At 32.3% G+C, this 72,089-nt stretch overlaps 5 protein-coding genes and 1 long non-coding RNA gene across 14 annotated transcripts; 4 read left to right on the forward strand and 2 right to left on the reverse strand.

Moving 5' to 3' along the window:
• Positions 1-1,576: 1,576 nt before the first annotated feature.
• LOC109800269 (GPI-anchored adhesin-like protein) lies at positions 1,577-10,626 on the forward strand. Of its 7 annotated transcripts, none has more exons than XM_083075561.1 (12): positions 1,578-1,902; positions 2,871-2,957; positions 3,105-3,278; positions 3,591-3,673; positions 3,863-4,168; positions 4,930-5,018; positions 5,135-5,238; positions 5,322-5,421; positions 5,670-5,745; positions 5,843-5,957; positions 6,143-6,674; positions 9,732-10,626. In XM_083075561.1, the coding sequence occupies exons 1-12, from the start codon at positions 1,662-1,664 to the stop codon at positions 10,234-10,236; spliced, it is 2,412 nt and encodes an 803-aa protein (XP_082931687.1). In that variant the 5' UTR covers positions 1,578-1,661; the 3' UTR covers positions 10,237-10,626. The 7 variants fall into 7 exon arrangements, with proteins under 7 accessions (XP_029127817.1, XP_020216632.1, XP_082931687.1 ...); XM_083075564.1 differs by having other exon boundaries at positions 3,105-3,236; XM_029271984.2 differs by having other exon boundaries at positions 1,577-1,902; positions 3,105-3,673.
• A 15,774-nt stretch (positions 10,627-26,400) lies between these two features.
• LOC109799972 (Oxoglutarate/iron-dependent oxygenase) lies at positions 26,401-30,607 on the reverse strand. 2 transcript variants are annotated; one of them, XM_020360640.3, is made up of 7 exons: positions 30,309-30,607; positions 29,230-29,346; positions 29,001-29,058; positions 28,838-28,912; positions 27,270-27,327; positions 26,994-27,166; positions 26,401-26,895 (listed from the first exon to the last, which is right to left on the reverse strand). In XM_020360640.3, exons 1-7 carry the CDS (start codon positions 30,374-30,376, stop codon positions 26,542-26,544), a joined length of 903 nt encoding a protein of 300 aa, XP_020216229.1. In that variant the 5' UTR covers positions 30,377-30,607; the 3' UTR covers positions 26,401-26,541. The 2 variants fall into 2 exon arrangements, with proteins under 2 accessions (XP_020216229.1, XP_020216230.1); XM_020360641.3 differs by having other exon boundaries at positions 29,230-29,343; positions 30,309-30,606.
• A 5,798-nt stretch (positions 30,608-36,405) lies between these two features.
• LOC109799973 (zinc finger CCCH domain-containing protein 40) lies at positions 36,406-41,643 on the forward strand. The gene is made up of 4 exons (XM_020360642.3): positions 36,406-36,677; positions 37,051-37,320; positions 39,301-39,524; positions 40,471-41,643. Exons 1-4 carry the CDS (start codon positions 36,573-36,575, stop codon positions 41,330-41,332), a joined length of 1,461 nt encoding a protein of 486 aa, XP_020216231.1. The 5' UTR covers positions 36,406-36,572; the 3' UTR covers positions 41,333-41,643.
• Positions 41,644-42,339: 696 nt separating this feature from the next.
• On the reverse strand, positions 42,340-47,683 carry LOC109799974 (uncharacterized). The gene is made up of 5 exons (XM_020360643.3): positions 46,084-47,683; positions 44,805-44,863; positions 44,262-44,390; positions 43,919-44,054; positions 42,340-42,842 (listed from the first exon to the last, which is right to left on the reverse strand). The coding sequence occupies exons 1-5, from the start codon at positions 46,786-46,788 to the stop codon at positions 42,528-42,530; spliced, it is 1,344 nt and encodes a 447-aa protein (XP_020216232.1). The 5' UTR covers positions 46,789-47,683; the 3' UTR covers positions 42,340-42,527.
• Positions 47,684-51,244: 3,561 nt separating this feature from the next.
• Positions 51,245-52,740, forward strand: LOC145953892 (uncharacterized). Its single transcript, XR_014431118.1, has 2 exons — positions 51,245-51,684; positions 52,076-52,740. It is a non-coding gene; the product is annotated as an uncharacterized LOC145953892 (long non-coding RNA).
• Positions 52,741-58,256: 5,516 nt separating this feature from the next.
• LOC109800830 (ATP binding microtubule motor family protein) lies at positions 58,257-65,322 on the forward strand. 2 transcript variants are annotated; one of them, XM_020361725.3, is made up of 18 exons: positions 58,257-58,612; positions 59,079-59,235; positions 61,343-61,543; positions 61,662-61,863; positions 61,976-62,184; positions 62,285-62,526; positions 62,613-62,661; positions 63,102-63,146; positions 63,234-63,290; positions 63,414-63,470; positions 63,571-63,636; positions 63,812-63,872; positions 63,963-64,267; positions 64,360-64,406; positions 64,607-64,628; positions 64,713-64,781; positions 64,909-64,947; positions 65,069-65,322. In XM_020361725.3, exons 1-18 carry the CDS (start codon positions 58,434-58,436, stop codon positions 65,117-65,119), a joined length of 2,058 nt encoding a protein of 685 aa, XP_020217314.1. In that variant the 5' UTR covers positions 58,257-58,433; the 3' UTR covers positions 65,120-65,322. The 2 variants fall into 2 exon arrangements, with proteins under 2 accessions (XP_020217314.1, XP_020217315.1); XM_020361726.3 differs by having other exon boundaries at positions 63,580-63,636.
• Positions 65,323-72,089: the final 6,767 nt, after the last annotated feature.

Consider the following 72,089-nt stretch of genomic DNA (forward strand, 5'->3'; position numbering starts at 1 on the left):
ATTATAGGTGCATAATTTTTTAATTATATAATTTAATCACATATAATATTAAAGTTAACATATCATATCAATTAGATCCTATTTATTACTGTAACGCCTAATTATATAATATTAAATATATATTTCTTATATGTTATTATCACAATTATATCATTAATAATATTTTATATAAAGATAAAAAAGATTTTGTGAACTTATTTACATATAGTTAGCTTATATTTACATTACATACTATTTTAAAAATATTTATAACATCATATTATTTTACACATGATTTATTTCTTTTATTTCTATTATAATAATTACATTGGTGATGGAAATAAATTTATAATTTGATTAATATGGTTGCTAGGTGGTCAAAGAAAGTTACTATAATAGGTCATTCAATAATAGTGGGGTTTTCTTGGTCGAAAAAAAATAAAAATAATCATATGCCTTGAAACGTGATAGAGTTGGAAATAACATCCATATTCCAATTCCCTCTAGGGAAGACAGTAGTAATAAAAACTGTAAAATGACTTGGAATCGCGGGTATATCCATCTATTTGTAATATATTTAATTTTAAAAACAAAGAAAAATGAGGAGTGAGAAAAAATATCCAATAAATACAATTAATTCAATGGAGTGTACAAAATTATTTATAACCAATATTAAATATGTATATATATATATATATTCATAAATATATTTTAGACTATCTTGTTATAATAAAATTTGAATTATTTTAGTAGTGACTAGTTAGGATAAATAAACATTATCATAATATCAACCAACAAAAAAGATATTTTACCTAAGTCCTTACTCATTTAAATCTAGGTTAAAATTTCAACTACAAATTAATTCAAATTTTATTCCTTATGATCATAAAATAACATTTATCTTTATAATATATGAAGAAATAATAAAAAGATGAGCTTAGAATATTTTAACAAAATCATATTATAGTTAATATTAATATAAAAATAATTAAGCTAAATAAGTGTGAGTATTTTTAATTATTTAATATTCAATATAATATAATTTATGGGATATATTAAAGAATATTAATCAAGTAATTGACAATAATAAATATCATAAAATAATTATCCTTATTAATTATTAAGGATAAAAAAATATTTTAAATTAAGCAAGTAAATGAGATAAAAATTAAAAATATTAAATAATAAAAATAATTAAGTAAGAAAAATAATAAAATAATTTATTATTAAAAAAATGATAATTATTAAAATCGTTATTAATTTTTAAAATTTAAAATAATATTAAAATATAATAATTTATCAAATATTGAAGAAAAAGAAGATAATTAAAAGGAGTTAATCACCTATATGCTGATAGTTTAAAGTTTTTTACACTGACAACTAATCAGATATGTTATTAGTGCCTTTTTTATTATTATTTTATTAAATAAGCAAATGACATGACACTATTAATAAATCTGATTGGTTGTCAGTGTAAAATTTTTTTATAGATGATTAAAAGATATATCTTCTTTATATATTTGTATATTATTATTATTATTATTATTATTATTATTATTATTCACCCTTTACACTACACAACAATCACCACACCCTCGTTATACCCTCTCGATTATCCCCATTCTCTCCCTCAACAACTCTCTCTCTCTTCAACAACTTTCTCTCTCCTCGCCGCACCCAAAATGGCTTCCCTCGCCCCCACCTGCTCCCCCACCTCCCTCCAGCTCCGATTGGCCTTCGCCGCCCCCAAATTCCCGCGCCCTCCGCACGTCCGCATCCGCACCCACAGCCGCCTTCGCTCCCTACGCGCCTCCGGCTCCGAGTGGGCCGGCCCCGGGCCCAGACTCGACGGCCTTTCGGGCTGGTCCGACACCGACGCCGACCAACGCCCCGACACCACTCCGAAGAAGGACTCGTTTGGAGGTGAGTCAGTGCGGTTCTCGAAATTGTTCAGTGTTTAATTTTCTGTTATTATTATCTTTTAACAAGAAAAAAAAAATTATGAAGTGAGTTAGGTATTCCGATTGAGAAGTGTAAGTCAAATGTATTGTTTGAACTTTGATGCTTTTCATGCATGGATGTTTCAAATACCGATGTGCATGTAGTTCAAACCTCTTAACCTATGTTTTCTTTGAAAAATGAAGGGATGGTTTACATGACTTGTATATAATATTCTTTTTTCTAATAAAATTTTCAAGATATTATAGACGATGATGATGGCAAATGAATGTAAATACTTGCTATATTAAGAAAAATAAAGGAACCAAGTAAAATTAATAAGTAAATTATGAATAACTTATAAATATGATTATGTAATTTAATTAGAGTACATTCCAAACATGAATTGTAATTTATGGTGAGATTATTGGATTTTGTGATAATTATTTGAAATGTCATTTTTAATTAGTTAGTAGTATATAAAACTTTTTACACTAGTAGTTTATCAAAATGTAACGAATTCAACCACTGTACCCATACCCATGCAACATAGTTTACAGCTATTGTTAGAGTAAAGAATGTATGCACTCACAGTGTAAAGTATTTTTACAATAATTATCTTAAAAGTCTGATTGGTTTACTGGATGGTTATTTTTTACATTGACAATGAATAGAAATTAAATTCTTATCGTTATGGTAGCTGTTTGTTGGTGGGGGAAGTTCGAAACTAGGTGTGGTTGTTTCTGTTTGGAACTTGTTCGACTTTTTTTCATCATGATTGAACTTGATTTTGATTGGGTTATTGGATTTGGATTGCATGTTACTTGTTAGTATTAATAAATATGGTTAGGAAATTGAGATAACAGGATGTAAATTATTGAAATTGTTGTGTTTATTGAAGTGTTAGCAATTCTGCTTTACTTATTAACACTTTTGAAGTAGCTTGCTTTCAGGGGTTGTGGGAGTAGGAGTGGCTGGAGTGCTTCTTCTTTCAGGGCTTACCTTTGCTGCCTTATCTCTTGGCAAACGAACTGGTTCCAGTAAGTAATCTTTACCTGCTTCTCTTGTTTGATAATCATTGAGTTGGGTGTAACGGATTTACTGGGTTTGAGTGAATTACTTTGTCTTCTGCATGTTTAACTGCAAATTTCTCTGTTGGAAATTGGAATGTGTGTGACTGGATGCAGGGCCAGGGCAACAGATGAAGCCCTTGACTACACAGCAGGAGGAACACTTGTCTTCTGATGACCATAATGATGAAATAACAGGACAAGTGAATGTTGACAGCAAGGCGGAGCATGGAAATGGTAAAATTGAAGGTCAGATAGATATATCCGAAGATTATTCATCTGCTGAGTCTGGTAAAATTTACAGTACCAATAGCATTGTTGATGATTCCGATATAGGATCCCAATTGATATATAATAGTAAAATCCCCTCTGATGGTGTTGATGATGCCACTAAACATATATCTGTTCAAGAAGACTTACAGCATGAGTCAGCTTTTGATAACAAGTTAGTTTTTGCCAGTGAAAGCCCAGTACCACTTGAATCTGAAAATACTGTTGATTCTTTTAATGCTTATGGATTTAGAGATTTTGATGGCAACCCTACTGTAGATACAGCAGAATCTACTTCCAATCTTAAAGAAAACCTATTCAATGTTGAACCAGGAGACTTGTCCAACTATGATGATGCTAAGCCACTGCACCTTAATACTGAGCAGCATGATGAAATAACCAGTTCAAGTGGCAGTGTAAGTTTTGGGGTTTCCAAAGCCTATTCTAGTTCGGGTGCGGATAATGAGACTGAAATTGTTAGTGTTGCGGTTAATCCTGAGTCAAATAACACAATTTCAGATCCCGAGTTTTTCAATGAAGCTGGTCAAGAGAATATTCTGTCAGCTTCAAAGAAAGAAAACCTTGACCTGAACAAAATTCCACAGGTCTCTGCTGAGGGAAACGAGCCATCCTTCAAAGAGCCGAGTGTTACTGGAAATGACCTGTTTGAAAAGTCATCTGTTTCATCATCAGCCAATACATTAGTAGATGAGCAGGTTAGAAATGATAATGACGAGGTTGATGACGTTAAATCTGAATCTCCAAAGTCTGGATCCTTTTTTTCTGTTCCTGGCATTCCTGCTCCATCAGTATTTTCAGCAGCTGTACAAGTGCTTCCTGGAAAGGTTTTGGTTCCTGCTGCTGTTGATCAGGTTCAGGGGCAAGCACTTGCTGCATTGCAAGTTTTAAAGGTAGTTATTTGTTCTTATTCACATGTTTCAAGGTGTTAATTCTAGTTCTTTTTTTAATAAATTTTTTACACTGGTTGTTTCTTAAATCTATTCAGAAAAATTTAATTACACATAAAAAAAAAGTGAGCCAATACCCAAGACTCCCACCTAATGGGGTCTGAGAAGGGTATATGTACGTAGTCTTACCCATTTAAAGGGAGAGGCTGTTTCTAGGATGGGAAACCAATGATCTCATCAAGGTCACTAGATGGGAACCTTACTGTTGCACCTAGGCTCAACCCCCCCACCCCTTATTACTTACACATAATGTGCAGTCAAAAAAGAAACTATAAATTCATTTTCATCCAATTTTTTTCAATAAAACTTGGGAACAAAATATACCCAAATTCAAAATCCTTAAATTTACCATGGGTGTACTAGGTTAAATTTCAGCTATGTTGATTCATTGTGATGTATTACTAAGCGATACTCTAACTTTGGCTGGAAGGAACAATCTATCTTAATGTCGAAGAAACTAGAAAGCAACTGAAGTCTGAAATTGATAATTTCTGTAAGCTTTATGCTTGTTCCCATTGAAGAGATACCTGGTGAAGTACTAGTTGCAAAACAAAATTTATAAAGTTAAAGAACTACTGAAAAATAGACATGAAAACATATTCTTCATAAACATCTCTGATTTAGTGTGTATATTTGTTAATTAAAGTTATTTCGATCATAAGGAAAGGTTGTTATTGCTCACTTGGAAATTGTTTCATCCTCAGGTTATTGAGCCAGATGTTCAACCTACTGATTTATGTACCCGTCGTGAATATGCACGTTGGTTGGTGACTGCTAGCAGTGCTCTTTCAAGGTAGTAGTTTATTCTTCTTTCCACATGTGATGCAAATAACAAATATATAAAAAAGGTTATCTATTTGTTACATATGTAATATATGGTATTACATGTGCCTCTCTGGATACTGTTAGGAGCACAGTTTCAAAAGTGTATCCTGCCATGTACATAGACAATGTTACTGAGCTTGCATTTGATGATGTAACCCCTGAGGACACTGATTTTTCTTCCATTCAAGGTCAGAACAGGGCGTGATAACAATGTTTTAATAATACAACTTGTTTCTATATCCATATCATGTCTAATAATATTCATTTTCAGGATTGGCGGAAGCTGGACTTATTGAAAGCAGGCTTTCAAGACGTGATATACAATTGTCTGCTGAAGAAGATGATAGCCCGTTTTACTTCTCCCCTGAAAGGTATTTTTTTTCTCTTCTTCTGGATTTGATATCTAATTTTTGGTTACATTTTTTTCTCACCCTCTGCTGCTGTACAGTCGTTGTTCAAAAATATTGTAATTCTCCTTGTTTTTAATACACAACATTTATTCTCATTTTTTCTTAGATAGTGCAAGTTACATTGCCTTCTGTTTTAGATGTGCTTGTAACTTCGTATGGCATAGGCTACAGTAGTGATCTCCCTTGTCTCCTATATTACTTTTTTTCAGCCCCTTATCACGTCAAGATCTTGTCAGTTGGAAAATGGCCCTGGAGAAAAGACAGCTTCCAGAAGCTGACCACAAGGTTGCTCAACTTGTTTCTTTCTGATATGTTTAAGTTACTTATTCCACCTGCATTGAACTGATTATTGTGTTTATCAATTCCAATGACTGATGGGCAGATGCTGTACCAAGTTTCTGGGTTTATAGACACTGATAAGATACATCCTAATGCATGCCCTGCTCTAGTAGCTGACCTATCTGCTGGGGAGAATGGAATAATAGCTCTTGCATTTGGTAAGTCATATTCTCTTTGTAATTCTAAAATGATATTTAATCCTGTGATGATGGTAAATTTTTATTTGTTTTCATGATAATTTCTTTATTGTATGTTTTCTTCCAGTTTTTTCGAAGCTGCTTTTGTTTTCAGTTTTCACTGGTTCTTCTATTTTTGGGGTGGGTATGGGGGTGGGATATTCAAGGTTATACCAGATTGTTCCAGCCAGATAAACCAGTAACAAAGGCCCAAGCAGCTATGGCTATAGCTACTGGAGATGCTTCTGATATAGTTAGTGAAGAGCTTGCACGCATCGAAGCAGAATCTATTGCTGAAAATGCTGTTGCTGCACATAGTGCTTTAGTAGCTCAAGTAGAGAAGGATATCAATGCAAGTTTTGAGCAGGAGCTATTCATAGAGAGGGAAAAAATCAGTGCTGTTGAAAGAATGGCTGAGGAGGCAAGATTTGAGTTAGAAAGGTTAAGAGCTGAGAGAGAAGAAGAAAACCTTGCACTGATGAAGGAACGTGCTAGTATTGAATCAGAAATGGAGGTTTTTTCAAAGTTGAGGCACGAGGTTGAGGATCAATTACAAAGCCTTATGAATGACAAGGTAGAAATATCACATGAAAAGGAGAGGATTAGCAAGCTTCGGGAACAAGCAGAAGTTGAAAACAAGGAGATTGCTCGTTTACAATATGAGCTAGAGGTTGAACGGAAAGCCCTGTCCATGGCCAGGTAAAATCATGAATCTTTTTATAGGCAATTAAATTATGTTTTATCAGCTTTCAATTTTGGTTTCATAGAATTGGTAGAAGCACATATGATGTGGGGTGGAATTTGAGAGAAGCATTGGCAAATATGTTTCCTTTGCCCTCTGTTTTTGCCTTGGGAAGGGATTGAATAAAAATTATTCTCCCTTCTAATGGATTAAGTAATATTCAAGGGACTTAAATCCCAATAATAGAGGTGATTTGATTTAAAATGAATTATGAAAAATTCATTTATATATATATATATATATATATATATATATATAGGAGGGATCTGTTTACTCCAAGAGTAAGTCTACCTAGACTTATACCGTTTAATAACTTATGTTCTACATCAAATTTTAACAATCTAACCGTTGAATTTAAAGTTCTTAATATATAGATCTAATATGCAAATTTTTAGAAAATTTAAAAATTATTTAATACTTTATTTCATTAATTCAAATTGACAGATGATCATAAGACATAAAATCTTTTTATATATTAATTCAAATTAATGAACAAAATATCAAATGATTTTTAAATTTTCTAAAAATTTGCATATTTGATCTATATATTAAGAACTTTAAATTCAACGGTTAGATCGTTAAAATTTGATGTAGAACATGAGTTATTGAACGAAATAAGTCTAGGTGGACTTACTCTTGAAGTAAACGAATTCCTCCTTATATATAGAGAGAGAGAGAGGTATCGACTTATTTTAAGAGTAAGTTTTAGTAGATTTACTCCACTCAATAACTCATGTTTTATATCAAATTTTAACGATCCAATTATTAAATTAAAAGTTTTTAATGTATAAATCAATTCTACAAATTTAAAAAAAAATTGAAAACTATATGATACTTTGTTATATAGATTCAAATCAACGTGTAAAATGTTTTTGAGTATTTGTTAATTTGAATTAATGAAACGAAGTATCAAATAATTTTTAAATTTTTAAATAATTGTATAGGCTTAATCTCTGGATTAAAATTTTTTAATTTAACGGTTGGATCATTGAAATTTGATTTAAAACATGAATTATTGAGTAGAGTAAGAATAGGCAATGACAATGGAGCGAGGCGGGGGTGGATTTTGCTCTCCCTGTCCTAACCCCCCTCCCTTGTAAAAGGTGGGATGGGTTTGGGTTTAAAAGAGACAGTTTTATATTTTTAAAACCCAACCCGTCGGGTTTTATCGGGTTCAGTAAACCTACGGGGGACCCATCAATTTTTTTATAATAGTTTTAATTCACTTATGCATTTTAAATAAATTAAAATTTTGTTATTAATTATATTATAATGTAAATAATATATAAAATAATAAATAAGAAAGAACTTACAAATAATAATTAAATTATATTTTTAGTTAAACATATAATTTTAAATTTGTTACTTAATTATTGTTATAATTTAAATTATTTAACTATTAATAATTAAATTACTTAATTGTTATTATAAAATTAAATCTTAAATATATATATATATATATATATATATATATATATATATATATATATATATATATATATATGTATGTTTAAATTTCTTTATTATAAAAAATGTAAAAAAAAGTGTAGACGCCGGGTTGTGCCGCGCCAGGGACTTATATGCTTGAATCCGATTTCAGTTTTCACAAGTCTGGAATAACCTGTACTCGGTCAAATTAGATTTTTCCCATCAAAACTAAGTCGGTGTTGGACAGGTACCCACGGATGTGGATTTTGTTGCCATGCCTAATTAAGAAAATCAAGCCAATGAACTAATATCTTACAGCCTCACATGGCAGCAACCATGGTTGTTACTGTTGTATGATTATCCCATTACTGCTCGTAATTAATTAATGAATTATAAAACATTATAGATTTAAATATATTTACATATATGTAACACTCAATATTACTTTGGTTGCTGTACGAAAAAGTTTTCTATTTAGAATATGTTTAGATATAAGCTAGAAGTGCATTTGATAGTTTTTCTATTGAAAATAGTTATTTTCAGTAGAGAAGCTACCGAAAATACTTCTAAGCTTGTATTCAATAATTCAAATAGGTTCTAAATCTTTATATGTATAATTTTTTTCAATTTTTTCCTTATCGTTTGTAAACCTACACTTTAAAAGTTTTGTATGGAGTTACTGTGTGAAGTATAGGGGCCAAATTGAAAATGGCTATCTTGTAAAGGGACAAAAAGTAGTCACATTTTTATTTTAGTTCTTGTACTTATATATGGTGTTATAACAGAGCATACGTAAGCATAGTTATCAATCTCGGATAACGGAGTGGAATGACCGATCCCAAAAGTATGATAGTAGGAATGCGGATAGTGGGATGACCACTATACTAATATTATATATATATATATATATATATATTAAATAATTAATAATTTATATATGGAATCTATAAAACAGAAAAATAACTCTAAATTCATGCATTAATCATTTTAAAGAAGAAACAACTATTACATTTGCCGGAGAGTCATCCAAGAAGATGAAAATCACCAAAGAAAAAATAGATCGTCCAAGAAAGAGAGGGAGAAGGGAAGTTAAAGACTTACGGCAAATGATAAAGTGCGACACTCAATGGGTCAAGATACAATACCTATACACACTGTTTCACACTTAAATAGAAAAAAGAAAATTTGAATGAAAGGAAAAAAATACCCTCGTGTATTTGGAAAAATTATGCTTACAATATCTAAATTGAAAAGCATCTTTGGTACAAGACCAAATTGAAAATGAGTATTACGTAGAGATCAAAATATATTGACTGAAATAGGACTTGTTACACAATTTTCTATTGTTGTTGATGTGTTAATTACACAACTAATAACCATACATGTGTTCCTTTCTGCCATTGCATCCCTTTTTTGTGCAAGAGTTATATTAACTGCTTCCAATGGTTTTTGTAATTGTAATACACATTTTATGTAGATCTGCTTGAATGTGAAACCAGTGTCATTGGCACTATGGATATACATAAAATGATAGTTCTTACCCTTTTACAATCTGAATAAATGGTTATGCTGATTCTTGGATTCAGGGCTTGGGCAGAGGACGAGGCCAAACGAGTGAGAGAACAAGCAATAGCCTTAGAGGGGGCCAGAGATCGTTGGGAGAGGCATGGAATCAAAGTGGTAGTTGATGATGACCTTCGCAGAGAGTCCTCGGCAGGAGTTACATGGCTCAACGCCTCCGAGCAGATCTCTGTTCAAGGAACAGTCGACAGGGCTGAAAACTTACTGGGCAAGCTCAAACAGATGGCAGCAGATCTCAGAGGAAAATCTAGAGATACCCTTGACAAAATCATCCACATGGTTTCCCTGTTTATATCAAAATTGAGGGAATGGGCATGCAGAACAAGAAAACAGGCTGAAGAATTTGGGGAAGCTGCCATCTCAAACACAGGTAAGTCAGCCAGTGAGTTGCAGAAGAGTGCCCTTGAATTTGGATTTGGTGTCAAAGAAGGTGCAAAGCGAGTTGCTGGTGATTGTAGAGAAGGGGTTGAGAAAATCACCCAAAAATTCACACAGAAGTTCAAGACCTGATCTTTTCTACCCTCAACATTTTTTCAGGCATATTGGCCAGAGGTGTAGTTTGCTTTCATTTTCTTTGTTCAGTGCTTCAACAGAGACGTGACATTGGCAGTTTCCAACATATAATAACTGCCTTCAGAAGATCACAACATATTCATGTGAAACCATGCTTGTATAATTGATACAAGGAGGAATTGTAGCAGAGGAATTACTAGTTGTAGTTCAACATGTTGCCATGTCTGCAGCACATCTAGAGTAAAAGATAAGCAGCATGGATATTTTTCTTTTGAAGCATGATGATTACATGTTGTCATTCTCATTCTCACTCAAACACCCTGTTTAATAAGGAACATTTCAATAAGGGTGTTAGCATAATAAGTGATTTCTTTTAAACTGGATAAAGATGTTGGCTTGTGCTTCATTATTTCAACCATTGTTGAACTTTGGTTGAATCGAACATGATTAAATTATATATATATATATATATATATATATATATATATATATATATATTATACAGTGTATTGGTAATATTTAAGATAGCTGAAACTTTAAAAAACAATATCAAAAAATAGGAGTGAAATTAACAAAAAAAAATGTTATATTGGATTGTCAGTTGGAAATAAACATGAAATTTGATTTAGCCTGGTTAATTTCAATTTTTTATATTTAAAAAGTCTTTTAAATATAGTATAATAATTCAATGTCAAATTTGTTGAATTAAAAAAAATAATCGTGAGTAATTTTTAATTATTAATTAATACCTTCAAAATTGTCAGTTCTTTACACCTTATATTAGGTGTCTTTGTAAAAAAATAAAAAAAGGAAGTTCTAAAAGATTAATTTTTAAAAAGTATTTTTTTAAAAAAAGTATATAGAATTTGTTTATTAAAATAGCAACAAAAATATATATATATTTTTTTAAAAACAGTTCAGCTATAAAAAGTAGAGGAATGTTTATTTTATTTTATAAAAAACTAAAACAAAGGTCTTTTACAATAGGGATTCCTTTTTTAGGTGTTAAAGTGGGTTTTACTTGTACATATTGTAACGACCCGCCGTGGTTCTTATACTTAGTGAAATCCCACTAAAAATAGTAAATTAAGATAAATAATAAAATTGGATAACTTATAAATACAAAAAACATGAAAAATATATAAGAATCATTAAGTTTTTAAGTATGAGGTATTTATACAGTTATCCAAAACTACTAATTCCTAGTGCCGGTCAAGCACAAAACTATTACTCAAGGTGGTAACTCTGACACTAGGAACCAAAAATTCCACTTCTAGCAGCAGACTCAGCCAACAGCTCCAACCTAACCCTGATCTGCTCCCATATACCATATGATCATAGTAGTCCATCCACATAGAAAGAAAAGGGTAAGCTAGAGTTTAATAAACAACCATACAAATATAGGAAAACACTATAATACTCATTCATTCAATCGTCATCACAAACGACCACACAGTTTAACATAAAAATACAACTCATTCATACAACTTAGAAGCAACTTTAATACAACAACAACAACAATATACAACTTAATGCGTCGTTACACATATACAACTAGGAGATCTCCAACAACTGAGGTTGAGCAGTCTAGGTGGCATAAACCCTATCGAATCCAGCATTTAACCTATCTCAACCAGGTCAGGTATAGAATAGTGTTAGGAACTCTGAAGAGAACCAGGTATAGACAATAATAGGTGATTGCTTAGGTGTGCCACTTAGACTCGGAGGTCCAGTACTACTGTCAGGACAGAAGGGTTTGGGTATGAGTCTACCACAACCTTGGCTAGCATCACCAATCCACATATGGAGTTAGTCCACCTACTGTCCTTCAAGTACCACGCACCTTCCAGTACCTAGTCAAAGACTACATCTCTAACTAGATACCTTACTCAAATTGGTCATTCAACCATGACATGGATCAACTACTTCCATGTCGCCCACACAGTATACTAAGGGATTCAACTTTAAAACAACTTTCAACTTATCACCTTAGTACTATGTATCCCAACATAGGACATATATCTTCACCATATGTCCCCAACTTTTCAACTTTACAACAATAGGCAGCTTTACAACTTTACGACAATAAGCATCTTAACAACTTTAAGCAACTTACAACAATACAGCTACAGACATCTTACAACAATAGGTCTTAAAGCAATACAACAATAAGCATCTTACAACAATAGGCAACTTGTACAACTTTAAACGACTTTTACATCAATAAACTACTTCAACTTATATATCTCAACTTATTAATAATTCAACAATAAACAACATAAAAACAACTTAGTTTCACAATATATAACAACTTTAATAATTTTTTTAACAACATGCAAACAACTTAATTAAACAACTATATTCATTACAAAATCAACTTAATGCAACTTAACAACTTTATAAACAACTTCAGTAATATACGACATATTTAAAATTCATCTATCATGTCAACTTACACATTATAAACAACATAAATCAACTTAAGCACCCAACAACTCAACTATTTCAACAAAAGAACACCATGCATAAAGCTTCCCTAATTCTCCTAAAATTAAACAACCTACATTCTAGCTTCCCTCACCTGAAGATTGGCTCTAAGAAGCCAAGAATCTGAGAAGAAGAAAAAGAAGAAGAAATATCCTTCAAGCTTGACTCTTGAACTTCAATCCTCCAAAAACAAGCTTTTTAGTCTGAAATTCAAGAGAAAACAAAAGACATTAGTGGTCTAGAGGAGAAGAAGAATCATACGGAGAAATTAGAGAGAGAAAGGAGCCCACAGACCCAGAGTCCTTCTCTCTAGAACTTCTCTCTAAAACCTCTCATTCTCCTCACTGCCCACAACCCTTATTTATAGAATTTCCAGAGTGGCTAGAACGACCTGTTCCGAATCTGGAACGGCCCGTTCTGCATCCCTTCATCACGTACAAAAATCACATGCAAAACGGCTCGTTCTGAAACCAGAACGACCCGTTCTCCATCCAGAACGGCCTGTACTCCATCTAGAACGGCCCGTACTCCAACTAGAACGACCCGTTCTAGGGTTTGGAACGCCCCGTTCTCAACTACATTTTATAGGTCAATTCAGTAGTTTGGAACGACCCGTTCTAGTTTGGGAACAACTCGTTCCAGTTTGGGAACGACCCGTTCTGGGCTACTGAATCACCCATACTGAGTTTTTGGACCTTTTGAAACGACTTGCTATGTTACATATATCACCTATTTTTGCTTTTTTCAATTTAAGTACCTTAGTAAATATCATTCTCTTCAATTCAATATCTCTCTCTTAAATGGATTCTACAAAAAAATATTATATCGCATATTATCAATAATTTATTTATTAACTTAATTTTTTATTGTTATAAATTAAGAGATTTTTTATACTATATTTTGTGAAATATTTTCTAATGAGACAATATAAAATTATTTAACTAAATTAAATTTTATTTAAAATGATGAAGTCAACTAAAATTACATAATTACGATAATATAAAAATTACAAAATTTAAAAAGTATATAATTACAATAATAACTAATTTTGTGAACTATCGCTCCCAAAAGGTTTCTAGATATGCTCCACAAGCTTGGCTTGAAGTTGATGATGATATTATCTACCATAAATAAGTGTTCTCCTTTGTAGATATAATACAAGGGTTAGATGATTATCATTATGTAAGTCAGTTGTTGAGATATTATTGTTGAAATGTTCATAAGAATAATAAAAAATTATCACATGTGTGTCATTCATCTTCCACAATCATGTTGTGTAATATAATGCATACATATAATATATGTTTGATTGTATCCATGTGCCAAACACACGTATAGGGCCACATATAATTACAAACTGAGATTGAAGCACTCCAAATGCACACTCAACATCCTTTCTTGTTGCTTCTTGATGTTGGATAAACAATTTTGTTTTACCTCCTTGTAACATTGGAATAATTTTAACCAGTGTAGCCCATTCTAGATAAATATCATTTGCTAAATAGTATCACATGTCATACTAAGTTTTATTCACTATATATTGCACCCTTGAGGCTTGTCCTCCAAAACCTCATTATACATAGGAGATTTGTTGAGCACATTAGTGTCGTTTAAACCCGCAACCTCAAAAAATGCATGTCATATCCATAAGTCCTATGATGCCCACTATTTCAAGCATGATTGTGAGTTTAAGTAATTTTACTTAGTCGATATTTACGGGTTTGAATACTATCATACCCACTCTTGTCTTATCTATAAACGAGTAGAAAAATATTTATATTTGTTACTTGCTGATATTCATTTATTATCCATAATAGATTTTATTCGTGAATACTCGTGAGTATGAGTTTTTTTTCATCCATAGTCAGGAAAGAAAGTAGAGTTTCTTGTAAATATCATTGCCTTTTGTAATGAATATAGATATGCATTTCATTATGAATAATTGCATATATATATATATATATATATATATATATATATATATATCATATGACGTTGGATTTTCTTAGTATTTTTCTTATAGAATGTTATGTCACAATCAGATCTTTTCAATTTTACATTTTTGAATAAAGTATTATTGTATTTGCAAAATCTCCAATATTTTGTGACCTATTTTAAGTCTACAATATGCTTTCATGAGTACCAAAACCCCGTTAATTAATAATTACAATCTAACCTAAATCCCAACTATCTTTCTCTCTTCTACCATGCATACCCATCATGGTTAGAGAGAGAGCTTGGCGTGGTTGAGTGAGTGGTTTCATGGTTAGGCTAGTGTAAAGTTCAAGTCTTCAATTTTGACTTTGCTAATATTTTTGAAGGCTACTTTTTGGAATCAAATGATAGTGAGTGTTGTTTTCACTTCCAAGTTTTTCTTTTTTGTTTTGTGTGTTTAAAAATCTTTAGAATGAAATTTCTTAGTTCCTCCCTAACTTCATGGCACTACAACAAAATATATTTTTAGTGGTATTTAATATGATTTTTAGTGATAATAAAAATTGCTACAAAATTTTTTAGCGGCATTTCCACAATAGCTATTGTATGTAGTGTCACTAAAACATTTAGCATCAATTATTCTAAATGCCGGTAAAAATTCTTATAATGGTCGGAAAAAATGTATAACTTTTTGTGACATTTTTTATTATATATATATTTTTAATTGTTTTATCTCCTAATTATTTTAATTATTTTTTATTATATATATATTTTTCCCAATACACCCCCTCAAGTTTTGGGACTATTAAGTTTAATAATAGCGAGTAATCTGATACCAATTTAGAATAATAAGTTATAAGTTTAACTTAACCCTACAAAACAAACTTGTAAGGTGAGAGTTATTATTCATTTATATATTCTTTAATTATCTTATTTTTTGTCGATGTGGGACTTAAGTTTTTCTAAATAAATAATTGTCGCTAATAATAAATTTTTGTGTGATATAAATACATTTTTAGTGACCATTATATATTAGTCATTAATATTTTTTATTAAATAATAGAATAAAAATAATTATTTTATTCTCACTAAATAATTGTCGGTAATAATCAATTTTGTTGTAGTGTGAGGAGGGAGAAGGATAACTTAGCATAACAATGTTGAAAGTTGGAAAGGAACATAGCGTTTCTTTATTTTTGTTATTAGCAAACTATATGAGCATTGCATTGCTATGCCACAACCAGTTTTATTTTTTATTTTTTTAAATGTTGTCTTAAGGCCTTCTCCTAACCAAAACAAAAAGTTAAAACTTCTTTGTGGTTCTTAACAAAGAGGCGTGTGTGTGTGTTTTTTTTTCCACTTATTTAAGGTGAAGAGCTTTGAAAAAGCATAAAGGTGCGTGTATGTGTTTAGGGAAAAAGATAACTTAGCATAACAATGTTGAGAGTTGGAATAGAACATAACAATGTTTTCTTATTTTTGTTATTAGCAGATTATATGAGCATTGCATTACTATGCTGTGAGCATGCCTTTATATTGAGTTTAACACAACCATGCTTAAGGATGACACACTTGGAATTAAAAAATGAACGAGTGAAATGGGAACTAGAATTGCTAAGGGGTATCATGCTTGTGCTAAAAAATGAGGTAGAGATGTAAGAAGTTGAGCATGACTATGTGACAACATGATGGTGCTATGTCCTCAGTTGGCATTACTTGCCTTTGGGACTTTGTCATGGGCCCAGAGGAGAATATTCCTCTTCAGGCAGAAAATGATAAGTTAGTTATTGAGGAAGGACACGTGGCAGCCTTTCCAGAGAATGCTTTGCTCAGGAGGAGCACACGCACTAAGATGACCAACACTAGGCTGAGAGATTTCGTGCAAGGAAAGTAGGCTGGCAGTATAATAACAACTTTTGCCCTTTAGTGAGAGGGTGTAGAATGATGAATTGTCTCTTTCTCTTCTCATCTGTATTTTTCTGATTTCTCTCTCTCACCTCATATTCTCTAATTCTGTACTCATCCTTTACTATTGGTACCTATTTGCTGATAGAAGAATACAATCACTGCCATTCCTTGCCTTTTCCTTTATTCTGATTTCTTTTCCATTTTAGTACTGTTACATTGGTGCTTTCATTCTGCTACATCAACTTTTCTGCAAATGGCTGAGAATACTCGCATGAAAGAGGTGACCTCAAATATTCGTGATTTGAAGAAAGTTGTAGAGCTGTTAGAGCAACGCGACAATGACTTTGCTGCCTTATTAGACACTCGAGATCAACAAACTGCTACCCGTTTGGATGGAATTGAAGCTGCTTTGGAGAAACTAAGACTTACTCTGGTTCATCAAGGACCTCATACTCCACCTCCTTTTAGCACGGTAAGCACAAACATCTCAGATCCACCTCCTGGGCCCAAACCTCCATACCATGTGAGAAATGTTAAGGTTGATTTTCCACGCTTTGATGGTGAAAATGTTTTGCAATGGCTGTTTAAAGCAGAACAATTCTTTGAATTTTATGGGACACCTGATGAACATAGATTATCTATTGCTTCCCTACATTTTGAAAAGGATGTGATCCCTTGGTTCCAGATGATTACTAGAACTCAACCTTTTCAAAATTGGAAACAATTTGCAAAAGCCTTGGAATTAGAGTTTGGTCCTTCACCTTATGATTGTCCTAGATCTACACTCTTTAAGCTTTCTCAATCAAATTCTGTTAGTAATTACTATACTGAATTTATGTCTTTAGCTAATAGAGTTTATGGCCTTAGTCCTGATGCCCTCCTAGATTGCTTCATTAGTGGCCTTAAACCAGACTTAAAATGAGAAGTTATAGCACAAAACCCACTTTCGATTCTTAAGGCTGTGTCCTTAGCCAAACTCTTTGAAGAAAAATACATTCCCAAACCAAAATCTCAACCACCATATAAACCTTACACACAGACCACCCCATACATATATCCTAAACTACAAAATTCCCAACCCCCTCTCTTGCCTACCCCCACAGTTAAACCATTCGCCCAACCGGCCAATCCTATTAAAAAAATGACACCCACTGAAATGCAGATTCGGCGCGAAAAAGGCCTTTGCTATACTTGTGATGAACGTTTTTCACCAAACCATAGGTGTCCTAACAAGCATTACATGATCCTGCAAGTTGATGAGGAGCAGTGCACCCATGAGGACAATGTGATTCAGACTGATTCTGTAGACAGCTTACCACAGGATGCAACTGATCATCATTTGTCTTTCAATGCTCTAAAAGGCAGTAGTGGAGTTGGTACCATTAAGTTCCAGGGTCGAATTAATGGTTGTCCAGTAAACATTTTATTGGACAGTGGCAGTTCTGATAATTTCTTGCAGCCACGGATTGCTCACTTTCTGAAATTACCAATCGAACCAGCCCCAAATTTCCAAGTGATGGTGGGAAATGGAAATTCAATGTCTGCTGAAGGCTTTATTTCTGACCTGCAAGTTAAGGTGCAAGGCTACACTCTCCAATTTCCTGTCTATTTGTTACCAGTAGCAGGAGCAGACTTGGTGCTAGGTGCAGCATGGTTGGCAACCTTAGGCCCTCATGTGGCTGATTACAGTGCTCTAGCCTTCAAATTTCTGCTAGATGGTAAGTTTATCACCTTATATGGTGAAAAACAGAACTTGCCTCAGCTAGCCCAGTTTCACCATATCAAAAGGCTCCATCAAACTCATGCCATTGCTGAAGTGTTTTCTATACAGCTACAAGAATCTGACAACAAGTCTGAATTCTGTGAGGAAATACCTCAAAATTTGGAACCTGCACTTGTTTTGTTGTTGCATACTTATAAGGAGGTTTTCACCAAACCCTCAAGTCTACCACCTCAACGGTTTCAGGATCATTCCATACCTTTAATAGAAGGCAGTAATCCTGTTAAGGTCAGACCGTATAGGTATGCTCACAGTCAAAAAGCTCAAATTGAAAAGATGGTTGCAGATATGCTCGCTGAAGGCATAATTACACCCAGCACTAGTCCTTTCTCCTCTCCAATCTTATTAGTCAAGAAGAAAGATGGATCATGGAGATTTTGCACTGATTATAGGGCCCTTAATACCATCACAGTTAAGGATAATTTTCCTATGCCAACTGTGGATGAATTACTTGATGAGCTTTTTGGTGCACAATTCTTTTCAAAGTTGGATTTGAGGTCCGGATATCATCAAATTCTTGTGAAGCCAGAGGACAGACACAAGACTGCTTTCAGAACGCATCAAGGCCATTATGAATGGTTGGTGATGCCTTTTGGGCTTACCAATGCCCCTGCCACATTTCAACAACTAATGAATCGAGTGTTTCAGAAATTACTGAGAAAGTGTGTTCTTGTATTCTTTGATGATATCCTCGTGTATAGCCCCAACTGGTCCTCTCATCTCCAACATTTAGAAGCGGTTTTACAGCTTCTACAATCTCATGTTTTGTATGCAAAGTTGTCTAAGTGCACTTTTGCTACACAACAAGTAGATTATTTGGGCCATACCGTTTCTGCGAAAGGGGTTTCTATGGACAAAGCAAAGGTGCAGGCTATTTTAAACTGGCCAGAGCCAACAAATCTCAAACAGCTCAGAGGGTTCTTAGGCATCACAGGTTACTATAGACGGTTTATAAAGAATTATGCTGCTCTTGCTGAACCGTTAACAAACCTGCTCAAAAAAGATGCTTTTCATTGGTCTGACATTGCATCAAAGACCTTTCAGAGCTTGAGAGAAGCCATTACCACAGCTCCAGTGCTTGCCTTACCTAACTTTAATCAGCCTTTTATATTAGAAACTGATGCATCAGGGACTGGTATAGGCGCTGTACTCAGCCAAGGCAAACACCCTATTGCTTTTTTCTCCAAAAAGCTATTCCCTCGGATGCAAAAGCAATCTGCTTATTCTAGGGAGTTATATGCCATCACAGAGGCATTGGCTAAATTCAGGCATTACCTATTGGGCCACCAATTCACAATTAGAACTGATCAACGTAGCTTGCGACATCTAACAGATCAGACAATTCAAACCCCTGAGCAACAACAATGGCTTCACAAATTTCTTGGCTATGATTTCAAAATTGAGTATAAACCTGGGAAAGATAACATTCCTGCGGATGCTTTGTCCAGATCTTTTTACATGGCTTGGTCTGAAACTCAGCCAACGTTTTTGCAAGAGCTCAAACACGACATTGCCACGGATGAGTATTGGAAACAGCAGTTACAGGATTGTGAGCTGGGTAACAATCAGAATCCTCATCTTTCTAGTAAGGATCAACTTCTATTTTGGAAAGGCAGATTGGTAATTCCATAGCAGTCTCCCTTGATATCCAAAATCCTAGAAGAATATCATTGCTCTCCCATTGGCGGTCATTCTGGAATTGCAAGGACGATTTCCAGAGTGAAAGCAGAGTTCTATTGGCCCAAAATGAAGGAACAAATACACAGGTTTGTACAACATTGTTCCATCTGTCAACAAGCCAAATATGCTGCTGTGCAACCTGCTGGGCTGTTGCAACCTTTGCCCATCCCTTCTCAGATATGGGAAGATATCAGTATGGATTTTATCACTGGCCTGCCAGTTTCAAAAGGCTTTACTGTGATTCTGGTCATAGTGGACAGGTTATCCAAATATGCCCATTTTCAACCTTTGAAAGCAGATTATACAAGCACTCAAGTCGCTGACCTGTTCTGCAATACAGTGGTTCGACTTCATGGCATGCCTAAGTCCATTGTCTCTGATAGAGATAAGACTTTCACAAGTAAATTTTGGCAGCAATTGTTTAAACTACAAGGCACCACATTGGCCATGAGTACAGCTTATCACCCCCAATCAGATGGGCAAACTGAAGCTGTTAACAAAGCCTTGGAGTTGTATCTAAGGTGTTTCACTTCACAATCACCTAAGACTTGGGTCAATTTTTTACCATGGGCTGAGTATTGGTACAATACTTCCTTCCATCATAGCATTGGCATGACTCCTTTCAAAGTGGTCTATGGCAGAGACCCTCCTGGCTTATTGAGGTATCAACCGTCACCATCTGATAACCAATCAGTTAAGGATTCCTTACTAGCCAGAGATGCTTTGTTGAACAAGCTTAAGGAGAATTTATTCAGGGCCCAACAGTACATGAAACATCAAGCAGATAAGAAGAGGATTGAGAAACACTTTCAGATTGGTGATAAAGTGTGGGTGAAACTGAAACCGTATCGGCAGCATTCAGTTCAGTTGCGACAGAATCAAAAACTTAGCATGAGATACTTTGGCCCTTTTACTATCCTTGCTAAGATTGGTTCGGTGGCTTACAAGTTACTGCTGCCAGTCAATGCTAAAATACATCCTATCTTTCATGTTTCACAGCTAAAGGAATTCAAGGGAGATGACACTGCAACAACTATTCCTTTTCCATTACTTATTGATGAAGAAGGTATCATGCTGCAACCTCTACAAGTCCTCAACAGACGTACGATTCTTAAAGGAGAGCAACTCATTCCTCAGGTCCTGGTTCAGTGGAGTGGACAAGAGGTTTCTGAAGCTACTTGGGAAAATGCAGAGGACATGAGCCACCTATATCCCAATTTCAACCTTGAGGACAAGGTTATTTTCAATGGGGGAAGCATTGTCATGGGCCCAGAGGAGAATATTCCTCTTCAGGCAGAAAATGATAAGTTAGTTATTGAGGAAGGACACGTGGCAGCCTTTCCAGAGAATGCTTTGCTCAGGAGGAGCACACGCACTAAGATGACCAACACTAGGCTGAGAGATTTCGTGCAAGGAAAGTAGGCTGGCAGTATAATAACAACTTTTGCCCTTTAGTGAGAGGGTGTAGAATGATGAATTGTCTCTTTCTCTTCTCATCTGTATTTTTCTGATTTCTCTCTCTCACCTCATATTCTCTAATTCTGTACTCATCCTTTACTATTGGTACCTATTTGCTGATAGAAGAATACAATCACTGCCATTCCTTGCCTTTTCCTTTATTCTGATTTCTTTTCCATTTTAGTACTGTTACAAACTTGTTGAGTTAAGGAGAGCTAAAAGGATTTAAACGAATAGTGGGATAATGGAGATAATGGAAATAAAATAATACTTGATTAGCATAATACGTAGGTAGTGTGAGCTTAAAAATAGTTGAGATTGAGACATCGGAAAAAAAAAATATAGTTAAACATGTGAACAATTGGAACAATTAATTAGTTGAATTGATTGAATTTATGTCTATGTGACATGCGTCTTTTGTATAAATTGTGTTTTTGATGAGGTATTAGTGTTAAATTTGATGTATGAGAGGCTTTTTAGTGAGCATTATATTTAGACTTAGTGCGACCTCGATGCACCCTTGTGTGTCTTCCTCCTAATGAGAGTGTTTGGTGGTAAATGCCTTTGGTCGAGTAGCTCTGTTTACTAGCCTGTATTCCTAAGCTATCTTATGAGCTTTCAAGCTAAGTGTATTTTCAAATGGTGGCACATGCATATTTCACTTGTGCATGAGACATTACATAATTATAACGGTTATAAATCATATGTATGCTTTTGTACATAAATTGTTATGTTATTGGTATATGTTATGTTTGAGGTTGTCCAACCTTATTTCATATCGAGAGCATGAATGAAATATACCTCACGTTCTTTTGTTTATTTGTTATGTTTGTATTTGGATTAAACATTATTTGTAGGTGAAGATCAGCCAGAGTTTGATGCTAGTGATGAGGTTTAGACCTCTTTAATATGTCTTGGATACAAAGATCAAATAGAATGTGACATTGGGACTCATGAAACTATTTATTTTAATTTGTGTTTTATTTACATTTTAGTTTGTTGTTTTTATTAAATCTTTGTATGACTTTTTAGAGTGCTAATTTGTTATTTTAAACATTTAGTTTTTGATATAGACTATTGACGTTGGTTTTATTATTAAGGAACTTTTTTTCAATTAATTTTATTTAACTATGATGGAATGTGAACTTTTCACCATGTGAAGATTTAGAAAATTATGTTGTTTTTATTTAAATTAAATTGTGAAGCGTTTATTTTTTATTAGTTTTAATAATTAATTAGGGAGAGAAAGTATCACAGTTGGTACATGCATTAAAGATTTTGTGATAGTCTCTCATGAAACATTGTTGTGTGATAACTCTCTATTGTCTTATATTATTAATATTAATTATTAATAAATAATAATTCTTGTTAAGAATATATATTGGAATCCTAAGTTTGAAGAGACTATTTTTTTCCTTCTATCTTATACCATAATTTTGTATCTTTAATGATAGTGTTTCAAGCTAGTTTTAATTTGTGGAAGCAATGTGCTTCATAATTTGGGATATATTGGTAAACCTTTGTGCATCATAATTTGTAGCGTGAGTTATAAATTATTTGTTGTTTTATCCTTAAAATTGTGTGTAATCAAATCTTATACTTAAGTGTGTGAATATTATTATAATTATAATTATAATTATAATTGTTTTGAGTGAGTAGTTGAAAATCTGTAAATGATCTCATCTTCTATTTTAAACTATTATGAATTTTATCTCACTCATTTATAAAGTAAAGTTGTGTTTGGATAAAGAATTTTAAAAGTTTAGAGACTTTGAATTACTTTGTTCAATTTCTATTATTCATTAAATATTTTATTTTATTTTATAAATAAATACTTTATTTGCATAAATCAATTTAAATACTCAAATTTTCTAAATTTTAAATTCTTAATTTGGATGGAAAATTTTAATTTCTGTCATAGAAAATTCTAATTTACGCTTAAATATGATTTTTGTCCATACAAAATGAGCAAGTTTTGATTTTGGTCCATATAAAATTTTTCCTTTATTTTTCATCCTCTAAAATTCATAAATATTGTTTAGTCCTTAGTATTATGTAATTAACTAATTATTATTTAACTAATTTTTTATTAAAAGGTTAAATGACCATATTAGATGTTATTATAACTGTTAATGATACCATATTAGTGTGTGACTCCTTCAAAAAGATTTTATAGGTCCTTAAAATAAATGTTATTTATCTACCTTAAAATCGTTGTTAGGGATTAAAATAATTATTTTAGATATTAGAGGAGTGAAAATTAAATAAAAATATTTTATAGTGATCAAAACTAAAATTTATTCATTTTACAAGGACCAAAAATATTTTATAAGGACTAAAAATAATGTTTATAAATTTTTTTAAGATGAAAAATAAAGAAAAAAATTTACAAGGATCAGAATTAAAACTCACTCATTTTACATGAACTAAAAACATGTTTAAGTTTATTTAATAATATAAAATAACTTTGAATATTCAATAATTAAAAAAACTATTGATACTTTCTATGTCAATGTTGAAAGAGAGGTGGAGGAAGGGAAATAAGGGAAAGAGAATAGAGAAAAGAAGAGGAGAAAAAACATTGGAAGAGAGGTGGAGAAAGGAAAATAAGGGAAAGAGAATAGAGAAAAGAGGAGGAGAGAAGAGAGAAATAAAGAAGGGAGGGAAGGGAAGAGAGTGAAGTAGAAATAAAAGAGAGGAGGATGAAGGAAAAAGAAAGACAAAGAGAGGGGGAAGATAAGAGAAGAGATAATAAGAAATGAAAGATTAAAAAAAACATATAGGTGAGATAAGAAGAAAATATGAAAAAATTTTAATTATTACTTTTGTGAGAAAAATAAAAATTTTAAAATTTTAAAGAATTTTAAAAATATTTGAATTTGATTTTTTTTAAATTTCTCTATACAAACAAAACTTTTTACTCTAACGTATTTTAAAAATCACAAAAAAAATGAATTAATATCTTAAAATATCTCCCCAAACACATACTGTAAAGGTTATCATACTAAGAAATTCTCTATATTATAAACTTGGTGAATCACAAATAATTTTAAATTAAAAATATATTATATAAAATTAATTATATAATAACAAAAAGATGTTAATTTAATGATTATTAAAGTATTAAATAATTACATTTACTTGAACTTAAAATTACTTTTATTTTATTTTGTACAAAGAAATACATTAAAAACAAATAACATATCAACAAGAATTGTTATATAATTAAATATATTTTTATATTTAGACATATTATAAAATGTTTTTAAATCGTATAGTATCAAGTAATGAGCAATGATTAAGTGGTGTAAGAACTTTTATCTAATCTCACGTGCATGTGTTTAAGTCTTGGCTAGTCCAAAATTGATAAAATTTTTGAAGTTGGAGAGGACATCGAAATTCGGTTTAGCCAGAAATCGGTAGTGACATTCTTGATCAACTATTTACAAAAATGTGCACATATATAAAATGACGTTCTTAATAGTCTAGGAAGTGCAACTTAAAAAAATGTAGTGACTATTTATCTATTTACATAATATTATAAAATATTATATCCAAGTTTTTATTCGATCAGTTGGTCTTAACTGATTTTTATAACTATTTTCACTTATAACCATTCCTCTGAATAATCTTGCTCTAGTCTAATTTTCTCTTATACATAATTCTTTGAGAAGAAGATAGTGAGTTTTAGACTCATATTGAATATTATTTTTTATGCTTATAATTTCACTATCAAATATTATGCCATTAGAGTATTTCAATATTACAATACTTTCATTTTATTTTTATTTTTATTTTTATATATGAAGGATTACGGCAGTATGTAACCTTTTAACTGCGGTTAAATGCGTGTAACCATTGCTTACGAATTACCATTTTAATTATCAACAATATTATACCAGTGCAAACTCGTTTTCTGATGGAATTTTTTACAAACGAAAAAACTTACTTTTTCATGCATTTTAATTGAAATAAGGACGAGAATAATTTAATAAAAATTATTTCACAATTTTATTCAGTATAATATAATTTATAGCTCCTGGCACCTTCTGAGTGTATCTAAGAACATAGCAGAAGGCGTCACACCCTCTTAATGCCTTCTTTGTTTCTTTTGTTTTATTCAGTGGCACCATTTACAAGTGGTGCAAAATGACAGTGTCCACGCGGGCAAAAAAAATTTATTCCAAAATTGTTTTAAAAATAAATATTTTGTAATTTTTATTTATTTAAACTGGCCAAAATACCGTTTTGTTTTGTCCAGGGGATTCAGGAAGAGATCATTGTTGAGAATGCTCCTATGCCCGTAAATTTTATCACCAACAATTGTAATTCTCACCAAGGTTATCAAATTGAGATTTAAATTGTGAATTGTCAAGCTTAATTTTGAATTGTAAATCATTTCTTATTAAATTGTAAGATTCAAGAGACAATGAAAAAAATACTTCAAATATATCATATAAATGATATATATTGTTCAAAGTAAAAAAATTGAGACGATGAAAAAGTACTTCAAATATATCATTAGATGATATATAATGTTCAAAGTAAAAAAAAAATAGACTAGAAATAGATAAAAACAACTTACGCAGAAGTGTTGAAGAACAAAAATTATTAGTTATATAAACTTTTATTTTAGAAGAATGAAAATGAAATAATCAAATAATATAAGACGAGAAGTGATCCTTCAATTTCTTTTCATTCAACAATTATGTTTGATTTGACATTTGAAAATTTTAATCTTAGTTAACACTATACCTACATGTTTGACAAAAAAATTTCTCATTCCGTTAAGTGTGAATTATAAACAAATCTCAGTTGAAAAAAAATTAGACGATTGTTGCTTTGTTTTGAAAATTGGTTTGAAAAATTAAGTTCAACTCAACTTAATTTTCAACTATAATCTAAACACACACTAAGAAAGCAGTTGGTAATTCCACATATATTTTCTCTACATTAATAGGGAGGAAAAACAAAACTGAGGAAAGGGATTGGGGTACTGGAATTCTGGAACGGAGAATATTTATATGAACTGAAATTGTGAAATCAACTTCTGATCAGCATGCATTACAACTTTTCCTACACGTACCATAATAATCAGGAGATCCAATCATGAACACAGGGTTTCTTTGACATTCTCCAATGGCTGCCCAAGCATGACAATTGTCATCCTCATCAGTGCAGTCACCACCATCTGATATGACTGAGACATTGCCTTTGTTAATTGGTCTTGCATAGAAGTATTTAGTCGCAGACCACATATCCCCCTCAAGAACAGGGCATCTAGCATGGAAGCTACTCTGGTCAGGAGAAGCACTTGGGTGAAGAGAGAAAAATAGAACAGCATTCCCTTTTACTGGTTGGAGAATCTTACTACTATTACTACAATTTGACCAGCTGCTACTCCTGGGCTGAGAATATATTAGACATGATTAAATAGTAGAGACAGATTCAGAATAAAGTGAAAAGTAAACAGCACAAAGAAGAAAAACTCAATCGCCTAACTCACCACTGATTCAGGGAAGAGAATTTGACCCCCTTGAGTAGCATTTGAGAGATATAAAACAACTGTTGCCATTAAAGGTCCACTTAATTCCAATTTGGTTTTGTTCGTAAAATAATCTAAGTTCCGACCATTCTGCTCAGGCCCATAATGCACGACCTGCAAAGGTTTGCTGTTCTCTAGTTGAAAAGATTAAAACAAACAAGACAATTATATGTTAGACCGTGTATCACAGAGCATGAGCTGACAATACTGGACTAAACTGACCCAATAGCTAGTTACCTTTTGGAAGGAAAGTCCAAGCTGAAAGTCTTTCTTCAATCCTTGCAAGAATACCATCCTAACATAATGTAGAACGTCATCATAACGATGCCCAAAACTCCATGTCATAATGGCAATGAACTTTTAAGGTCAAGCAGCAAGCTTAAAACAAGCAATTGCAGTGCATTGGTTGTACCAATCTCCTTATCATGGGAAAAAAAATTAAAAATGACTTCAAGCTTTCTAGTTCAATATAATAGAAATATTGATATGGATCATAATTCTTTTATATCAATAAGGATAATTTTATACACTTCTAAACTTATGGTTACAAACAGCAGAACTGTGACCAGTTAGAACCTCGAAGTATATCTGAATAGATGCACTCCATAAGACATGTTTTATTTTTGGTGAATTCTATGGTGAAGGGTGAAAAAGGCTCCTTACCCATGTGGGCTTATTTTTAACTGTTGGATATTTTATTAAAAATAAATGAATGGCTAAAGATTGAATTATTCTTCTATGTATCAAAGTCACCCATTTATTTTAATAATATATCCAACTGTTAAAAAAAGCCCCTCACCTTAGAATTCATTTTTATTTTGCCCCAATTTCAGAATAAACTCTTATAGAGAAAGAGTGTACAGGATTTTTACCCCAGGGCCATGCTGAAGCCCATCAATTTACAATAAAAAAGTAAAATCAATGCTATTGTTTCAAAGCCATAAATTAATACAGGTTATAAGTTATTATTGATAGAGTTTTGAAGGTTAAAAATTATTAAAGGAAGATGTGCAAGAACTTAACTATCAGACTTTTGAATCACTTGGTCAAAAAAGCTTTTGGTATTCAATAAAATCAACCTAAGACTTGAGCTATTATTTTCTTATAATTTAGAGAGAAAAAAACAAAAAATAATGGATTTTATTTTGAGAATAGTTGCAGTAACAATCGCTAGAAACATAAAATTAGGGGCAAAAATCAAAAAAATTGCTTTTGATATTTTTGTCACTAATAGAATAAATAACAAATTAGTCCTAAAAGATATAAGGACGGTTATATTAGTTTCCAATGATGGAAATTACGCTTCTGCACTTTTTGGGTCAAATTACGCCTCACATCACGAATCCCGGGGATTATTATTAGGTTGACCAACAAATCAACCTAGAACTGAATCAACCTGATACTAAGCTATTAACTGCAGGATTAGGAATATATATCTAACTTCTAAAGGAGAAGCAACGCTATTTGGTGAAAAAAAAAAAAAACCAAGAACAGTTTATATCTCTAGCAAAGTGAAAAGAAGACTATTTTTCACAAACCCTCGCATTGGCCTAGTATTCTTAAAGTAGGCTTCATGAGGAACAACCAGTAGACAGGATTGTTTCAATTCCAGAAACCCACACATAACATTTCACCATCAGTAGAAGGTTGAAAACAACAAACAGCATGAGAATCAACCAAAACAAAAATCCTGTATATGAAAACATCTCTCAAAGCATAGTCCAAACTCCAAACTATAAAACAACTACGAACAGAACCTAATTGGCAAGTTTGTCCAAGTTGGTATGGAAAAAGTTTAAACTCACATCCATATCCAAGGAAGCTCCAACCCCCTCTGAAAGACCACCATTCTCTGTGGATTCTTCTTTCAAAGCATATGCCTAAACAAAAAAAGGGGGTTAAATTAAAAAGCTAGCCCAAATACTAGAAACCATTATGAAAACCATTGAATACAGAAACAAATCTTACCAAAGAAACGAGATAGTCACACTCCTTGTCCGACAAAAAACCTCTGTATAGAAAAACCCTACAGCAAGAGGAGAAACAATACATCAGAGTCTGAAAAACTAAAGAAGAAAAAAAAAACGACTGGTAAATAAGCAAGCAAATCAAAAGAACATAATAGAAGATTTGAATGTCTTAATCAGTAAGACAACTATGAATTTGACAAAAGGGAAAGTTCTAGAAAGTACCTGACCTTGGTTGCCAAGAGATTTGGACAACACGGGAAGGGTTAATTCTGTTGGAATAGTGAAATGAGTGCTCTAACGTCTGTAATGCAGTTTCCTGCTTGTTCCTTAATTCCTTCCTACTGCTAATGCAAATTAACAATGAGAACAACAATAAAAATATTCTGATCAGTAACTAGTAAATAGTCAAATACACAAGAAAAATCATGAATGATGGGAATTGAATTCATCCCCTGGTTCTTTAGTTTTCAAAAATTAGTCCCCAAGATCTATGATGTGAAAACTAACGTGAACAAAAACATAAAGATCAGTTATGTTAGAGAAAATATCTTCATTCATTTTAAATTTTTACAAAGTTTAATTTATATGCATCGTCATTGTAACAAATTTCACATTATCAATCAGAAACTAAACTATTGCCCCTATGACTTTTAAGTTGGTTATCGTAAAAGTTAACGAAATTATCATGCATGCCAGCTTGTGATTGAATAATAGTGTAAAAACCCTTTCCAATGATAGTACATATACTATCTATTCTTTTACAAATAATCACAAATTTCACTTTATTTTTACTTTTTTATGATTTAAACTATTTTTTACTGTGTTTTCACCCTTTATAGAGAGGAAACAAACAAAAAAACCAGACACATTCTCTTAATTATTCACACACACATACACACAAGTTTTGAAGCACTAGAGACACCTGGTGGTGGGTAGCATGCACAGGTCCCCATGTTCGAATCTTGTTGTGGTTACTAAAAAAAAAAACTCAAACTAGTACCCTTTTACAAGTTTCAGAACACTTGGACATAATTTTCATTGTTAATAATTAGGCCCTAACGTGATGTTACTAACTATTCTTAAAATGGACAAATTACACTCAAAATAGATTTAAAAAATTTTCACTCAATGTCATTGATTTTCTTCACCTTACTCAAACATTTTCTAATTTATATGACAATATAACATGGTTTAGCCTTTCCCTTAACACAAATCTCTGGTTTCATATTCTCATGGAAATTTAAAGGGAGTAAATTGTGACAAAATTGGTGAAAAGAGAGAGACGGAGGGCCTTTCAGCAATTTACCTTTCCGACGACGAAGTGCCAATTACGGAGAACACGAACAGGGTGAGAAGCAGGGAGATAGAAGCCATTGAGATTGGTGAAGATTGAAGAAGCGTTGGAAAACGGAATCGGAGATCAACGCCGAAAACAAAAGTGCTTATGCAAACGCGAGTTTTCTGTACATCGGTGGAACTATGTAATTGGGAATTTGCGTTTGGCAGTGATGCAATTCATGATTTTGCTTCAATTCAAAGTTTGCTACGGTGCATTCACTTTTCTGTTATTCTTCACCCTAATTATTTATATTAATCATTATATCACTTCCCTTTTCTAATTTTCATGATTACTCTCTTTTATTCATTCCCATAGATATGAATGTAAGAAGAAAAATTAATTCTTAAAAAGTAATATTAATTATTTTTATTTATATCTTTAGTAATATTTTTTAAAAAGTTGTGTTGTGTTGTTTCATTTTTAAAATAGATGATTAATGATAAATTTAATTTTGTAAAAAGAATATTTTCTTCATATGAGCAGTATATATATATATATATAAATTTTTTTCTTCTTTTTTTTTCTTTGTGGTGGTGTAAACTGCATGTATTTTTTACTACATAAAATCGCGTTTGAAGTAAATAGAATTAGGAGACAAAAATAATTATGATCATAATAAAAATAATTAAATACATACCTCCATATATTTAAATGTATTTTCTTAAAAGTGAAAAGAGAAAAACCTGTGATGTTTAAAGAAATTAAATTAAACATGGGTTTTTGGTCAAAGTTTCAAAATAAAATTGTAGTCAAATTTCATTATGAGCATCCCATTTTTATAAAATATAATACAAGTATTTTATTAATAATTTTAATATTTTTATTTTTATTGATGAGAATTGATTAATATTTATTTGATTATTAATTATTATATTTTATGATGATTAAATGTAATGATTTTAATGATTATTTATAATTATTTTATATGAATATATTGTGAGATTTTATAATTAAAGGTTATATTGTTTAATTATTTGATATATTTTAGATTATAATATAAAGTATTTTATTCAAAGATTTATTTAAATATTTTATAATATTTTTATTAAGAAGGAAAGGAATTCGTAGGTAACCTCAATTAACTTAAGAGGGGGCTGAATTAAGTTTATCAATTTTTCTTCCTTTATGAGTTTTAGAGATACTTTCTTATAAATTCAATTACTTAGACAAATTTGTGTGTATAAGTTAATGATGATGCAAGCTACTCGATCACAATTAATAATAAGTAATTAAAGTATAGGGAAAGAGAAATTGTAAACTCGTTTTATACTGGTTCGGCCAATCCTGCCTACGTATAGTCCTCAAGTCTTCAACTTGAGATTTTTACTATTTTTGTAAACCTTACAAGACTTGAATCCTCCAACATCTTGGAACACCCTTTTCCTTATGTTGAGATACAAAAACCAACCAGAAGAACAACCCTTTCTCCTTCACTGATCAAATAATCAAGTGAGAATTACATAATAAATCTCTTTCTAAGAGTAGATATTACACCTTTTAAGATCTTAATGAACTCTTTAGAGATTTTTGCAAATGACTTTGGCCAAATAGTTTTTGTAAATTGATTTTCACAATAGAGTTCGTAACCTTCTTCTGAAAAAGTATAGGTATTTATGGACAATTATTTCTTAGGTTGTGTCTTTTAATGAAGAGTTGTAACTCTTTATAATTTTTTAGAAAAGATACTCTAGTAATCCGATTACAAGGCTTGGTAATCAATTACAACGGTTTTTAAGTTCAAAAAATTTGAAACATTATATCTTTTAAATTCAAAATTTTGAAGTTCCCTCTTCTTTTGTATTCGAAATTTAAACTTTGAAGTTTCCTTGCTCTGGTAATCGATTACATAAGCTGGTAATCGATTATCAGACAAATATTACTATATTTGTTACACAAACTTTTGATTATAGGAAACTTATAATTTTCAGTCAAAAATATTTTTGTAAAATCTTTTTGAACACTCTTTTTACCTTCTTTTTCAAAAACTTATTCTTATATTCAAAAAGACTAAATTTAGATTTTCTTGAAATCCTTATTTTAATGGCAAAGTGAAATTTGCAATTTCTAAAAGTTCATTTTACATATCAAGCTAAGTAGTCAAAACTTATCTAGTTATTTCTTGAGATTTTGCTTATTATCAACTTGCTTTAACTTGACCTTTTATTTTCTTTAATGCTTTAACATCATCAAAACTTTATGCATATGTTCTTCCACATAAGGGTTAAGGAGGAGTTATGTTTTCTTTAAAAGGAGAAATTATAATTAGTTTTTCATTTTATACCCCTACATTTTTTTACGCTTACATGCTTCAGTGCTCAAAGAACTAGAAGAAGAAGGAAATCAATTCGGAGCCACGCATCCATCTTTTTCTATTCAATAAGGTAAGAGGAGAGTGAAAAATCTCACTATGAATGTGAGTTTGTATGTCGAGTAGTGGGATTACTCCCCATAATATTTCTGTTTTGCTCTTTGTTATTCTTACTCATAATTAATGACATGAATTGTTGGAATGTATAATCAATTATATATTTTTGGTTGTAATTATATGATCTGAGGTTCTTATAGGTTCCTATGAAAAATCCTAAGGGAACTCGTTGTGATAATTTGTGAAACCATTAATTGATATGTGTAAATTGAGTGATTTGAAATGTTAATCGCATGATATAAAGTAATTTTATCAATTATATATGTTTTTATGCGTAAAATTGGATGTGGGGAACTTGTAGTTATTGAGGAGTGTAATATTCTAAATTTTAATTATAATATTATATAATTTTAGTATTCTCAATTTTATTATTATTATCTTATTGATAGTCTAAATTTCTATTTACCATATTTTAAAATATGTTTTATTTATTTATAATTTCAATACATTAAAATTTTTACTCTAATATTTCCATTAAACTAAAATGGTAATATATAATATTTAATTATATTATAAAATTTTAAAATTTTATTTATAATATTTTTTAGAATAATATTTTAATTATGTTAAACATTAAATGTTTAATATTAGTAATAATTTTTTTTAAATATATATGTATGTAGAAAAAGGGAAAACATATATATATATATATATATATATATGAGGAAGGTTCAAACGACACCGGTGTAACTTTTACTAAGTGTTACATTGCTTAATAACTTTAAATTAAATGTGAATTTTCTAAATCCAACCGTTAGATTGAAAGTTCTTTACTCTTAGATCATATACACAAATTTTATATTAATCCAAGATGTTTTGATATTTCATTCTTATAAAAAAAAATTGACATAATATATTTATTTCAAAATATACTAAAATATGAACACTTTAATTATTCTCAAGTTGTTGTTCAATTTTAACAAAATTTGATATACATATATAAGTGATATGTACTTTCAATCTAACGGTTGGATTTTCAAAATTTATATTTAATTTAAAATTATTAAGCGGTGTAACACTTAGTAAAAATTACACTAGTGTCGTTTGATATATATATACACAGAGGATGGTCGCTAAGAAAGTGTTCTAATCAATGTGTCCACAATACCACAGTCCAAAGAGACCTTAAACCTTATGATATCTTCTTTATATGTTGCCTTAGTAGTCACACTCTTCACCTCTTTGCTAATTAGAAAGGGTGGCACATTGTTACAAAGAGTATTCTGTATTCATGTGTTGCATAGGAGCCAAATCAGAACGTTGAGGATTCATCCTGCAAGCTTCTGGAACCTGATCCTCCAAAACAGCATCTGCTGAAGGACATAGGTTTCTCAAGTCCTTAGAACTACCAGCACCCTCAAGTAGCTGTCCTACAAATGGCACTTGAGGTTCTGTTGTGTCCACAATGTTAGGCATAGGGTATGCAGTTGGGCGGTTTGGTGTACTAGTTGAGAGCAGTGTTGATTCCAGTGATCCCCTTAACACAAGACATTGCTCATTGTTGCCTGCTATGAATATATCTTTTGTAGGTGAAATTTCATTTGGGGGGCTTCCTTGGCATGAACCATGAGGAGTAGGATTTGCACTGCCTTCACTTGAGCCACTCCCAGTTCTCAATTTGTTTGAGCCTTTAGTGCCAATATCCTAAATGGTACCAACTTTACCATGTGTGAAAAAAAGTGTTACACTGAATATCTTCTTTATGAAAATATATATTTTAACACCATTAACTTTACAGGTGGAATTTGCCGGAGGGGCTTTGCGTTGTGGTGAATATGTAACTCTTAGGAAAGTTGGGGATGCAACACAGAAGGCAAGTGCTTCTTCTAAACATTTGTTAATTTCGTGCATCCTGAAGAAACTGATCATTTTTTAATATAGATGAGACTGTCCAGTTTTATGATCAAGATTCTGATCTATTAAGATGATTTCTTTCTCTAATAGGGTGGTGCTTCTGGTGTTCAGCAAATCGTTATTGAAGGTCCTCTTTGTGAAGATTACTATAAAATCCGCGACTATCTCTATTTACAGTTTTATTTGCTTTAGATTTGGTTGTAGTAGTGCAATGGCTAATCATGATCTTCTTTCCTTCCCTGCCCTATTTTGTGTGAACATCACACTCTGGAGTTGTCTTTCAAATAAGGTAGTAAATAGTTGAGTAGCAGTGCTGGGACAGTTGTGAACCGGGTTAATTTTGGTAGCCATTTGAACAAAAAGATTCACTGGGACACTGGCATCTGATGTTTTCGATGAAGAAATCATCGTTGCATCATTTTTTGTATAGCTATTTTACCTTGGATATGCATCAACCATCATGGATTCTGGGGAATGTAAACTTCTCTGCAGACAGATACTTTTCAAGTGTGCTTGCTCTCTGTACAATCATAGAAAAGGAAATGTAATTTGTTCCTCTTGTGCAGGCTTCAGATTTTGAAAGGGTAGTCATGTGTCAGTTGGCATCTATCTCCACTTGTAGTTTTTTTCACACTGGTGAAATTACTGACATAAAATGAATGTAGCGATTACCCCTTTTAATTTGGCTATTATCATTCAACAGAACAATATAGTTTAATCAAAATTGATATTAATTTTAATGTCTCCACTTTTGTTCTGAATTTTGATTTGTTCATCACCATGCCGTCTGACCCAAAAAATACAATATCTTGATCGATGTCTAATAGCACTTACTGAATATTTATGCACCTTTGCATGCCTCTGGAAATAGTTTTTCGTAGACATGACTTCTATTTGTTAAGTATGATTTAAACATTGATGGAAATTAATTTCAAGAGCTATTAACACGTTTTTATTGATAAAAGAGAAGCTAAGACAAAAATAGCGATGCAATGTATGTTCTCAAACCCTGTAGTTTCCGGGCCATCATTTATAGTAATATATAAAGGGAATACTCTTTTTTAATAACTACTTTAATTTTTACTTTTTTATATTATTATACTTTTTTATTTTGAAAAATTAAAAAAATATTTTTTAATCAAATTTAAGAATTTGAAACTAATGAATCTATACTAATATATAAAGGGGATATCGCTTTCAATAATTACTTTTATTTTTTATTTTTACATGAATTATTTTTTATTACTATTTTTTTAATAATTATTTTATCTCACTCTTTGAGGTGTCTCCAACGTAGTGAAGAAATTAATCACTACTATCGACAGTAGATATTTCAGGGACGAACAAAAAAAAATGTAAGCACGGAGTGCCTTTTTCCTGTTAGTATGTGTAAGAGACATAAATAAGTTGTGGAATAATTTAATATTATTTAATTAATTATTAAATCAATATAATAAATAAAAGTTATTAAATTATTTTTTCTGATAAAAGAAAATATAAAAGATAAAGCGATGAAAAGGATAAGAAAAATATAACCAAATGTGTACATGAAAATATCGTATCGGTTTTATCTATCGTTATAAATTTATATATTTTTAATTATTTTTTAAAATATAATGAGTCATCAAGTGGGTCTTTTACGCTATCAGAACAGATGTAATTTCAAAAGTTTTTACCCCTAATCACATGGTTCAAAATCTGGTGTGTATATATATATATATATAGTATATACGACCAATTAAAGTATAAGGAATATTTAATGTATATAACTATTAGATATTGATATATATATTAAAAGGGCAGTGAAGGCGTGGCTTGTATTTTTGGTTCCTCAGCCGTGAAGCGCATGAAGGTAGCGAGCCAGCGCCTCTATGGTTGTGTAGTTGGTGGTGTTGTTGTTTGATTTTGGTGTTAGGAATAAATAAGGTGTTATTGTTGTTGAAACCCTAATCATGGCGCATAGGTTGCTCCGAGACCACGAAGCCGACGGTTGGGAGCGCTCCGATTTCCCCATCATCTGCGAATCCTGCCTCGGCGACAGCCCCTACGTTCGAATGGTTCCTTTCCTTTCTTCTTCGCTCCTTTCGCTTTTCTATTTTATTTCATCATCAGATTGCATGCTAGACCATTCTATCATAATGAATCTCTTGAATAATAGTGAGTCTTGTGTGTTTTTTGGGGAATTTAGGGTTTAAGAGACACATGGGTTAGGTTTTGGTGTATGGAACCTCGTCATGTGAACAGCTATCAAGAGCTGAAGAATGAATCTGTTGAAACTGTCGTTATGTGATATTAGTGCTGTACTATGAATAACTATGGCATGAATGTGCATTCTTGATAATTTTTTTGATTTCATAGTGTTTTGTTTAAGATGATTGTGGGAATCCTGTTTGTTTAATTGTTTTTCGTTATGATTATCTTTGGGTGCAGACAAGAGCAGAGTATGACAAGGAGTGCAAAATTTGTACAAGGCCTTTCACTGTTTTTAGATGGAGACCTGGTCGAGATGCAAGATATAAGAAAACTGAGATCTGCCAGACATGTAGTAAATTGAAAAATGTCTGTCAAGTGTGCCTTCTGGATCTTGAATATGGACTACCAGTTCAAGTTCGGGACACGGCTCTTAGTATCGATTCCAATGATGCCATTCCAAAGAGTGATGTTAATAGGGAGTATTTTGCTGAAGAGCATGACCGCAGGGTAAGTTTTCTCTATGTTAACCAGTTTATAGTTGAAGATAGTTGAACCTAATTGATGATTGGATAATAGTGGTGTTTTGCCCTTGTTATTGTTTTAAGAATCAAGGTTCTAATTGTTTGCTTCTATGGTTATGGTTATTGTTTCAATTTGCACATAAAAAATATACTTCGACTGACGAGATATGTCATATTTAATTCTTATTATGGGAAGTTCAGATTCACACACCTTTGCAATTGCTTCTATGATGAGTTTCACCTCTGGACTGCAGTTACTGAAATTTTATTGCTCGAACCAGAATTGTTTGAATTGTCTCATGTCTTAAAATCCATCACAATGAAACCTTATTGTTAGTAAATCTAGTGCATGAAAATTATGAATATCCTGACACATGTAGATTTTAGACACCATTTTTTACTCAATAGAACATGTCTTCCTGGAGAGAAATAGTGAAAAGAAGTGAAGTATAACTAGGTCTAGGGAAAACATAACAATCAAGAAAGAACAAGACCACCTAGTCTCTCTCTTTTTGCATGTTGGTAATGGTAACTCCCACAAAGCAGCCATTAGCAGAGCACCAAAGACAAACCATAAACTTAAACCTGTCCTAAAATCCAACAAGGCAGAAAAAAGAGACCCTTAAGACTGCTGAAGCTGCACACTGTCACAAATTGTTGGCATTAAGTACAGATTCTAGGGTACTTTTATCTTCTTCAAAGTATGCTGAAAATAACCCTCCTAAACATTCTTTCCTGTGATTTATTCTCACAGACTTTATTGCTTCTCAAACCATGGTCTTTATTGGTAACGCTGTTGTGAAAGTATCAACGTTCTTAGTTTTTACATCCTGCAATACTTGAGCTTTATTTTTGTTTTCTTTTTTTACTCTGATATTACATTGCATATGAAATGGCCATTGATGGAAAAATACTTGGATCTTACTGCCATGTGATGGATTGTTTGCAATTGCAAAATGGATTTTCTGTTGCATAGGATTTCAATTGCATCATTCTGATTTACCTCCATGTCTGTGCATGTATTTTTTTAGACTGTAATCAAGAACACTTGCTGCTGCAATATGTTCTGCCTTGTTGGATGATGGAACCACTTTCTTTTTCCTTTGACATCGATGCTCGTTGCCATACATATTTTGCCTTTGCTTCTACCAAACCATTAAAGCCAGGCATAAAAAAATGTTCCGAGGAGACAAGTCACACTCACATTCACCTTTCCCTTTGTTTTGGCTTCTATTTTTTGCTCAAACTGTACTGAAAAGGTTTTTGTTGTTAAAAAAATATTGATTTTTTTGTAACTTAATAACAATAATTTAGTACTCAATATGTGTACTATTCCCCTCCTTCCTTCTAACTTTTTATTCTTGGCTTGGAATTATATTCTCATTACCCACCATCAATTTATTGAACTTCTTGTTTTGGATGACAAATGATCATCTCCTGATAAGTTGGCTTGATCCTTGTACTTCCTCTTAATCTGGGTGTGCTCATCTGCATAATGCACAAACCTCTTAGCTGCCTTTTTTGATCTGATTGGATACACTAGTGTATATGTTCAACTCTGACATTCTTTAATGCTGCCTTTTGGTTTATCGTTTATTTCAATTCCAGTTTTCCATACTTTCCACTCGAAGTGATATACCATGTTCGATTGTTATCAGGATTTACATTTTAAAAGAATAAACTTCATAGTAGTGAGGATTTTAGGGTCAATCCATATGTAGTTGTGAGTAAATTGTTATTTTTGTGACTTTCATCGTTTTTTTTGTAATATTTTGGAGTTATTTTTATTGCCTCTAACTGCTCATTTTCTTTCAAAGAGCCATAACATCCATTTGAGGAGCAATAAAGTTATTTACTTTATTACATGCAGAAATCCTCACCCATGGCACTCTGATTTTCACATTGCATAATCTCATTTGACAGCAGCTATTAGAATTTAAAATTTTCCTTATCAATATTTTTGCAGGCTAGAGCTGGTATAGATTATGAATCCTCTTATGGTAAAGTACGGCCAAATGATACTATCCTGAAGCTTCAAAGGACTACACCATATTACAAAAGAAATCGGGCGCATATTTGCAGTTTCTACATAAGGGGTGAATGTACCAGAGGAGCTGAGTGCCCTTATAGACATGAGATGCCTGTAACTGGGGAATTGTCTCAACAAAATATTAAAGACCGTTATTATGGGTATGTATGGTTAAAATGACTTCCTTATTTGTTTATGACTTCTTACTTGATCTCTCTTTCAATAACTTTTTTTTATTCTTCTTTAGTATTTCTACATATTGTCATTGGTGCTGGGCAGCGACTCAAGTTTTTTTCATTACTGTGATGGACTTGGTTGTTGATTTATTTGGCATTCATTTAGTTCCTCCGTGGTTGTTCTGTGTGATGACCTGATGCATAGCTAAGATAACAAGCTTGCAGTTTTTCTCTCGTTTTCCAGTGAACTCTTGTATAGTTCTGCATGTAGGAGCTGTGTTTTAAAAAGCATTAATCAATCCTTATTCCATGAATTGGGTTAGATATATACAAGTCAAAACCATTATTTAACATTAACATTTGAGGAACCCAAAGTGGGGAAATTTTATTGATTACCAAGTTACAATATGCCATTTACTTGCAATTTCAACTTTCTTTATTTCCTACTGAGTGTAGCTAAAGTCGTGTATTTTGTTGTTCTTGGTTTTTAGCGAAATGGAAGAGTTTATGTTGCCGATATGGTCCTTAGCCTTTAATTTTTCATCCTTTTAAGAACATTTTGTTTGTACTTTGCTACTTGTCACGCTGCAGTGAGAGGTTTTATTGACATGGACGAAGGAAGATTCTTTATAGTGTTATCTTTAATTCTCCATTGTAGCCAAAAATGTTGTAGTAGGCAGGCAATAGCCGTCAAACATCTTTTTGTGACAACAACCTTTTGGTTTCTATATTTTTGTTCATCATGGGTATGGTGTTCATTCCTTTTCAATCTCATTATCCTATGTGCTACTTATTCTTAGTTTTCTCTGCATGATTTTCTTGTGATTACAAATATTGATGTTATCCTTAATGGCGTAGTTGGTGACATTTTAAATATTGCTCATGCGTTTGACTTTGTTAACTTGCTGTTCATGCTTTAAAAAATGTTCAGGGTGAATGATCCAGTGGCTTTGAAGCTACTTGGCAAGGCAGGAGAGATGACCACTCTGGAGGCTCCTGAGGATGAGAGCATTAAAACTCTTTATGTTGGTGGACTTGATGCCAGGGTCACTGAGCAGGACTTGCGGGATCACTTCTATGCCCATGGAGAAATTGAATCCATCAAAATGGTTCTCCAACGGGCTTGTGCTTTTGTAACATACACAACCAGAGAAGGTGCAGAAAAGGCAGCAGAAGAACTTTCCAACAAACTGGTTATTAAGGGCCTAAGGCTAAAGCTGATGTGGGGCAGGCCTCAGACATCGAAACCTGAATCAGATGGCTCTGATCAAGCAAGGCAGCAGGCCTCCGTTGCTCACAGTGGATTGTTACCTCGGGCAGTTATATCTCAGCAGCAGAACCAGGACCAAACCCAAGGAATGCTTTACTACAACAATCCACCACCTCTTCAGCAGGAAAGAAGCTACTACCCATCAATGGATCCTCAAAGAATGGGAGCTCTTATTCCATCACAGGATGGTCCTCCTAGTGGGCCTTCTGGGCCTGGGGAGAACAAGCCCAGTTTGGAGAAGCAGCAAATGCAACATTATCCTCGTCCAATGATGCCCCCTCCACCTGGCCAATATCATCATCAGTATTATCCTCCATATGGTTATATGCCACCAGCTCCTCCTTATCATCAGTACCCACCACCTGCATACAATTCTGCAGTGCCTCCATCCCAACCTCCTCCCTCAAATCATCCTTATCAGCAGCATTCTATGCAGCCAGGGTCTTCACAGACAGGAACTGGACAAGCCGCAGCTGCCCCAGTTGAAACTGGAACATCAACATCAGGGTCACAGCAGCAATGAAATTGCCTATGCTGATGTTTCTAGTTATGTTTAATTATTGTTCAAAGTTTTTCCTGAAACTGACCATGCTGACAGGGAAGTTATTTTCACTCAAGCTGTCAATTTACTATCTCAACTAGCTTGAACAAGTTATTTTATGATTGGATTTTGTGATTTTGTAACTCTTGCTTCCTGGTTAGATCATAGTCATGCTCAGCTTTAGTATTACTTTGCATCGAATGCTGATGTTACAACTTTGCATCGAATACAACATTTGGTAAAGTTCGCCAGTTGGTTTTATACTAATCATCAAATAATTCGTGACAAATGTAGGTGGTTTTAGAACTTTATATTGCTGAGGGTTATATTTTCCTTGTATTTTGGAAAAGCATCGGTTCGATCTTTGATTGACTACTGTATTATTTGCTTTTATAAAATCGCAGGATTAACACCCACTAAAATAATAGTCGGTTTCTTTTATTTATTTATTTTTATTCCGTACGCTCGTGGGCACCACTTAATCATAAAGTAATATATGAATGATTAAGATAATGAGGACCTGTCATTTTTTTTTTAATGACAGGGCCTCTCATTCCTAAAGTGTATAAGCATTGCACTTTTTCACGTTTGACTTTCTATATACCCCACTCAACTTGTTAAGATGGGAATTAATTTTTAATATCGTTATGTAAATGAAATTACACTTGTTTAAGAGACATTGGATAGATCATATAGCTGCTGCTTACTCACGTGTGTTTTTGGCAGGGAATTTTTGTGTAAATTAGTTGTCAAAGAATTTTTCGACGTCAAAGACTCCCTTACTTATCTTTAAAGAATCAAAGACTGTTTTTCAATTGTTATTAGTAATCCTCCTACCTTTAGGGGTTGGTTTGGTTGTTTAGAGTTCTTTTAATTTTATCTTTCTTGGTTTATCTTTTCTTTATGTTTATCGCCAAAAAAATACTCTTTATTTTTTAATAAAGAAATTTTCAAAAGTACTTTTATCTAATATCCAATCGAACTCTAAGTAAACTCTTACAAATGTGAACTAACTTTGACAATCTCAATTTTAAATGTGAGTATTTACATGAACCTTGATTCCCATCAACTTATAACAAAATTATCATTCTTCGTTTCAAGTTCCATCTGAGTTACAAATAGAGATACAATAAGAATAAACGAATTTTGCTTTTCACAATATACAACCTTAAGTCTGTTAAAACGACTTATTTAATGAATCTTTCTTCAGCAGGGTGTGGCCGTGCTCATCCTTATCCAAATGACGCTCAATCAAAGCATCCCAGCTTTCATCCACTGAACTTTTATGAGAAGACTCACCCTGTGATCTTGTCTCTCCCTCCTCATCAAAAGTGCCATACTCTGATGGTGGTGTATAAGCATGTGGAACATCTAATGTTTTGGCCCTTTGTAATGCTGCTTTGTACTCCACATTGTGTCTGGTTAGCGTTTCTTGGCGCACCATCTTTTGCTTCGCAGGGATTTCCATGGGTTCATCTTTCTCCAGCATCAACTGCAGTTGACATAAAACACAAGGGAAAGGTTAAGTTTAGAAGTACTTTTAGGGGAAAAGAATAAAGGTCTGTTTGAATAAACTTTTCTAGAAGCACTTCTAAGAAAAAAAATAGTAAGGAAATTTTTTTTCATAAACTAAAATTAGCTTACATGTAAGCTATTTTGTAGTTTTTTAGAGTTCATAAGAGAGTTTATACAAATTAACTTGCGCACAAATTAGCGCATGGAAAATCCTAAAAATTATATTTCATTTTCCCTTCCTATTTTTTCTTTTGAGAAGTGCTTCCAGAGAAGTTTACCCAAACAAATCTTTAAAAGGAAAAATGAAATAAGATTCTCTATAACTTAAAATTAGCTTATATACAAGTTAGAAATAAGTTTTTGGAGAAACTAATATAAGAGAAGTTTTAATAATTAGCTTATCAGCTTATGGAGAAGCTTATTTCATTTTTATTTTCTATTTTTTTCTCCTATAATTGCTTATGGGAAAATTTATTCAAATAGACCCTAAATAGGGTGCCAAATTAGTGGAACCTGATTCCTTATGCTTGAAGATTTAGAGAATGACAAAACTTAGACAATTCTTTAGGTGCTTATGGTATTATTCTCAAATCAAAATTGAAGTTTCATTTCAGTAACCTATGTTGACCTTTAATATAAATATTTATTATGCAGATAATGAAGGTGAAAGTCTAACTCTAATTAGAGAATAGTACCAAAAATACCTAAGGAGCTGCATCTGAACTTTTTCCTTTATAGAAATTTATATCGTTATATGTATATCAAGGACAGCCAGAGGAAAAACAATCAAAAGATCTTTGCTTAATTATTGCTGCTCCATATGAAAGGGAGATATGGTAGAGGTGTACAACTTGTTATTAGTATCAAATTATAGATTCCTCATGAACCATATATATATATGTGTGTGTTTGTGTGTGTGAGTGATAAATGGGACCCAAAATAGAGTGTAATAGATAGCATCCACAGCCACAGCTACAATTAATTATGGTTATCACAGAGAAAGAGAGACAGAGAGATTAAAACATAACTTATCCCAATAAAAAATAAACTTACATCCAGAGCCCTTTGGGCTTCTTTCTCTATCCAAATGATGGCATGATCGGACGTGGCATTGCAAGAAAGGACTATATGCTCAAACCTTCCATCGACCGGCACAGCTGTTCTCACAACTGGGGGAAACCTTCCCATTCTGCATATAAAAGATGTCCAGATGAGGCCAAAAGAAAAGGCTGTAGAAAATAAGCATCTTTTTAACATGAGCATGTAAACATACTTTATTATGCAAGAAACAAGAAAAAAAACACATGTCAGATAATTAGAATGAAAGAAGTATAAACTGAGACTTCCAAAAACAGTTAGAATTCAGTATAAAACAATTTTGTTTACTTAACCATACCTAAAAGGCTTCCTCTCCACAATGTGATAAAGACGACCAGGTGCATAGAGTCTCCTTGGATCTTTGAGCATCTTCTCCTCTGGTATACATGTATCCCTCATGCACCTCAAGCACAATATGCATGGCAAACTGCCACCCACATAAAACAATTTTTTCTTAAGTACAAATTGTCACAACATGAAAGCATTGATATTACATAAATAATGGTTTCACTAACAACTCGCATCAGCTTTTCATAGTATGCCAGTTATTGATGAGGTTTTTTTCACTACAAGTATATTGTTATTTTACTGACTAAGCTACCAGTGAAAAGCATAAAATAAACATAAAAATTCTAGGGGGGGGGGGGGGGGGGAGGGGGGAATTGCCTCATAGAAACCTAAATATATATTAGGTTTTTAAGGGGGAGGGGTTAAGTCATTTTGAAATTAGAAGAGGGGATGCAAAGGGGATTGAACATGTAGCATCGACTTTGGCATTCTAAAACATCTTCCATCCTTGTAATGATAGTAAGAAAGAAATAATTTAGTCCTTAAGACATACCAGAAAAGAGACTTGAATATATCTTCCAATGGAGTGGCCGTCCTTGGTAAGAAGTCATCCTAATCAAGGTAAAGAATGGTCAACTACAAAGTAAAAGTTTCAATGGCATCAAGTATGATAAAGAAAGACTAGATTTGTAATGCAGCTTAAGCTTAAAGCAACTAGGCTAAAATTCTATATTATCATAACATATGTAGTAAGTTTAAGCAATATACAACTTATAAGAATAAATCATCTAATAATTCATTATAAAACAGTCTTCATCAAAATATTTGACCTGTATTTAGAAGACTAATATTCATGCAAGATCTCCATATAACTATTTCTCTCTTAGCACTTAAATGGGTTCATTCATCTCTATCACTAAAAGCTGTTACTATGGATATGGTGGCTTTCAATATAGAGACACCAACAAACACATAGCCTTCCAACACATGAAGTTAGCTGAACAGTTAAACTATGAAACTTGAAGATGTAAGTTATCATTCAGAAAAAAAGAAAAATTTATGTACAGGAATCTGTAGCTGTGAGTCTGAAATAAACTGACAACATATTATCCAAAAGATAAAAATGCAAGTTAGGGATTGTAATTAGAGGTTACTCGCTCCGAATCTGAATATAAACAACAAAAAAATAATTCACACTAAGAAAGTGAATTAATATTGTCTAATTGCACTAATCCTATTTAAAAAAAATATCCTAATTTCTTAAACTACCCTTTCTTGAAACTTGATATTAAGAATAAAAAGGATCACTGGAAATACTATTTCAATTAAATGAAGGGGTATTTTGGAGATGGTAGTATTAAATAGAGTAAATTTAGTTAAGATTTATTTATGTTTGAGAAACAAACATGTTTTTTGTTGCTTATATTCAAAACTGGAGGGAGTATTGAATTTGGATTGAAACACTATATTTATTTTTCTTCCATTTACCTTGTTTATTATAAATCTGTAGCAGCTGTATCCATTCAAGTCAGAAATTCACCACATTCAAATTTTCACTACTCATTGCAGAATGTTACATCAAAAACAGGTAATGCAAAACAAACTACCTTCTATTAACATCCACAATGTTAGATTTTTTCCTGCCTGGCTGCCACTGGTTGGAGTTTGGTTTATAGAAAGGGTTGGATACTTGAGCGAGTGTAGACTTAGTCTGGTGTAATTTATATATGCTTTAGGTGTTCTAGATTTGGTAAGGAATTAGTCAAGGATTTACACAGGATTTTTTGGCCATCATCAATGTAAAAAAAATAATAAAAGATTTGATAACTTGCCTGCAACACAACAGAGTTGATGACATCTGCATATCTGACTGCCAAATTCAGTGACATGCACCTAGCAGGTGCAATTGCATAGCACCTGACCCTCTTCCTCTCAATATTTCCCAATCTATGTCGATTTTTCACCACCACCATCGTCAGCATAGCTGCTACACCAGATCCAAGGGAATGTCCAACAAAAGTAAGAGTATAATTTGGATGCTTCTCCACCAACTCCCTCAAAACTTCACATTCTGCATCCAAAACCCACCCAGCAGCCTTCAACAACCCATTGTGAACATACCCTCCATCAAACTTCTTCTTCCCTAATCTATTGTCCAACAGAACTGCATAGTCACTTTCCTTTGCCAAATTTAGACCCCTGATGGCAAGAACTATGTCGGAGTGCTCATGATCAAGATAAAGTATATAGGGTGGCGCCCTGCCACGGGTATCTTCATATGTCCTTTTGTGTAGTAACCAATCAGGGCTAATTCCATAGCCACCAGGGGGTGCCCAAAGGGGTTGGCGAAGATCATCTTCGTACACAGCTAAAATATAGCGACAAAGGCGAGGTATAGGCTCAAATTCTTCCGCTGTGGCAAAGCCCCAATTCTCACTGTCATGGCCTGCAGTGTGAAGACATCTTTTCCAAGCCCAACGTGCACAAGCCAGACAGTACACACACTCAACAAGAGGAAGACCACACAGGATTGACATTGTGCCTACAGCTTATGCATGCTAAGCTGTATTGGCTGCAAACCAATCCAAGTTTTGCACAAGTTTCCTCTCCAACTCAATGGCTTTCTTATGAAGTAACAAATATAAACACAAAAAAATGGAAATTGAAGTGTAAACTCAAAAGGGTACAATTTTATTCTCTTTCTTCTACAACAAACAGAATATAGATTACAGATTCTAAAAAATCATGGATCTAGAGTTGACTTAGTGTAGCAGCAGATCTACAATTGGATAGATAACTGCAAATACACACAATTAACCAACTGCCATAACCATAACCACAACAACAGTGACCAACAAAAAAAACTAGAGGCAATAAACAAAACTTTTAACTTCCTAGCTAGAACAGTTGAACCTTCTAGAACAACAGGTGCACATCACAAGGGGATTGTAGAAATTATTACACACTATGGAGAATCAACAGGTGTACATGCACAGGGACTCAAAAAAAAAAAAAAGAAACATCAAAATTGTGACTCAAAGGTGATCATTGATCAAGATCACAAATTTTGCACTGGGCAAAGGATCCACTAGAATAAAATGAAGGAAAGAAGAAAATGAAAGACACCCAGTTCCAAAATTCAGGGGGGGTTATGGATCAAAGAACCCAGGGCTCAAAAGAAGAAACTTTGAATAATGGGACAGAGTCATAGAATGTTACAGTGAGAACAAGAAACCTCGGAAGAGGTTCCGAGGTTTATTATTGGGTTGTGGTGTGCGTGATGAGATGTAAACGTGTTGAATGATATTGCAGAATTTTGAACCTACAAGTTTGGAAGCAAAGGGCAAAGGGATAGCCAAACCTACAAGTCAACTCTGATAAAGTCTGTTGGGGGTTGGATTTTGCATTTTGCACCATTGGAATTGAGTGAAGGGAAGATCACAACCTTTGAACTAACCATTTTGTTTTTTTTTTAAGACAGATTAATTTATGAATTTGGTTAAGACTTTTAACAGTCAATCAGAAATTATTTTAAATAGTTTTTAACTAATTATTATAAAACAAAAAATTCTTAAATATATTTTAATATTTTAATATTTATTTTTGATCCTTAAATATAAAATTATTTTTAGTTGTAATCTTAAAATATAAAAATATTTTGATCTATTTATTCAAATATTATATCAAATAAAAATATCATAATAAAGATCGATATAATTTATTTTTGTTAGTGATACTAAACGAAAACTTTATAGACTAAAACAAATTTATTTTTTTTAGAATTATATAACTAAACAATTAATTTTGAATTCGAGATTAATATAAACTTATTCCAAATCTCGAAGATTAAAAGTATAATTAAATTTAAGAGTTAATAAATTTGTCATTCATATAATGTAAAAAGACTTGAACACAGGGACGGATTTATTAGTAACATACTATTTTTTTATCACTTATAAATATAATATATTTATAATTATAAATTGTAAATAATTTGAAATATGATTAAAAGTAATTTATATTCTAAATATTACCCCATTAAATTATTTTAATTCAATTATTTTCATTTTTTAATTAAATTTTTATTTTATCTTTTATATGAATTTTACACATCATTTTTGTAATTAAAAAAATTCTCTCTCAATTATAAAATGATATTTTATTTTTATATTTATGTGAATTATTTTTTTTAATTGTCTAACCTTTCAGGCTACTGTATTTAAACTATATTTTTAATTTAAAATATAGTTTTATAAGGCTAAAATAGTATTTTATTCCCTTAGTCCCACTTTTATTTTTGGTCTTAATTTGATTTCTAATAAATTAATTGATTGCAATGTAGGACTTTCGTCTAAATTATTTAAACGGAGTTAACTGTTGGCCACATGGCATGCACGTGGAAGCCACGTAGATGCATAGGTGGATGTCACGTGGATGTCAATTTTTTTGAAAACACCTGGAACTAGAACGACCGCCGTTCTAGGTGCACTCTTGGTGTGTTAATTTTGCATCCGGAACGGCCCGTTCCAGGTGCAAAATTAACACACTAAAAGTGCAACCAGAACGGGCCGTTCTAGTTTAAGAACGTGCCGTTCTGGTTTCAGAACGGGCCGTTCTGGTTCTAGACTGTTAAACAATGATTATAGTTCACGGTTGTGAATTGTGGAAGAAAAAAGACCTAAGGTACAAAGCATTTTAAACACTGGATTTGGTAATATTGTCAATGGAAATTGATAACTTCAATTGTTAAACAATTAGACTATATAATGTATCATTAAAGATAATGCAGTGTATCGCTAAAGACAATGTAGTGTATCACTAAAGACAATGGTAATAGATTTTATTTCATTGTTAGTCAAACTGGAGTGAACCACTTATTACCAAATTGACACTATATAGTAAAGGATGAAATGACATGGTACTTTTTCTTGAAGTCATTAACGATGTACCCCAACAATAACAACATGTTCTTGAATAGGTAGTACCTGAAGTAAAGGTAGAGGATACACATGACTAATATTTTACCACACAACCACATACAGGGACAGATCTAAGTTAATCATAGTGGGGGCACTTGCCCCCACTAAAATTTTTTTCATTCTTTTTTTTATATATATAAAATATTAATAATTTTATAAAATATAAATTATTAATTATATTTTAATTATCTTGTTATATCTAATATAATAAATACATTAATATATATTTTTTTATATTTTATTTTATTGTTTAATTATTTTTTATTTTTTGATAAAATTCTTCATTTTTAATGAAGAAAAAATTTACTTACTTCAAGATTAAGTCTTGATAGATTTATTTTACTTAATAATTAATGTTCTATATCAAATTTTTAAAAATTTAATTGTTAAATTAAAAAGCTTTTCATATATAGATCAAATTTATAAAAATTTTTAAAAAATTAAAAATCATATGATACTTCGTTCAATTAATTCAAAATAACATATAAAATATTTTTGTTTTAAATGAGTGTAAAAATTTAGAGGACACTAAAAGAAAACAAATTAATAATTTTATTTTGTTTATCCTATTAATTTTTATCATTTTATTCCTCTAATTTTAAATAAGTTGCAAAAAATTATTAAGTGACACTTAAATATTTCTTCAGACAGAAAGAGAAAAAGGAAAAGTTATCACTCTATTTATAAGACAATTGTATTTTATAAAAATAAGTAATTTTAAAATTTTTATCATAAAAAAATATTTTTCAAAATTATTATAGTTCTGGAAGGGGCTGTTCTGTGGGGGTGGGCAAAAAAAACTGAACTGAACTGAACTGATAGTGAACTGAACTGAACTGTACTATAAAAAACTGAACTGTTTAAAAAAAAACTGAATTGAACTGAACTGTTGGAAAGTTAACTGTACTGAACTATAAAACTGAACTGAATTATAAAAATTGAACTATTTTTATAAAAGGATAAAAATTAAATGTGTCTAATATGTTATGTCTTAATGGATTAACTCGATAGTCTAATAACCAAAACTTTAGAAAAAAAAGTGATAAAAAAAATTGTATCAATTTTGTCGAACCTAACGAATCAATTGAGCTATGTTGGACTACTTATTTTTAGGCTTAAAATTCACTGAGTTTATTTGACTTAATTTTATATTTTTTTTCTTTGAAAAATTTAAATAAAATGGAAAATAAAGTAAAGTTGGCAAATGTGTCCTATTTTGATAGATCAATGAGTCAAAATTGTTCAATTCAAAATATCATAACAGTTTAGTACAATTTAAATTACAGTTCAGTTCAAGTTTTTATAGTATAGTTAAGTTCAGTTCAATAATACAAAAAAATAGTTCAGTTCAGTTCATCTGAACTAATATTTAGTTTAGTTCAGTTCATGAGAACTACTTTTAAGTTCAATATAGTTTTTATAAGTTCAGTTCAGTTCAGTTCATTTTGCCCACCCCTACTTCTACATCCAGAACGGCCTGTTCTGAAATCAGAACGGACCGTTCTTTTGTACTCGTGGTGTGTTAATTTTGCATCTGGAACGGTCCATTTCAGATAAAAAATTAACACACCAAGTGTGCACCCAGAATAACCTGTTCTGGTTTTAGAACGGGTCGTTCTGGTTCTAGGTGTTTTCTGTGGCATCCACGTGGCCAACAGTTAACTCCGTTTAAATAATTTAGACGGAAGTCCCACATTGCAACCAATTAATTCATTAGGGACCAAATTGAGACAAAAATTAAAAGTGGGACTAAATTGAAACAAACAATTATTATAAGGGACCAAAATAGGTTTTTAGCCTTTTATAAATTTTAATTATAATATAATTTAAATCTTAATAATATTATTAAATTGTAATTTGATAAAAAAAGTTTTATTATATATAATACATTACTAAAATACTAATTTAAATTTATAAATATTATTCCCACCTTCTAAAATTTCTAGATCTATCACTAATAAAAATTAACAATCTTACAATTTTTTGATTGAATTTTTGAATTATTAAGTTATCAAGGTGTTGTACTTAAATTAAATCACTTTCTAATTACGACTTAGTTATTGTTAGTTGAAACACTATAAGTCTTGATAGTGTTATATTATTTGTAGTTGTTTTATATTGTTGAGTGAGTTTTTAATCAATATTTAGAAACTTTAAGATTTAGGGATCTCTTAGGAGTTTCAATGATGTTGAAAGGGAATTTTTGTAGAGAGATCCAGTTTGATCTCAAAGGGAAGAATATATAAGGTTTTGGTTTTGAATAAAATATTATAAATTCATTTTCTTCATAAGTATCTAGAGAGAAGGTTTCTTGTCCATAAGCTCTTTTTCTCTGATCCTTATTTAAGTTGTGTTGTTTGTGATTCAGGTAGTGAAAACCCAGAATCAAGTTGTTGATTTCATGCGGAGACTCAATCCTTCTTCTCTTCTACCTTGAACCTGAGCTATCTCGAGGTAAGGGAAGTTGGGTTTATGTTCTCCTTGTTGTATGTTGGAGTTGTGGGATGATTTTGGTGCTTGATGTTGTGTGAGTTCCTTGCAATTCACGATTGTGTTTGATCAAATCAAAGTGGGTTGTGTGTTGAAAGTTGGGGTTTTATGTTCTTGAGGAAAAATGTGGTGATTTAAATTGATTGTAGTTACATGTTGATTTTAAGTGCATATATATGTTGGTTGTGATGTTTGTAAGTGTTGTTTGATGTTGAACGTATTCAATCTTTGTTGGATTTTAAGTTGTGGCTCAAAATTGAGTTTTATATATGCAAAATTTTGATGTCACGTCGAGCATACTTTCATGGCGCTGGACCCTGTTTTAACTTAAGATTCTTTGTCTCGATTACACTAGGTGCCAAATTGGTGACGTCGAGCACAAGGAGAGAGACTCATCTCGGGTTGGCATGGTGTCGCGCGATACTTGAATGACACCTGGCGTGGAATCCTTAAGAGTTCTCTAACTTGGTGACACCGGGTCCAAAGTTGAGTGGTGCCCAATATGGCCAGACTAGAGCTCTTTGTCTAGATTTTGTTGAGCATTAATGTGGTGACGTAGGCGAGAATCAAGCAAAGACTCTCTACTTGAGATAAGGTCGGGCATAGTGCTTTACCACACCAAGCACGAGGCCTCAAAGGTCTCTACCTTAGCCACGTCAAGCGTGAGGTGTGTAGCATTGGGTGTGAGCAAAGCAAAGAGCTCCCTATCTAGATGGAGTTGGGCGTTGGATGTGTGACATCGAGTGCTGGTTGTTGAAGAAATATATGATGATATAGTTGAATGAAATGTTGACTTAGTTTTTGAATGAAAATATGATGAATGAGTTGCAGAGATGAAGCAGTATGTGATGATTGTGTTGTGAGTCTTTAGTTGAGAAATAAGATCGAGTTGTAAGTTGTGTGTTGTGAGTTTTAAAGTTGTACGTTGACCGTGTAGTTGTGTAGAATATATGATGACTAAAAATTTGTATGTTGATTTCATTATTATGTTGAATATGTATCAAAAAGTTGTGTTGTTGAGTTGTGTTGACCACTTAGTACTAAAGGAGAGGTTTTCAAAAGTTACATATCCAATTGTGTAGATATTGTGTTGTGGTGCTCCAACATTCCAATTTGTTAAAATCCTTCTTAGGAAGTTGACTCTTAAAGTGGATAACTGTGTTGTTTCTCCTCTAGGGCCTTGTTGGTACTGTGTATGGGCAATGTTGAGGCACATGTGTATGAAGCGACTACAGTATAGGGGTTAAGTCGAACTATACTAATTACAAGTGACCAGCCAGGTAAAGTACGAAGTCAAAAACTTAGTTCCTAATCGAGTATCGGAAAATGATTAATATTTGGAGGGTAGTCGATGGGCTAATCCCATAAGAGGCTTGGTTACGCTAGCTAATGTGATGGTAGGTTTACACCTAGTTGTTCTACCCTGACAATAGTACTAGACTTCCTTGTTTAAGTGGCGATATTTGAGAAACTGAGTTGTTGTATTGTGGAGTTGTATCCAATTTTTCATTGATCTAGTAAGCCCAAAAAAATACCACGTGTTATCAATTCGGTAGGGTCAAGCCACTTTAATTGTTCACCTTGTATTGTAGGAGATCTCCTAGTTGAAATGCATAACGATGCATATAATTGTTGTGTTGAGTATATGATGTGTTGAGTTGATTGTGATGCTCATATGTTATGTTGATTTGTGATGAAATGTACTAATGTGTTGAAACTAAGTTGTTGTACTAATATGGGTTGTATAATGTGATGCCTTGTGTTGTGTTATTGTAGATGATGATGATGTGATATTCTTGCGTTGTATATAGGTTTTTTTAATCTATCTTACCCTTGTGTGTTTCCATGTGATTTGAACTGTGATGATTATACGTGATATGAGAGTAGGGTAGGGATATGATTGAAGTGTTGTGGAGGCCACTCAGTGGTACAAGAGCTAAAGGTTCTTTTGGTGTCTTCCTTTAACGTAATTGTGTATATGTTGTAGAGTTGCTTGACTGACAACAACTTAGGTTATATAGTTTACATTTACAAAATTATTGTATTTAATATTGAACGTATTTATATGTGTTGTTTATTTTTGTACGAATGTAGTATAATAGATCTTTCTCATATTTGTAGATCTATAATTCTAAGTTAGTTATTTTTTTTTTGCTACTAATAGTCGTGTCGTTTAGTTTAGGGGTCATGGTTAGTCGTTATATTAATAAAAAAATTTGATTAAATTATAATCTTAAACTTAATACTTATGAAACATTTTTTTTGTATAGTAACAAAAGCTAAAAAACAAAGACTAACTTAACTCCTCTCCAAAGTTTGGGGGGTGTTCCTAGATAAACACGCATAATGCCCTCCACCTAGCTAAAAGATGAGCTACTCAATTAGCTTCCCAAGGAATCCTCACCATAGTTATTGACCAAGTTCGACCCATTAATTCTTGTATGTTATTAAGAATGTCCGCATGAGCGTGCCCATTTGTTGGGCCTGTATGCCACAAATTTACTATTGTTACAGCTTCAAGGTAGTCTGACTCACAAATCACAAACTAAAAACCCATATCCCAACATAATGATAGGCCTTCCACCAATGCCAAGAGTTTTGCCTTAAGAAGGTCCTCGTTCTAGAAGGAATGAGCAAAACCTCGCCGCCAACTCCTAGTGCTATCTCGAATTACTCCACCAATTCCCATCATCTGGTTATGAGGTAGCCAACTTCCATCCACTGTGAGTTTCACGTACGGATATTTAGGTGGTAACCATGACGTATTCTCCATCCAAAGCCTTTGTTGCTTATGAAAAAGAGAGTTCTCTAAGACCTTTCTTCTTAATTTATGAACAACGTATTGCAAGTTCACTCAATGTTACTTAGGAACCCTGTATTACGCCATTTCCGATTCCACCATGCAATTATGCTTAAGCATGTTGTTGAAGGGCTAATAATGATAGAACGCAACCATGATTCAAAGCTAGAATCAGTAAATCACGAGAAAGGGAGAAGATTAAAGGATTTCTAAACCGCATTGGGGTCAGGACAATCTCAACGGCATGTAGGAGATCGTCATGGACATGCCTACAACATGGACAAGCTGGGGAAGAAATGAGGTGACATGTATACCGTTTGTTGTTCGTGGGGAGTGCTCCATGTAGTCCTTACTAAAGAAAAATCGTAACTTTTTTTTGGAATTGGCAATTTCCAAAGTTTTTTCCATATAGGATCTCTGGGTATTGGTTCAAGAGGGAGTAAGAACTTGAACCCTAATGATGCTGAATAAGAACCCGATGAGTCACCATTCCATTTGAAAGTGTCGACTCCATGAGGGTTGGACGGGATTTTCACCTGATATATTTGTTCTTGATAAGCTACAAGAGAAGTGTAAACAAATTATGCTACAATTACTATTATCAACAAACAAAATTTATTATAAAAGAAAATACTATAAGTGAATCATACATTTAATAAATATCAAATATAACAATTATTCACAATAAATAAGACATTTTGAATGCATGGAAGTATTTAGGGAATATTTGGTAGGAGAGAAATTTTTTTTTCTATGAGAATCATGATTCTTGAAAATTACAAATTCTGAAAGTTATATTCCTAGAAATAAATACATATTTCTTGGAAAATAAAGATTCACATGTTTGATTAGAATATTACTTTCTTGGGTAATATTATGCTGTTACTTCTCATGTTAAATATTAAGTGTTTCTACTATTTATGATATTTTCATTTTTTAAAAAGAGTCAAAGTTAATATATTAATTTTTTGAAATATTTTTTCTTATAGTATGTATAATACTCTATCTAATTGTGTTTGAAAAAAATAAGTCTCAAAATAATTTTCATATCACCTTTTTACTTTAGTATTAATTACTTTTTTTTTTTCACTTATACCATTCATAATATTCTTTAAAAAGTGAATATTTTATTGCGTTGTTTATAGTAAAACAAGATTAATCACAAGGTTTATTTATTCTTTAGCCTTTGTAAAATAATCTAGGAAAATACTTATTATGAGACGGAGAAAGTATTAATTATAATTAAGTTGGTAAAAGAATTAAAAAGTAATAATTGACCCAAACTTATATTGTACTATTTTTAAAAAGAAAAAATGATTAAAATTTTGATATGAGATATAAATCTTTAAATGATTGCTTAGTTACTTATATAAAAAAAAAGATATTTTTAAAAATCTTAAAAATGAAAAAAATCATTCAATATTTTTAAAATATGAAATCTCATAAAGAGCAACTTGATGTATATTTATATTTTAAAAATGTAAAGTTATATATTTAATATTACAAATTTATTTATGAGTATTTTTTTCACTACTTAAAATTTTTTAATATGTCATTACTCATTAGGCTAAATGTTTATTATATTTAACTAATATTTATAATGTATTATATAATACATATATATATATATATATAATATTTCAGACTTAAATAAATAATTTATATTGTAACATAATTATTTTTAATTAATGATTAATATTTTATTTTAAAAATATAAAAAATTAATTCATAAATAATATGATAAATAAATTTTTTTAATTAGATAGGAAGGTAAAAAAATTCTAAAAACACTTTCAACAAAAAATTGTTCCTAAAAACATTTTGATGCAAGATAGTGATTCACATTTAATATATAGAGATTAAGTTATAGTCTAATTTATTTAAAATTTGGTGTCAAGTTTAGATTTTTTTTTTAAATATTTATTTTAAATGATTGAGTTTAGATTTATAATTTTTTTTAGCTACATGATAAGTCAACTTATTTATCTATATAGAATGTGATGACATGATACACAAAATTACTTAAAATCAAGTAGCAACTTTAAAAAAATTTCATACAAAAATCACCACTAAAATAAGAAGTTTAATAAAATTATTATAAGAACTACCATTAAAAATATTTCATAAAAAAAAATTAATATTCATATTATATTATTAAACTTATAATAAAAAAATTCAAGTTTTTTTTAATAGAAAATAAGTTGTGGTGCATAAGTGTACGTAAGTATAAATGAGTTGTCATGCTAACAGAAATAATTCTCTCTCTATTTTTTTCCCCAATTATATATATGTTTTTGATATTTTCTACACGTAAAACTATGTACAACATTTTTTTTTTAAATTATGTTAGTTTTGGAGATTCTTATGTTACTTTATAATTTTTTGAAATTTAAATTTTAATAATAATAAAATAAATTATTTTTATCATGTAAATTAAAAAATTATATACATATTTAAAAATTATTTATTTAAATAAAATTTATTAATTTTTTTAACATTGTTTATGTAATATGAATTTTAAATAAATTAATAAATTAAACTAAAATTTTAAAATGAGGTGACCAGATATATAAAATCTTATAATAAATAATAAATTAAACTTAAATTTTAATCTATACATCTATATTTATACTAATATATAAAGGGGATACAATTTTCATTAACTACCTTGGTCTCCACATTTTTTTACCATTATACCTTTCTATTTTTCAAAATTAGAAAAAATATTTTTTAATCAAATTTAAAAATTGAAAACTAATGAATTAATCATAACATTAATTAGATCAACATACTTTTATTATTTTATCTTTATTTTTATTTTATTTTTAATAGAGGTACAAAGTACCTCAATCCCACTAGTATCTATACTAATATATAAAGAGATACTCCTTTTAGTAACCACCTTAGTCTCCACATTTTGTTAACCATTATACCCTTTCATTTAAAAAAAATTAGAAAAAATAATATTTTTTTATCAAATATTTTGTTAACCATTATATCCTTACTAATCTATACTAATATATAAAGAGGATACTTCTTTTAGTAACCACCTCGGTCACCACATTTTGTTGACCATTATACCTTTTCATTTTAAAAAATGAAAAAAATATTATTTTTCTCAAAATCAAGACCTTAAAATTAATTGACTAATTATAACATGAGTTAATCACCTATACATTGCCAGTGTGATGTTTTTTTACACTTGCAGTCAATCAGAGCCATTAATACTATATTTTCATCTGTTTATTTAATTAAATTAAAATAAAAAGATACTATTAACGGTTCGGATTGATTGCCAGTATAAAAAAACTTTACACTCGCAGTGTATAGGTGATTAACTCTTATAACATTAGATTAACTTATATATATTATTTAATTTTTATTTTATTTTATCTTTAATAGAAGCACGAAATGTCTCAACCATACTAATATGTTATAAAATGAATATATTTTAGTAATTACCTTTTAATCTTATTTTTTAGTGAATGATTATACTTTCAAAATATATATAAAAAAAATTATATATATTTTTAAAATAATTATCCATAATTTTTAATATTTATTTGTATCTATATTAGAATCCTCTAATTTTACATAATTATATTCAAAACTTTAGGTGAACCAATGTCATGAATCACGATGATCTGGCATTAAAACGCACAGTTTAGAGGCTTACTTACTATACAGCGTGTCAAAGAAGCTTGGTGAAAAATATAAAAAAGTCTCCATCTAAAGGAGCGCGAGAGGGAGAAAGAAACATTTTTGAAATATCTCTCTTCTAATTTCCAACGGCTACTTCCTCTTCTGCCTCTACTTCTTCCTTTTCTCTCTCCTCACCGTCAAAACACTCTCTTCTCTCTCAATTGTTCCGCTTTCTTCTTTTGTGACTTTAGATCCTCTGACTTTAGCTTCTATGGATTCAAAGCAATTCGATCGTGCGGCTCGTAAGGTTCGGGTCGTGGCCAAGATCCGCGGCTTCTCGGCTCCCGAGGCTAACTCCGAACCTGTCGCTTCCAGAACTGTGGACTGGATTTCGGTGAACCGTGAAAATTTGGAGGATGTCACTGTCTCCTTCGGAGACCAATCTTCTAGGTATTGTTGTAGGGTTTCTGAATTATGCAGTTTTGGCTTTTTGAATTTTGTTGAGGAACAGAGCTTTAGTGGAGAGAAACTGATTGAATTCTGAATTCTGAGGGTTTGTGATTCTTGAACTGTTAAATGTTTGGGTAATTAGAGTTTTCATGAGTGATAGTTGAATAGTAGTAATACATCTAAATTCTGAGGGTTTGTGGTTCTTGAATTGTGTAGGAGAATCAGAGTAGTCTGATTAGCTAAAAATAAATGGTGTTACGTGATTTACATCTTTTAAATCTTAAGTTTGGGAAAAAAAAGAGAAAAATAAAACGAGTATTTAAAATTGAAATTTAAAATTGAAATTTAAGGTCTCTCGGGTTAGGAAATTTTTTTTATTTTTTATTATTGTGAATAATTTTCTTGTGAATTTGATTTGATGAAATCAAGGTTGTGACACTGATTTGATTTAATTTTCGCTCTGTAGTCGGTATTTGGTAGATTACTGCTATAAGGAAGATGAAGATAACGAAATGATATATTCGAAGGAGGTGAGGCCTCTTGTGTCTGCAGCTTTTGAAGGTCGTAATAGCACCATTATTGCTCATGGTGCTAGAGGTAGTGGAAAGACCCACACAATTCAGGTTTGTCTCATTCAGTCAGCATTCTGTTTTTTTTTTTTGAGTTCGGGGTTGTGAGAGTGTTTTCCAAGAATTTTGCCTGTTTATGATATCTATGAAACTGTGAGAGCACCAAAAAGCTATGTGCTGATTACATGAGTAATATTAAGAATTATCTACAATCTGTAATTGAAAGCATGAATTGAAATACAGTGAGAAAAAAGGTTGAGAAACAGGTTATGCCTAAGAGTTACATCAAAGTAAGTTATAACAATTTTGTAAAATAGATGACAGAAGTTGTAGATTTCTAAATAAAATATGTATCATCAAACATTTTCACATTATCCATGTCTCAATTAACTTTGGGCAACAAGACCTGCTAATGGCAGGAAAGAAGGTGTAAAGACTGGAAATAAGCATATATGCTGGTTGTGTCTGCCTACTGGTTTTATGCATCTTTTTGTGCTGGTCGTACTGCTTTTCTAATTTAGTCTTTGTGCTGGTTTGGTGTGTGTTTGTGTGCTGCTGGTTCTTTAAATTATGTTTCTTCAATTTTTAGCTGTCATCTATCATTTTCTGTTATTTTTTGCCATCTGTCATTTTCTGCAATGATCTTCAATGTTTCTGCATTACTGCAAGAGAATGTGGTGTAGTGATTGTGGGGTTGATGGGTGTGCAAAAAATCCAAATTGATTCGAACCGATCCATAACCGATCCGATCCATATTGAAAAATCTTATCCATTTTGAAAAAAAATCCGAACCGAACCACTTTATAAAACCAATTCAGTTATCCAATCCATTTTTACAAAGTGGATTGGTTTAGTTCGGTTTGGATTTTTTAAAAAATTGATCCATATATGAGTAAAAAATGGATAACTGCACCGCACGGAACCAATTCAATTTCAAAAAAACCGATCCATATTTTAAAAAAACCAAACCGACCCACTTTATAAAAAATGGATCGGTTAACTGATCCACTTTTATAAAACGGTTCAGTTTGGTTCGGTTCGGATTTTTCAAAAAACCGATTCATGAACACCCCTAGATGTGGTGCCTGTTTATGCATTTCTGTGTTTTTTGGGCTTGATGGTGTCCTGTTTTTGATGTAGACCCCTACTCCTTGTTTCTTTTCTTATTTCAAATTAAAATGTAGACCCAATGCAGCTTTTCTGTTTAGAAACAATTAAGGTCTATATCAAATCATATAACACAGAAAATGAAATTAATTCTTGGTATTACTATATGTATCTCACCCATCATGAGTTGGACCCTATATCAAACTCATGTATTTTATTTTCACCTAAACAGTATTAAATTCTTATTTAGTACTGCAATGGTAAAGTTAAAAATTAAAATTATTTAATTTATAAATAAATAAATCATTTTTCTTAGCTTTACCAACCCCAAGTACAACTTTGAAATAATTTATTTTCAATATCAGAATTAAGTGAAACAAGTATAGTATTAGAGCTACCTTTGAGTCAATAACACTTCACGTAGCTTCTTTATGCATGTAGGATTTGATTTTTTTTAGCAAAGAAAGTATAAAATACTTCAGCATTTATTAGAAAGCCATGATGTAGTGGATCAGAGGCAGAACCGTGCAAAGGTGTTTGTCATACTTGACAAATAAAATAACAGAACCTAAAAAAAGAAAAAGAGAGTGGCTACTTGACAATAACAAATTAAAAATAGATTGAAGTATATCAATAATTGATAATTACTTTTTATTTTATTGATCAATAATTATTAATACACTCATAACTACTAACTTGGGTAAAACAATTACTGGTAAGTAAATAAAGTAAATAAGCCATCAATGAAACATTTATGAATAAGTTTAAGGTTTTACTTACATCAAGTGACTATAGGTATAAGTGTTTGAAATTTACCTACATTAAACATGTGTAGGTAGAAGTATTTTTGAGTTTTTACCTATACTAATACATGTCATAAGTTAAAACCGTTTGTAGGTATAGATCATTTTTCTTGTAGTGTTCACTTAGTCAGCATGCTAGTTAGTTTTTTTTTTTTTTGGTTTGGGGTGTTGTGGGAGGCGTTTATGAATAATTTTGCTTGTTTGATATCTATGAAATTGTATTTTTATGCTAACGACCTCGGCTGTTCAAGGGCTCTGCTGAGAGACCGGGTTTGGCAGTGCTTGCTGTTGCTGAGATTCTTTCAGTGGCTGAGAAAAATGGGAAATCCATAGCTGTTTCTTTCTATGAGGTTGATCATCAGGAGCGTGCCGTGGATTTATTAAATCCGGAACAGCCACCAATTCTGGTTTTTGAAGACCGTGGCAGAATTCAATTTAAAGGACTAACTCAGGTAGAAATCTATTTTGATTATTTCTACTGCTTAGTATTTTAGATTAGAGAAAATGGAAATTTCAAAGATGGATAGTAGACAAATAACATGGGACTTTGTATTGCATTTTTGTCTGCAGGTTCCTGTGAAATCCATTGCTGAATTTCAGAATTTGTACTCCACCGCATGTTTTTCACAGAAGGGAGCTCCCAAAAAAGGAGGCTGTGAAGGAGGCCGTGAACGTGTTCGAAGAATCCACATGGGATTAATTCTGCATGTCTTTTCTCAGAAGAAAAGTGTTGAAAGCCTAGTGAGCAAAATGAATTTTGTTGATTTGGCAGGTTATATAATCTATGCTCAAGCTCAAGTAAAAGATGTCTAATAATATTTTATTTAACTGGCTCATTAGACATATTTAAAATTTGACTTACAGTGCTATACTTCTATTATCAGGTTATGAAGATGCTAGAAAGAAAAGTAGTGATGGTTCCTGTCTTGCCGAGATTAACAACAGAATTAACAAGTCAATTTATGCTGTATTAAATGTTTGTCATGCTTTGAGTACAAATGAAAGTCATGTTCCCTACCGGGAAAGCAAACTTACACGCATGCTGCAGGATTCCTTGAGGGGGACTAGCAAAATTTTATTGGTTTCCTGCTTGGTAATTATGCCTAGTTTTCTGTTCAAATTTTCTTTTTTGGTTTTGTATCAGTAATTTAACTTTGATTTTCGGTTTTCTTTTTCCTGTATTGTTAATTTAGAACCCATCATTTTGTCAAGACACCATTTACATGGTAAGCTTGGCATCACGGGCATGTCATTGGATTCATCGGGCATCCTTAGATTCCACCAAGAAAAGTGGAACCTCATCTATAAAGATGGTGAATACTCATAAGAACCAGATATCCAAAAGTGTTTCTGGAACAACAAAGAAATTACATGGCTCTTCTAAATTAATTGGAAAAAAGGCTGATATTACTGTGAAGTCTGCAATTAAAGGAAGGTTGTACCGAGATTCTGTACATATTTTATTAGGTTTGATTGTTTGTATTTTATCTAATTGTAGTTATTGACCTTTTCAAATTAAAGGAAATTGTTTGAGGAAGTCGGCCATTCTGCTGCTAAAGCTGAGAAGAAGGTATTTGATTTTCTTCTTTTCTAAATATTCTATGTTGTTTTTTCTCATTATTTTTTCTAGAGGACATGAAAACGAACAACATTTTTTTGGTTTGGCTGGCTCAGTTTGAACTTCAACTTGGAAGTCATAATTCAGATTGATAATCAAATATTATTTTTCATTATCACTCTCTTTTTGTGTGTGTACCCTTAGTAATGTTATATTTGCAAGGAATTAAAAGCTAAATAAATATTAGAACTCAGTTTATCCAAGCATAAATATAGTTTTGATATGGGCAAGGTCATTGTTATATACAAGATCGACAGTTGAAAATCTAAATATTAGAATTTTATTTCTAATTGATAAATTGGGACATTTGAGGTGGAGGAAAAAGTTGTATAACTAACTATTCTTCTGTAGGGATTATGTGAGGTGTCATTAATGGATAATTGTTTTTGCAGGAAAATTCTGTTGCCCATGTTACTCAAGCATCAGAACCGTTATTGGTAATACATCTTTCGTAATTTATTTCTTATTACTGTCATTAACAAACAAATTAGAAAGCTCAATGCATCAGTTGGTTTCTAAAACAGGATAATTCATTATTGGAGGCTGGAAATCATGTCGAACTCAACCCTGGACTGGAAAAGGTAATAAATAGTTTACCTTGAATCCTAGCATGAACAAAACCTTGACAAAAGAAATGTTCTCAATTTTTTCTCCTCTAAGACTCACATTGTATTTCATCGGAGACTAACAAATGTTTTATGCAGGATGATTCATTTTCAGAAGCTAGTCAGAATGTGAATTTTAATCTGATGGAGGAAAATGTAAATGACCTGATCTTGTACAATTTAAATATGTTTAGACATTCTTTCAGCCAATAATATTTGCAAAGTTGTTATATAACATATAAATATACTCTATTAGAGTATGCAGGATGACTCGTGTTTGAATGCTAGTAGGAAAGTGGAACCCAATCCCCTTGCAGATCAGGTAATTTTATCAAATGATACACAAGTTCCATCTTCCGTAGTTCCATTTTCTTTTTCAACTAGACATTTTAAAAGCCTATCTAAACCTTCTTGGCATTAAAACTTTGGAATGGTTGATACTTGAATGCTTTGACTTGGATACAAAAGACACTTAATAATGCTCTTCTCTGTGGTAGGATATTTTGGTGGATAGCGAGGATCATCAAACTCAAGCACTGTCAGTAATAGTACAAGAAGGTTGTGTGCACTGATGAATTTTAAGAGATAAATTATTTGACTAATCATATGATGCACATCTACATTGATTTTTTTTTTTTGTCATTACAGACCCCAACCTGAACAAAGAGAATAACAGTTCAAGGAAAAATGAAGATGGTTCACCATCTATCAGTTCTCAACTACGCGATCTTTCTAATAGCCTTAAGATGCTATGTTCGCTGCCAACTCCAACTCCTCTGTGCGTGCAAATACCAGAAAAGGAGTCAGTTTTACTTGATAATAAGCAGGTGTCTGCTGATGTTGCAGAACCAAAAACTCCTACCGCTGATCAAAATATGAGGGTTAATAGATGTGATGTAATGAGTGCTAAAAGTCCTTGGGAAACATACAGCATGCGTGGTTCTGGAATGAAGGTTTGATCTACTCATAAATTCATAATATTGTCAAATGAGACTGTATTTTAGTGTGTACTTTTAATGTTTCTAACTTATATTTTTAATTGCAGAATTCTCTTGTTGAAGAATACCTTAGGTTTTTAAACACAGCTAACAAGTAAGTAAACACTTCATGTAATGTGTGTCCAATTTAAACAAAAAATTGTTAATATCCTCTCTCGTTTGGGTAACATTTGGTGAGTATTGTGATTGTCATAAAATGTTATAGCCTTTAATGACTCCGCATTCCATACCTCATGTGAGAATCTGACTGGTTTACTTTTTGTTCTTTTTAATTTTAATTCTGAATATGAACAGGGAAGAATTAAAAAAACTGAAGGTTAGGAATACTCACCTTTCAATATTAAGATGATACTTTTCCTATTATACCTTGTATTGTAACTGATTGAACTTTTTTCAATAGGGAATTGGGGAGAAGAGAGCTACCTTCATACTTGAACTTCGAGAAGAATCCCCAGAACCTTTCAAGAATGTATGTCCTTAAAACTTTGCTAAATAAAATTTGACATTGTCTTTTTCCTCTGCCAATTATTTTGACTTGTTAGATGTGTTTATTAATCTGACAATTATGGGACTGTGAACCATTTTTTCATTAACAGCTAGATGATTTAAAGGATATTGGACTTTCAGCAAAGCAGGTATCATTCTCCTCGCAGTATTGTCATATTCTTGTAGTTTTTTGTTTGATTGTCCATGATTAATGTAAAAATATTCTATTGTTTTTGATATGTAACTATGACTGTTTTAATTCTTAACCAGATTAAAGGAATGATGAAGAAGGAGGTTGGGGAACTTTTCAGTGAATTATAAATGCATTGCTGAATTTATTCAAGTGAATATCTTGCAGTGACCTTCGGATGTCTGTATCCAAAGAGAATTTATATTGGCAACTCAAGGTTGCCCTTTACTTGTGTAATATAATGAAAAGTTTAGAGATATTTGAATTTGGGAAATGTTGTGAAAAATCAAAAAATCATATATATTTAAAGTAATATATGGAAATCTTTTTTTTTTTTTGTCAAAAAATTAAAAAGTAAAGTCAAATTATGGTTTTTTTTAATAAAAGAAAAAGCTAAATGATATGAATAATTTGCATACGAAGACCTGCTAGTAAAAAGGTAAAGTTCAATAAGCATGTACTGTTAGTGTAGTTTTCATATTATCAATTAATTTGTATTTTTAGGATAAAAAGTATATGGCTATAATTGAATGATGCTTTACGAGAATTTTATATCATCAGTGCATGAATTATTAGACCTAAAAGTAATATATGCAATACTGTTTCAATCATGTATTTATTTTCTAAGTTTATTTATTTTTCTTATGGTAGAGTAATGAGTATTCATAACAATTTTTATAAAAAAAAAATATTTATGTTTTGGATTGATTTAGTTAAAAAAATAATTATTTTATAAAAGTAGTATTCTTGTGGACATTTACGTGTGTACAAGCTTTTGAGTAGAGTCATTTGATCAATTATTTTTTATATTATATAGTAAAACTTATCTTTTGGAATAATAGTAATAACTCTTTATTGTGGTGTCCTTCGTTTATTGACAATTATATATATATAAAAGGAGCATATAAGTGAGAGAAAATTTAGAGTTTAATCAAGTGAAAGAAAATTAATTTAAGGGTTATATTTTAACCCTCTCATTTCTCATAATAAATTTTCTCTCACTTGATATTCTCCCGATATATATATATATATATATATATATATATATATATATATATATATATATATATATTATTGTGAAAAAATGTAGGGTGTTTGGAGGCCTTTTTACACGATGGGGGTAATTTTTTCATGAAATTTTCAAAATGGGTATATGTTAAGAAAAATGGAAAAGGGATAAGCCGTATTTGGAATATACGATTTTAAAAGAAAAATCTGTTTTTTTTATCAGAAAGATTACAAAGATTTCATTAGGTACTCACACTTCTATTCAAACTTCATTTTTAATCACTAGACTAAAAGAAAAATCTTGTTTTAAAACATGACATATAATTTATTATTATTATTTATTTAAATTAATAAAAGTTGTATTTAAGTGCATAATATTTGATTTTTTATTTTTAAAATTTCATTTTAAATAAAAATTGTATTTTAAAACATAATACTTATTAAGTTTGGACATTACAAGTCTTATTACCTGTCAATTTTATTAAATCTAATAATTAAATTCTTTTGTCAATTAATTAAACAATACTAGTTAATTAGATTCTTTATCAATTAAATCCTATTTATTTAATTAATTATTAAATTTAATCAAATTTAATTTAATTACTTGCTCTAAATATCTACTATATGTATGTGATCTTATAGTTTCTCATTTAATGAGTAATAATATTTAAATATTATATCTAATATAATATTTAATGATTGATATCCAACAATGCATTATTGTCACCTCACTAATCTAATTTTAACTTTATGTAACAAAAAATTATCCATCAAATTGTCCTTTTATCCATATGCCTAGATTGAATATGAAGCATAATAATATCATTGTTATTAAGTTCAATCATTTGTTTTTCAATATCCAAGTAGATATTTAAATAAGAATAAACCTAATATCACATAATTGTTCATTCTCGCATGGTCATACATATTTCATATCTTACTTCTATTGAGAGGCTCATGACATGACTCCTATAATATAGGATGGATTGTGACACCCTTCTATCCTGGATAATTAAATAAAGATTTTAATAAAAACTCAATAAAACATACAAATGTGTGTGTAAACTACTTAATAATCATTTATAGAAAAAAGGCTCACAAATCTTTCAATAAAACTCTTTAAATAAAAGGGACATAACCAAACGTTGTATTAAAACAAGGCATAAACCGTTTGTTTACACGAACTCTCAACATGAAACACGTCATCATATTTAAATAACTCCAGCTAATAAAGAAAAACTATAAATATATAACCCTAATGTCGTGCTAATTAGAGCAAATCCCAATATGAGTGAAGCTTTAAGCTTTGCCTCCATCAAATTCCTCCATTTGTAACTGATCTATTCCTACAAATAACGATCAATCCAAACACAAACACAACAACACACAAGGAATGAGAATACATTTTATTCATGTACATTATATATAAAGCATAAGGGTGTCACAAAAAACATACATCATACACATCATATGCACTCACATTCACCCATCATTAGACAACATACATCTCAATTATATCCATTCATTTAGAATTCATTCAAACAGCCAAAACAATCACAATTAATGAACATGAACTCGTGCAAATGCATGCACCTACTTCTATATGCATGTGGTACCAAATCTCCTCATCATCCTCAACTTATAATAACCTAGGAGCCATGGAATGAGACTAGTGTAGGAACCACCACATCCCATGTGATTCCCCCCGAACCACCCTCAACTAGAGGATGTCTATCAAGGTCTTGTCCAAGTCTTACAACTGACTGTTGTTGTCTAACATTCTCGTCAAAGATTCTTCACCCTAACCCTCCCCAAGGCATAGGTAGATAACCTATGATATCTACCTACATAGACTCAAACTATCTTGCAAACAAAGTATATATCCATAAACTCTATCAACAACACCACTTCATGACACACATGCAACAACCATTAAACGCAACTTGTCATACCATAACCCTGGACTTATTCACAACATCTCTCTGCATCACCTCATACTGACTCATCACATCATCAATTTTTATAATAGCTAGTACATCAATACCATATCATACACACATCATCATTCTTACACATTGTCATCATTCATTTATCACATATTACAACATTCATTATTATAACATCATTATCCTCAAGCATCATCATACATCATAATATCATATATTATCATCAATATTATCTCGTGCATATGTTATTATTATATCATCTCACACAGGGCCACATCTTTCACTTAATCACTTACATTTATAATCTCTTCTTAGTTTTCCCTTTTATTTATAGGTTTTTATCAAATTGTTAACTTCTTTATTCTTTTCTTTTGATCTTAACTCTAATCACCCTTTACAGACTCCTTTATTATCAAGTTGTCCTCATTAACAAAATTAATTATGAAAATGGCATACTTGGCATTAACACCTTTCCCAAAAACATGTTAATGTGGCACTTGACAAGACAACTTTTGCCCAGTGCAAGGAAGCCAAAGACCCTTCTAGAATCCTTGCGCCCAATGCCCAGCGTGACCTTCATTCCCAACGCTAAGAACTATGCATCCGCGCCCAACACCGTAAAGGCATATTCGACACGGCCGCAAATTCTACATCTTGCAAAGTTGCAAGCTCCACGATCTAGGTCCCCCCCAAACCCATCTACACATATCCATTTGTCTCTTTTACAATCCAATTAGCTAAACAATCAATCAATACTCATACAACAACACAACTTCATCAATGTTGTGCACCGGGGGTTACCACACATATACACGTCTCTACATTAGTGAGATATTGTCCGCTTTGAGCCCAAGCCCTCACGGTTTTGCTTTTGGACATCACCCAAAAGGCCTCTTTACCAATGGAGACAACTATGTGTATATAAACCCATGTCCATCCTCTTGTTTGAACGATGTGGGACTTTGCTTGCATCCCAACAATCCTCCCCTCAAATAAAGGACCACGGTTTACCCCCTCCCCTGTAGTGGAAACTACGAGTATTTATCCGATGGTGGCCCACAGAGCTCACTCACGCTCTGAGTGCTTGCACCACCGCTCCATCATGACCTCCCTCATGATAGCGGGACACGCCTCCTAACCCTCCACTGTTTAGGAAGATTTTCGACACAAGGGATCCCAAACTTGGATCCACCTGCCAGCCATCATACTCGTCGAGCTAGTCACCTGATTAGACCATCGGCTCTGATACCACTTGTTGTGCACCAGGGGTTACCACACATATACACATGTCTCCACATTAGTGAGATATTGTCCGCTTTGGGCCTAAGCCTTCATGATTTTGCTTTTGGACATCACCCAAAAGGCCTCTCTACCAATGGAGACAACTATGTGTATATAAACACATGTCCATCCTCTTGTTTGAACGATGTGAAACTTTGCTTGCATCCCAACAATCAATTCATCTAAATTCATCCCTTTAAGCCTAAAGCCCCAAATTCATACAAATAATAACCCTAACACTTAAAAGTACATCAATTCATTACCATGCCAACTTAATCAAAATACAATAAACAAATTTATAGATCAACAATCGATTCTCAATCATATTCATACAAATCTATATAGTCTTAAAAAATAACCTAAAAGACTTAGGGATCACCTTTCTATCTTTATCTCTCATATATACCATGGATGTGAAAATCTCACTCTCTCTTACCTAGAGCGACAATCCCACTATTCTATGTGTTTCTTGTAGCTTCGATTGTTATTCCGCATTCATTTTTATGGTCTCCATTAGGTTTCCCTCCTTTAATAAGTGTTCGAGTTGAGTTTAAAGTCCAACTCGATACTTTCCACTTACAATCCCTTCTTATTTTATTTAATTTAAATAAAAGGTTTAAATATGTTTTTAGTCCCTCAAATTTAAGATAAATTTGTTTTTGGTCCCTCAAATTTAAAATTTTTGTTTTTAGTACCTGTAATTTTCAAAAATCTTATTTTAGTCCCTTAGATCACCAATAACATATCTAAAAGTAACAAATTAAGACGATTATGAAATATCAATTAAATTTAATATGATATTTTCACTAACAGAAACATCAACAGGTAGATTTTATGTAATAATATTTAATAAATTTCTTAACAAAATTTGAATATAAGGATTAAAATAAATTTTTTTAAAATTACAGGAATTAAAAATATCAATTTTAAATTTGAGGGATCAAAAACAAATTTACCTTAAATTTGAAGGACTAAAAACATATTTAAGCCTAAATAAAATATTTATTAATATTATAACTTAGCTAATCTAAAACTATTATTTATTTTAAATAAATAGGATGTTACAAGGACAAATTTTATCTATATCACTCACACCTATCAACACGATTCATTGCATACCCAATACCTACTCTACTATTCGTACTCTGAAGCCGAGCTCCAAGCTCGGTACCACAGCACGAGCTGGCCTCGGACACGCGCTACATGGCGTCAGCTCGGCACTTAAATAGATCGTAACCGATCTCGAGAAATCTTAGTCTAGGCGAGATTCTCTACCTAATCAAATCACAACTAATCTCTGGCCCAAGGCCCAAGGCCACCCTAATATACATCAAGGTACGTGCATTATATATAGGAGATTCATACTCATACAAACCCTAACTTTAGCATCGGAGTCTCTTTTGCAGGTACCACCCCCATCTTGGAGCACCAGCGTACCAGCGAAGGAGGCTCACCAATCTTACCTGGCGGATCATCTCTACAACAGATTTTCGGTAAGAACATTTGGCGCCTACCGTGGGGCCGATCAAGACAGCTCTTATCGGCCACGCTTATGGTTTGCACCAGGAGCCATAGCAGACGTGCAAAAGATGACCCAGATCATCCATCTACCATGGATAACGAAGCAGCATTGAGGAGGCTGATTGATCAGGTCGAACAGATGCGGCAACAACACGACGCCGATCTGCAGAACATGCATGCCAAGCACGAGACCGACCTAGCCGCAATGCAGACCGCTAACGAGGTTGACCTAGCGGCTCTGCGCGCGAAAAACGAGAAGATTCGCGCTCAACTCCCGTGGCGACACTCTGATCACCCCCCTCATACGAACAACCACAATGAGGAAGAGGAGCACTCAGTCTCTCAACCCCGGACCGCGACTAGGATACCGACTCAACGGCCTGCCACGCATCGGTCTCATGCACCGACGCACAAGTCGGCCCACGAAGTCAGCAAGGCCCCTACCCATGTCGTAGGAGACCAGGAAACCTTCCGCCGCCACCCTTTTGTGGATGGCATCATGGAGACACCACTCCCTCACGGGTGGAAGCCTCTCCACCTCGATCGCTATGATGGCACGACGGACCCGGATGAGCACATCGACCTGTATACGACGCAGGTAAACCTCTACACTAACAATGACGCTATCTTGTGTAGGTTTTTCCAACCTCGCTCAAGGGGGCGCGCTCAACTGGTATACCCAACTGCCTGCCGAGTCCATTGATATTTTCGGCACTCTAGTCAGAAGGTTCACAATGCAGTATGTGACGAGCCGACCTCACCATGTCACTTCAGCCGCCCTGGCCAGTCTCAGACAAAATGACGACGAACCACTCTGGGCGTTCATGGAGTGATTTGCCACCACCTCGGTTAAGATCAGAAACCTGAATCCCGAGGTCGCCCTACATGCCATGCTTATGGCACTCAAGCCCGGGCCATTCGTCGACATCTCCCCGCGACATGGATGAGCTCCGCGCCCGCGCTGCAGGCTACATCTAGATGGAGGAACACTTCGCTTTCCGTGACCAGGTTCGCGGAAAAGGACCAGCAAAGCCAAAACAGGGGCACAAGGATAAAATCAAAGTCAACAACGACAGCCAGTTCAAGAAGTTGGCTAGGGCAAACAGAGGGGGGAGATATGACTTCTATACTCCCCTGAACACACCTAGAGTCCACATCCTGGAAGAAGCCAGCAACAGCAACCTACTCGCCTTTCCACCACCAGGTCACACTCCCAACAGCGCCGACAAGTCCAAGCACTGTCGGTACCACAGGAACCACGGTCACACCACGGAGGAGTGCCGCACGCTCCGGGACCGTATCAAAAAGCTCATCCAGGCAGGTCACCTCGGCCAGTACATCCAGC

Source organism: Cajanus cajan, chromosome 1, assembly GCF_000230855.2.
Source record: "Cajanus cajan strain Asha chromosome 1, NIPB_CcT2T_4, whole genome shotgun sequence".
In the NCBI taxonomy this organism is placed as follows: domain Eukaryota; kingdom Viridiplantae; phylum Streptophyta; class Magnoliopsida; order Fabales; family Fabaceae; genus Cajanus; species Cajanus cajan.

Excerpts from the sequence above, each read along its gene's own strand:
- LOC109800830 (XM_020361725.3), top strand. The coding sequence starts at position 58,434 with ATGGATTCAAAGCAATTCGATCGTGCGGCTCGTAAGGTTCGGGTCGTG. Across the intron at positions 63,873-63,962 it reads GTCAGTAATAGTACAAGAAG|ACCCCAACCTGAACAAAGAG; the intron begins GTTGTGTGCACT and ends TTGTCATTACAG. Across the intron at positions 64,629-64,712 it reads AAGAATTAAAAAAACTGAAG|GGAATTGGGGAGAAGAGAGC; the intron begins GTTAGGAATACT and ends TTTTTTCAATAG.
- LOC109800269 (XM_020361043.3), top strand. The coding sequence starts at position 1,662 with ATGGCTTCCCTCGCCCCCACCTGCTCCCCCACCTCCCTCCAGCTCCGA. Across the intron at positions 1,903-2,870 it reads GAAGAAGGACTCGTTTGGAG|GGGTTGTGGGAGTAGGAGTG; the intron begins GTGAGTCAGTGC and ends GCTTGCTTTCAG. Across the intron at positions 5,019-5,134 it reads GCTAGCAGTGCTCTTTCAAG|GAGCACAGTTTCAAAAGTGT; the intron begins GTAGTAGTTTAT and ends GGATACTGTTAG.
- LOC109799974 (XM_020360643.3), bottom strand. The coding sequence starts at position 46,788 with ATGTCAATCCTGTGTGGTCTTCCTCTTGTTGAGTGTGTGTACTGTCTG. Across the intron at positions 44,864-46,083 it reads TCAACTCTGTTGTGTTGCAG|GATGACTTCTTACCAAGGAC; the intron begins GCAAGTTATCAA and ends TACCTTGATTAG. Across the intron at positions 44,391-44,804 it reads ATATTCAAGTCTCTTTTCTG|TTTGCCATGCATATTGTGCT; the intron begins GTATGTCTTAAG and ends TGTGGGTGGCAG.
- LOC109799973 (XM_020360642.3), top strand. The coding sequence starts at position 36,573 with ATGGCGCATAGGTTGCTCCGAGACCACGAAGCCGACGGTTGGGAGCGC. Across the intron at positions 36,678-37,050 it reads ACAGCCCCTACGTTCGAATG|ACAAGAGCAGAGTATGACAA; the intron begins GTTCCTTTCCTT and ends CTTTGGGTGCAG. Across the intron at positions 37,321-39,300 it reads CTGAAGAGCATGACCGCAGG|GCTAGAGCTGGTATAGATTA; the intron begins GTAAGTTTTCTC and ends ATATTTTTGCAG.
- LOC109799972 (XM_020360640.3), bottom strand. The coding sequence starts at position 30,376 with ATGGCTTCTATCTCCCTGCTTCTCACCCTGTTCGTGTTCTCCGTAATT. Across the intron at positions 27,328-28,837 it reads GAGCTTCCTTGGATATGGAT|GATGGTATTCTTGCAAGGAT; the intron begins GTGAGTTTAAAC and ends ACATTATGTTAG. Across the intron at positions 26,896-26,993 it reads TTCTCTTCCCTGAATCAGTG|CCCAGGAGTAGCAGCTGGTC; the intron begins GTGAGTTAGGCG and ends ATATATTCTCAG.